At 35.0% G+C, this 72,089-nt stretch overlaps 1 long non-coding RNA gene across 1 annotated transcript; it reads right to left on the bottom strand.

Annotated features, from left to right (window-relative positions):
- Positions 1–39,593: 39,593 nt before the first annotated feature.
- Positions 39,594–64,751, bottom strand: LOC136036845 (uncharacterized). Its single transcript, XR_010619789.1, has 3 exons — positions 64,678–64,751; positions 64,153–64,229; positions 39,594–40,003 (listed from the first exon to the last, which is right to left on the bottom strand). It is a non-coding gene; the product is annotated as an uncharacterized LOC136036845 (long non-coding RNA).
- Positions 64,752–72,089: the final 7,338 nt, after the last annotated feature.

The raw sequence follows: 72,089 nt of genomic DNA, 5'->3' as shown, positions 1-72,089 counted from the left end.
TATATCTCCTTGGTTTTTACTCTAATGGAAATAGATGGTATTTCTACTAGTTTTTATTATTTTTCCCTTCTTTTCAGTTACCGCATTCTTTCTTCTCAAGCGGCCACGTACAGCTCACAAGCTGCAGTTTGTCCATGTGTCATATGTAGTTAACTCGATACTTTTTAAAAAAATAACTAATGCTTTAAAAAAGTACCTAATGCTTCTTTGAAAATGGTGTCATCAGAAAGCTAAAAAAAAAAATGATAATAATAATAAAAGAAATAATGGGTATGGAACAACCAGAGGAAAATAGAAATATTTTACTTTACTCCGATCACCTTTTTAATTTTTTTAAAGATTTTTTCTAAGCACTTGAGGAACCCCTAATCTTAAGCATTCAAAAATAAAAAATAAAATTCCAAAAAGGACGATTTTGCCAGAACAGCTAAAGGGCTGAGCAGGATGACAATGGAAATCAGAAAGATAAAAGGCGAGGGGCATTTACTTGTCGCGATCAGGTGTACACCTAAGAGTACCACGTCTGCCGAACACTTTTTAAATTATTTCTGGGAGAGAGTGACCCCTCGGATAAAATTGTGCTTAAATTACACGTTTCTCTGCTTTTCCTTTGAGAACAGCTTATCAATATCTCAGAAGTATGAAAATAACAAACACGACGCTGAGAACGGAAAATATATTTGATACCAAAAGCTATAATTTCAGAATTTTTTTTTTATTTTAGAAAAGTTGATATGAAAATTTTGGAAAAAAATTTGGTACTAGTGTATTACTCATAACACACTCAATAAGTGAAGTTAGGTTCTTTTGTAAAACAAACTACGATGCAGGTACATTTTATTGAAATATTTGGTACTTGTTCATTATTCAATTGATTCAGTTCAATTCAGAACACACTCAAGAATTTTGCTGAGAAAATCCGGTTTCATAGCCACAAATACAAAACTCAATTTAGTTTGTTACGCATAGTAATAGAAGATAGTGTCTGAACATGGATTTTGAAATGAAGATTTTGGATTTGCCAAAGACTGAAAAAGAGGCAATTATATTTTTCCAGGATAAGGGGTTGTTGCCCAAAACCAAACAGTGCGTCAAAGGACCCATCGTGACTTTATACTCTTACGAGAAGGAACATTTTTGGAAGTTTAACAATAGGCCACTTTGAAAAAAAAAGTCAATTTGCGTGCAAATACGTGGTTTACTGACAGTAGAATACCATTTATTACTGCAGTTCGTTTCATTTATTGCTGGGTTTACGAATTGACTAATGTGGCCTTTTACTAATAAAGTGTTATATTTTCATCATCTTTTGTTTCATTTCATTAGCTTTATCAAAAGTTTGGACTATGTATTTGCACATTAGGGCATGGGGGGTGCATTATATCAAATACCTAACTTAATCTAATGTAACCACCTCTATATATAAAATATTTCATTAAAATGTACCTGCATCGTAGTTTGTTTCACGAAAGAAACTAACTTCACTTATTGAGTGTATTATGAATAATACACAAGTACCAAAAATTCAGTAATTAAAATAGGGAAGGAATAAGGTATGGGGAGCATAGGTCGGGCTAATGGACTGGGTGTAGCCTATCTGACTTAAAAAGGTAGGCCTTAATTCATAGTTTAATAAAACGCCACACAAAGCTCGTTGAAGTACCACAGCAGATTTTTTCCAAACCCAATACATAGCATAGAATAAAGCCTACCATCATTTAGTACTATCTTATTAAGTTTTACTTGCATTATTCAACTTTTTAATTCTCCAAACTCATCGCTTTCAAACTTTAAACTCAACTGTGGAAATTCAACTTTCTATTTGGTGAGGGGTTGGTCTTAAATCCGTATTTGACAAAATATTTATATAACATCACTTAAATTGCCTTTTTTGAGATCAAATGATACAGCCAAAGGCTCTAAAAAAGGACTGGGCAAACGTAAGGAAGCTAATACATATTTGTGAAAAATACGCTACGCTTTCAGTTCAAGCACAAATTCCGCTTAAGTGACCAAAATAACGCTGAAGCAACTGTACTTGCTCCATTTTAAGCAAAACAAAAGACATTTCGGGCCATTGGGACCACAATAGTAACCAAATGGTATTTCTTGAAAATAGAAAAAAAAACACTTATCTGAAACCAGCTAATCAATGAAGTCAAACTCGTAGTTGTACAGTGTACAAATTAAATCAATACAAACACAAACTAAATGAATGTTCCAGTCAAGTTTAAAACAATCAGTTACGTCAAACAAGAGTGTGACTACCAGCCCTTAAACCTTCTACAGGCCATAGCATCATTTGTGCTTTACTGAAAACAAAGTATATTTTAAACATTTTCTCTGTTATTGTTACGATATAAATAAATAAAAAAAAAATTACCCTAGCTTGTAGGAATAATGTGACCATATATTAAACAGTCAGTCTATTTTTATTAGTTTTTTTAGTGTAAGCTTTTTAGTGTGTTTTCTAACGTTTTAACCAAAAAAAAAAAAAAAAATACTGTCCAAGATACATATCGGTTTCAGTCCTTTCATAGGGTTTCACACACTCCTTTTACGTTAAATTTTAAGGTTTAAATGCCAATAAGAAATGACAACACAAAACGGCTTTCTCACCATTGCACTGTGTCCCCTTTCCCAACCGGTGGCACTGATTTTAGTAGCACAACTATGATATCATAATGTATTTATCCTAAAAGCCCTCTGCTATACAAGAAGGGGGGGGGAGAGTTTCAGGGGTGGAGACGGAATTAATGTTTGGGGACAATAATCATTTGGCTCCTCTATTGGCATTTTTGCCCCTCTGACATTGTTATTAGGGTAATTTTTGACCATCTGGAGGAGGGGCACGTATACATAAGTCGTTAAATTTTAACGTCTTATATTTTATTTAATTTAAAGCTATTTTAATAATTTCATTTATTTTAAGGTCTGAAACAAAGGAGAAGAAGCACCACTCTTACTTGTATGCCTTGATCAGACTTGCAAATTTTTGTTTTGTTTCTGCTGATGTTATGAGAAACACGAACACTCTGTGCGAAACACAAATCCAAGTGCAGTGGATCCATGCAAGAGAGATTTTGCGCAGAAAGGTTACTAGCCTCTGCTCTAGATTATTCATTAGCTCTTGCCAAATTTAATTTTTCTAACATTAAAATTCCTAGATCATTTGCACCTCTGCTTCACGTAAAACTACATTTCCCACGCCACGAGTCTTTCTAAGCGCCGACTTGTGGTAGTTTCTGTTAGTCATATGGAAAAAATCATCGCTTAAAATTATAAACCGAATGTAATCATGACTCAACTATTTTATTTCGACTGTAACAAAATTCGAAAATTCATCTTGAATTGAAAAGAAAGGATTTTTTTTTCTTTGCCGTATTTCCCGTAGCTACCATCTCAGAATGACAAAGCACTTTTAGGAAGACGATTAATTAAAATTTTCTATTTGACATAGTCATTCTACACTGCATAATTAAAACAGTAGGTGGGGCTATCTGATGTTTAACACTATCGTCATCAAAGACTGAAGATTTTGTTTGAAGACAAATATATTGATATGTGATGTGAATAACAAGCATTTATGCAAATTCTTTGGAGTGAGGGTTTCATAATTAATATTTTTTACTATCAGAATTACTTTACTTGATCAGATGTAGATTTGTCAGATATACTTTACTTGATTGGTTTACTACATCAATTTATTTTATCTTTATTTGTCAGTTGCTTATATTTGATTTGCTTTTTCTGATTTTTTTATTTTTACCTTATAATCTTTTCTTCGACACATAGCAGTGTAAAATCAGGCACGTACCATGGGAAGGAGCATCCATTCTATCATATCTATACAGTAAAGGCTTTTCCCACAAGTTCTGAATAGATTGAAGATGTACTTCCGTATTGCACCCTTTCTCTCTTTCCCAACGTATAAGCCCAAAAATTACCACTCAAACCCTTGGATATGATTAGAAAGCTTCTCAAAACGGAAACCTTTCTGTAATACTTTTAGCTCTTTCAAACAAAATTCAACTATGAAAGAACGAAATAACATTATTCGTTTGGACTACCCTCAAGAGACTCAAGAGACCCAAAATTTCTTTGTCAGACAGGTAATTATAACAAGGATACCTATAGGTGTATCCTCTCAACCCCCCCTTCCTACCAAATAAAAGAGGTCAAAGTTTGGACAATCTTACCGCAATAATTTATATCTCTTATAAAAATCCATCTGCTTTTGAACGATTCCAATGTCAGCCCCCTCTCGCCCGATTTTTTCCTATGTATCTGCTCTTTTCAGTTAGCCCGTTGGTTCAACGCTTGTGTCTTCTGTCCTATCTCCTTACATCTGTCGTAATTATGGAAATACTTGGACGTAGCAAAAAGCGGCAAGACAGGTTTCTGTCTGTCTCGCTGAACGAGAATTCGATGATTTTAGAAAGCAAATCTGCAAACATATATTAAATTCTACATACGCATACATATATAAATAATCTGCGTAGGCATAATAAATAGCCACTGGGGGAGCAGCCACATCTGTCAGGAAAAGTCAGACATTGACAAAGGGCCAGAAAATTGCAACATATGACAACGAATTGCCATGTTCGCAAATCTGCGTACGTATAATAGAAAATGAGCTTGGTCGGTGTCTAATTTTCAAAAGATGGAATCGCTTTACCTCAAAGAAATAGAGAGTTTACTTGTAAAATTCTGTGACTCGGAAACTTTTGTTCTTTTGAATTGGTTACAATTTACACCAGACAATCAGTCAGGTTGAATTTAAGCTTCTGCTTCTTTTACTGGTTTAAAATTTAGCAAAGAGGAGCCAATCAGGTTCAGCTTAACTTCCTTTCCTTTTACTGGCTCAGAAATCACGCAAGGATCAATCAGGTTCGTAAAAGGCATGGGTGTTGTCTTCTTTTTCTAGAACACGATTAGATACTTGTTTGATTGACTTACGCAAATACGTCAAGTATCTATGAAAATAAAGCGCCCTTTTCAATAAAGAAACGAAATTTCTCTTTCTATCTTTGGTTTAACCCTCAAAATCTAACAATTATTGAGTTTGACAAAGAGACTGAACTTCGTTATATCTTAATGTTTACTGATGTAAAAAAATTTTAGACAGTTATTTTGTGATCTGGTTTTAGCCTAGTGGCAACCCTACCGTATGTAAGGGTCAATGATGTTGCAGCAGTCACTAGATATAATCTTTTTTCTTCTGAAGAAGCTTAAAGCTTTTAATTTCATGTCTTATTTCAGCTGCAGTAATTCTAAAGGTGGAATTTTAGACAACAAACGTTGCAAGAGGGAACAAAGGGCGTTTTGGGATATTCAGTGGTTTTTTATAGATAGTTGTTTGAATAAAAAAAAGTTTTCGATTAGTCTTTGAAATGGATTAAATTGCATTTTATATCAAATATTCTGAGTTCCAACTACCTCTGGAGAATTTTCCCTGACAAATTGTTCTGGGGCAATGCAAGGGAGATTTAGCTCTAATAATTTTTTTTCCTTCAAGATTTTGAAAACCGTCTTTTTTGTATTTTATTGAAAAACGATTTTTTTGTATTTTCATTGAATAAAAAAAAATTTCTTCTACCCTTAATTATAAAAACAAATTTTACCACCCCTCTTCCCCATTTACATTTTCTTCCATTAAATTCACTTTAAAGAGGAAAACAGTCATGAGCTGCCACGTCACATGTATAGTCTCAATCCCCACGGCCAATTTCTTAACTCTTTACACTTAATGTGTTTCAATTCTCAAACTGAAAAATGCGTTTTGGGATTTTCAGTGGTATTTCATGGACAGTTGTTTGAAGAAAAAAAGATATTTTGGATTAGTCTTTGAAATGGATTAAGTTGCATTTTATATCAAATACTCCGAGTCCCAACTATCTCTGAAGTATTTTCCCCGGCAAATTGTTCTGGGGCAATGCAAGGAAAATTTAGCTCCAATAATTTTTTTCCTCCAAGATTTTGAAAGCCGTCTTTATGGTATTTTTATTGAAAAACGGTTTTTTGTATTTCCATTGAAAAAAATAATAAAAGCGAAACATTCCTCTACCCTTAATTTCAAAAACACATTTTACCCCCGCCACGACAAATGCATAGTCTCAATCACCGTGGCCAATTCCTTAACTCTTTACATTTAATGTGTTTCAATTCTCAACATCTGAGGAACTAGCTCAGCAACCCAACAAATAGCTTTAAAAGCTAGGCATTTCCACACTTCCTTTAAAACTGCCAAAAATTCGCAATTTTCAGCATGCCCGATGTTCATCATCCCTCCTGCCTCCTCTGTTCAAATGTAAAATAGAACCGTGCTCTTCCATCGTTTCAAACTTGCAATCCACGGGAAAAGTGATAGTCTTTTATATCTCTTAAATGTTCTTAAGTGGGAAAACCCCCAAGGGAAGACCATTGTATTTAACATAAGTAGTTGTTTCCTCTTGAAACTTGATAAGAATATGCGGGTGCTATAATAAAAAGTTGATTTTTCCTTGGGGGAACTTTATTTTTTTTTGTTTAAAATCATCGTGTTTCGGGAAAATATTGTGTCTATAACGAAAATCTTTAATTAATCGTTAATAATCCAGTAAGTTTTGATTTAATCAGACGAAACAAAAGCATTAAAGTGAAAAAATGGTCTTTTTTTCATTTGCTTCCAGCAAATAAAAGGGTTTATTTGTATTCATTTGTTACAATGGCAAACTTTTAGACGACTACGAAAAAAGCGCAAAATAATAGAAAAAAATATCATCCTTCCTAGGTTCTGTTTGAGAAAATAGTATCAGAAAAGTAATAAAATAACTTCAAATAAAAAAAAATATATTTTATCCAACTTATGATATCTCAAATATCTAAGAGAGAGATGATAATTCGAATGATTTTTATTAATAAGCAGTATCTGACTATTTTGTCAAAACTGAGATTTTTGAAAAGCCTGGCTAAATTCAGTGTAATCGACAAGTAGATCGCTTATAAAGTCCTGTAGTTTACGTTATTTTGCATATTAGGATAAAGGTGCTGATTAGGGACATTTGGCAAAGTTACCGAAACATATGGCACAGTTCCAACATGCATGGCAGGTGCCACCTGGTGTACATGATTTCTGAGAAAGAGCGATGTCTCGAATTTTACATATTCCCCATTCAATTGCAGTTTTCCAGGTTCATTTTAAAATTGAAATTAATAGGACTGACTTTTCAACTTCAACTTTATTTATATTATCGTCCACAAATAATTAACTGTGAAAAAAATTATTTGAATAAAATCAAAATCAAAATAATAATAATAATAATAAACAGAATAAAAATGAATAAAAATAACGAAAATGGAATAAGTAAAAAATAATAGATAAATAAAAATAAAAATAATAATAAATTAAAATCTCCATAAAATCTTCAACACTCACACTGTATATTCCCTCAAACTGCAACTAAACCCCCACTACCCATATGTATATGACTGCTTACACATTTATAAATTGATATACTAAGTAAGTAAAGTAAGTAAAGTAAGTAAAATATTTATTACCCGTATTTTTCACATGGAACAAAACGGAGTACAATTAAAAAAAAGATAAAAGGAAAAAAATAGAAGAAAAACGGAGAGAAATTTAAAACACAACATGGAAAAATACAAAATCAAGAACTGTAGAAATGTTTAAGCCAGGGGTGGTTCCCTTTTGCCTGGAAATTAGAAATCAACTGGTTTACCGCGATACTAGGGTCTGCAATCCTGTGTTTATCAATCATATAAGTATTTCTCGTCCACAAGGGAACTTCAACTTCAACTTTATTTATATCAACACGGAGAGGAAAAAAATAACAAAAAATAAAAACAGAAAAATACAAATAGTTATATAAAACTTTTTGCTTATTATTTACACTCAATTGAACTGGCAAATACAAATACTGTTATTATTTTAAAAAGAAAAGAAAAAAGAAGAAGAATAAGAAAAAAATTAACCCAAATGACTTTTCATTAATCTTTTGAAGACCCTGATGGAATGGCAATCTCTGATATTCTTCGGCAAGAATTCCAAACCCTACTACATGCGTATATAGGGCTAAAATCTGTCCTGACGGTTGGAGTTTTAACAACAAATAAAACTTGGAAGTTACGAGTTCCATTAAGATTAACTCTAACTCGGGGCTGCAACAGTTTCGAAAAACAAGAGGGAGGTTGACCATAAAGATATTTAAGAAAAAAAAATAGCACAAGATAGGAAATACTGTGGACGGAACCTAAGGAGAGAATTTGTTGACGCATTATTCGTATCTGAAACTAACTGATGGGTCTTTTCATGAAGAAGAGAAAGCGCTTTTAATAGGGAAGGGAAAGCAGTCATCCAAACAACGAACAGTAATGTATGTACGGCCTTTGATACCATCCTGAATGGATAAGGAGAGACTTTACTTAATTATCTTAATTAGTTGATATTCTAGCACGGCTAATTATTATTAATGCAACATTAGGTTATTATGTGATTTTTTTAGGAGTCTTAAACTAATAAAGACTATTGAATTAGGCAAAAGATGATTTTGCTTGAAAAACGTATAAGAAAAATCACTCTCAGACAAAAGAGAGAAGTACTCTATACCCCTAGTCAGGCATGTGCAAAGATGGCGATTTGCCCTCCGCCCAAAATTTTTCTTATTTTCTTTGATCTTCAACATGCTTCAAACATTTTTTTTTAGTTTTTATGAAAGTTGCCTACCCTGAAACACTCCCTCTCAGATCAAAATTTTACATAAGCGCCAGCTAAAACCACTTTTTGTGATTATATTTTACTAGCAGAGTAGCTAGGCGAGTTAGAGGTTTTAAGAATGTAACGCCGGTTTTAGAAGAACTTACTAATTCAGCCTCACAAACCAATTCTAGCAGAATTTTAAGCCCGTCTTATTCTAAACGAATTTTAACAAACTTATACTTCTAGTCGCTTTTTTTGGCTATGTATAACCATTTAAATGGATGTTGTAAAGCTTCAAAATTGGAACAGCCTATTATAGTTAAAAGGAGCTTTTCTGATTCCCTGCGACTCTCCTCAATGGTAAGGAGGATATGGGATGACATATTTTTTTTTCAAAGGAGAATGTAAAAAAGGATGAGTTAAAGTATACTACTGAAATAAGGTCAAATGGTTTACTGCTTTGGCAATGGGGCGCAGAAATAGATTTTTGTAATAGGCTAGTAAATTCTGACCAGCCTTCTTCTATTTCCTTTTACATGAACTAGGGAAAATTAACTTATCAGTTTAAGTTGTTTAACCCTTGGTTCACACTGGCACGACTTTTTTTTACACACAATGGCTCACGGATACCATATGCAGGTAAATCACATAAATTTTCATGTAGGAGTAATACTCCGCAGCTTGAAGCATGAAAACTAGTATGGCATATTTAAACAACATAGGAATAGGCTGAATTAGGCTCTAGAAGCTAAAAAAAAAAATTAAAAGTCTAGCATGTATATCAGCCTTGGCTAGCTATGCCTAATTAGTAGAATAATTTTTAACTTCTATGTCCTTCTATGATATATATCTATGTCCTTTCAGGCTTTGAGGATTAAATGTTTCTTTTAGTGGCCCTCATGTCCTTTGTCACAGATTAGTTGGCTGCTTTTTGAAAAATATGATTAGTTTCTCAGTTATTTGCATTGTATTGGTCAAAAAAGCTTTCAGTTCAAAATAACGGATGCGCTTTCTAACGGCTCAGCAGAAATACTTCGACGCAACCGTTGAACCGTAATGACACATAAACTTGCAAACAAAAACAGATGAAATTCAACAGAAGTCGCGAAAACAGTGGTTCTGCGTGAAAACATAAAAACGGCCGCTCTTAGCATTCTGAAACAAGGTTAAGAGTTTCTTTTGTTTTAAGAGTTTCTTTGATGCCATGGTGTCATCTAGTAGAATAAGTTTTACACTAAGTTATTGTTCCGAGTTGACAATAAAATACCCTGTTAAACCCTTCTGCTATAAGGGGCAAATGAAGATTTTTAAATCCGGCTGCAATATTTAAATAACAGACTAAATCACAAAACGTTTTAAAACAGAAATGTTTTATATTCCGTGTAATTTTGGATCGATCTCTTTTAGAAACAAATAGATAAAAGGTAATAAGTGTTCAGTGAGGTTATGTTAATTTGACTCATATGATATCCACAAAATAAAATAATCTAAAAGACTGTAAGGAATATCAGGGTTGTTTTGCACGTAAATTTCTCTTTTTTTTTGGGGGGGGGGGGTTGTAGATTGAAAGATGAACCAAAATAGGCTTAATATTCAGAAAGTATGAGAAAAGAATCCTGGCAAAGCTTAATAGTCCCTAGATTTCAGAATATAGTCAGACCCCCTCCTCTCCGTCAATATACCCGTTTGAAGGCGTATTCTGTGTAGAAAGGCCAAAAAGACCATTCTTGTTGATGATTAAATTAAACAACTTTCTTTTTTAAACTAAAAGTAAGGAGTGACATTAAAACTTAAAAAACAGAAACTATTCCGTATATGAAAGGGGCTGTCCCCTCCTCAACGCTTCGCCCTTTAGGCTAAATTTTTTATTGTTGAGTTGTGACAAACAGTCGAACTTTAGGGTAAAGGACGAGGTGTTGATCAGGGTACAACCCCTTTTATATACAGCATAATTTATGTTTGTCTTAAGTTTTAATGTTGCTCCTTACTTTCAGTTAAAAAAAACTTGTTTTTTTAAATTAATTTCTGAACATTTTCCGACTAGTGTTCAAATTCGGCTCACTGTTCATGAAAAATTTAAATGAAATTTGCATATTAATTTTGGCACGCTTATTCCATATACTAAGGGTTGTCCCCTCCTCAGTACCCTGCTCTTTACGCTAAAACTATTTGCACTTTTAAAAAAGCTTCTAATAAAACGGCCCCGTATTTCAGTAGCCGCTTTTAAAAAAATTGGGAAAAACAGTCAAATATTAGCATAAAGAGAAATATATTGAGGAGGGGGCAATCCTTCCTATATAGACTAATTTCTCTTCGTTTTGAGTTTTAAAAAACCTTCTTAAAACTTTGACTTTTAAAAAAGCTTCTAATAAAACGGCCCCGTATTTCAGTAGCCGCTTTAAAAAAATTGGGAAAAAACAGTCAAATATTAGCATAAAGAGAAATATATGGAGGAGGGGGCAATCGTTCCTATATAGAATAATTTCTCTTCGTTTTGAGTTTTAATATTGCTCCTTACTTACTGTTGACATTTTTTTTTTTATTTTATTTCTCATCGTTTTTCAAGTAATGCCAGTAAATCTGGCTCACCCTTTACGAAATATACCCCCACCCCCTCACGGAAAACTCTTCCGTGCAAATTTCATCCAACTTAATGTGCCCACCACAACCCAATTCCCTTCAGACAGTTCCATACTCGCTGGAAATTCCCCTTACCGTAAATTGCTTGTGGACGATTCAGCCTAATAAATTCTCCTTAGCATTCTTTCATTTGAATAAGACCCCAATCTCTAATCGGTTTCTTGATCACACCACCCTTCCTTGGAAAATATTTCCGGGATATCAATACATGTGGAAAATAGACCCGGATAAATCCCCCGGAACATCTACACATAAAAATTTTAGCGAAGAAAATGTAAGACAATTGAAAAGAATTTCGTATAGTAATTCTGTTAAATCCCCCAGTGTTACATTCCCCCTAGAAAATTCACCTCCTGGAAATTTCCCTCCCCAAGGAATATACTCTCTATAGAAATCCATCCCAAGCACAATCCCCCATCCCGGAAAAACGTCCGTATACATCCCAGAAATAAACACTATAAGTAAACAATCGATAAATTTCAGAACTTACAGGCCTCTCCCCAAGGACTGCACAGGATTGTTTTATACCTAAAGACACATTTATTCAAAATATACTGAAAAAAATGGCTATCTCAAAAATTTTGATGAGATAACTTTGAGGAAAACGTGTGAGGGACCAATTCCCCATCCAATCTTTCGTTAACCTTAAAAGGGCACTAAAACCTTTAATTTCTGTTTTAATGCACCCTCTCTCGATTTCCTAGAACCCTTATTTTAATATGATCACCACTGGAAAAAAAATAACCACGCACCCGTGATCTGTCTTTTGGCAAAATTCCACATTTTTGTATATAGGACTTTGAAACTTCTACAGTATGGTTCTCTGGTAAGGTAAATATGATAATGTGATTTCCATTAAGATTCCTTGAATTTTAGGGGTGTTTCTCCCATATTTCAAAAATCAGGCAAATTTTCTAAGGCTAGTAACTTTTGATAGGTAATACTAAGCCTGATGAATCTTATATATTTGGAATCAGAATAATAAGCTTATTCTTTTGATTTATCTAATGACATTAAAATTTCGTTTCTTAGAGTTCCTGTTACTATTGAGTCGGGTCACTCCTTATTTATAGTTTGTTACCACGAGGTGTTTGATAAGCGAAAGTGTCGACCAAAATAATCGGCACTTTCAGGGGGTTTTCCTCTCTCTCTCTTTTTTCTTTGCCAAGTAGAAATGAAATTCAGTTGTTATTGTGATTTGTATTTTTTTTTTTTTTTTTTTTACTGAGGATATTATTTTCAAATACCCCCACCTCACTCTAGCAATATCACATCTGGGTTAGCTAATTTTCAATGACCTTCTTTCAGATTTTCTCTGGAAATATTCCAAAATTATAATAAATATGAAACACTTTATAGAATAGGAAATATGTGCGTGTGTCATGCATAAAAAAGGACACATTGAAAAATTTTTCGGATGAGCGGTTTTTCTTTTTAGGCCATGTTCTTGTTAAAGCAGCATGCGAGCGAACGGAAACTGGGGAGGGGAAAGGCGGAAATTCGCTCGAATTGTCTCTCTCATGCGAAAAGTTCCGACTTGGGACTTTTGTGGGAATATCTGTAACGGCTCAGTGGCGATGTGATTTACTTCATTAGAATTCTTACTGCTAATCAGCAGGGTCGTTTCTTCTCTGCCATCAAGTTCTAAGGAGGAAATAAGGTACTTCAGTTCACATTTGATTATATCTATCGATCTTGGAAAGAATTTAGCATTGTAGAAATATTGTCTTTCTTGTAGTAACAGACATTGGGATTTCATACATATAGAGAGTTATACAAATATTTCGCTAAAAGGGGCTTCAGTTCACGAAAATTCAGGGAAAGGGCAAACAAAGGGCAAACAAGGGCAAACATTTTTCTTCCAAAAGAGAAGCTTCAAAAAAGTTACTCTTCAAAATCTAGGGGGGAGAGAATTTGGTTTGTTTCTTTTTTTTCAATGAAGATACCTAAAAAGGTATCTTTAAAAATCTAGGGGCAACAGAATTTAGGGTGGTTTGCATCCCTGCTCAACTCCCCCCACTGGCTAAAATAAAAATGGTATTCCTGATAGATAAACACAATATATATAGAAAGATACCGTAAACATTTCTGCCAAGTCTGTGTACACTTACTCTACTTTCAAGTGGTTGCTTTTGTTTTACTAAAAACATTATACAATATAACCGCTAGTTATTGGAAACTAGAAATATATAATTGGCCTTAAAAGTAGAAGTATTTCAATTTTCTTGGCTAAAAGATTGAAGACTTTTTAATATCAGTTTAAGAAGACTTCTTGGCAGAGGCAATGAAGACTCCATTACCTCTATCCATTTGAAAGTTGCAATCACGTTGTTGAAGGGCCAACATCCTCCTTTCAATCCTCGACAACACTTTTTTGTCTGAAGTAATAACGTCGTTCTTTACTTTTATTTGTTTTTTTTTCTTGCTGTATCAGTGGGTGTATTCTAAAATTATTTTCTTTCCGTCCTTGTTAGGCAAAGGTTTTACTATTTTAAGATGTGATCTTCAGGTCAATCCTGCCCTCCTTAAAGAGGGACAACCTGTCAACAATGTGGATCGCAAGGAAAGAAGGTGATTGATTGAATCTATCTAAATACTATATTTCATCTTCGATAATATGGGGCTTCTTGTATTTTTCGAAATCAATCTTCAAGTGAGGAAGAATAATTTTACATCTAAAGCAGAAAAACCAGCACATTTGCAGGACCACAGATTCAATAGCTCATGTTGTAACATCTGCAGTATTGATTTCTAAAAGAAAATCGAGCATACCGTTTTTCCTAACTTTTTTTTTCAAGACAATGGAACACCGTTTTGCTTACAACATGCCGTTCTTATCTAAATAGCTCACCTCTACTCCCTAGAACGAAAAGGTCTCGTTTAAGTTTCACATTTCTTTTCTTTTCTTCCAGTAATTACCAATTATAACATATAGGAGCAGACCCTGTTGAACAACACATTAAAAAAGTGTCAAACAACTATAGCACATACACTTATGCGAGGGTAAAAAAAAGTTGTTTTTTCCCCTTCTTCCCAGCGCAGAATTTGAATTCTCTTCATTCCATAAAAAACAAACTTTTCCTGAAATTTGCAATTCCATCCCCAAATCATGAGACTAAACAAGGTAGACATGCCAAAACTACGTAAAGAAGTCTCCAAAATTTCAACAAAGCCTACTGATTGTATAATGTGAATGTTCATTGCGTAATATGGCTTCAGGTACCTGTTGTATACTGTCACGCGATGGTTTTCAGAGCTGAGAGATAATGACATAACTAATTATGATGGTAAATATTGATTGCCGGAAGACAAGGTATTCTGGAAATAAAAACGTGATTGATCTTGTCATTCACATTAATCTCAATTTTTGAAGATTTTCATCGGATTAGCCAACGGTAGGCAACAGCAAAAATCCATAATCGTTACAGTGGTCTGTATACTTTATACTAGGAGTTAGAAAGTCAAAAAAAAAAAAAAACCTTAGAATTTTAACTGCAGTAAAATAGTACTCAAATTAGTATTTATTCAACTTTTGTAAATATTCAAGCTTTGAATTATATATTGCTTAACATTATTATTTGTTAATAAATTAGAATCAATCATAGTCTTCTTCTTAGTTAAATATGATCATGGCTTGCTGAGACGACATTTTTGGTATTTTTGTAAAATAAAAGGCAGCTCTGTACGAAGGTGCCACACCCCTCCAATGTTATATTTCTTTATTTTTCTTTCCTCTGGTTTGTCGTATGCAACGGGTGGTCCTAGAATCTTAGAGGAGGGCTCATTTGATAGGAGAGTTTTGGTGCCTTTTTTTTAAGCGTCAATAGTGATTAGAAGGCATCCAGCCTTACTCATGTGCCCTTGTTTACTAATAGTTGAATGTCAGTTGTAATAGTCAGAATAGTTGAATGTTCTAAAAAGTATGCCTCCAGGGATGACAACATCTGGAAAATCCAAGTGGCCAAGGTCACAATCCATACAAATTAGCAATTTTTTACAGATAGATTTATGTCAGAAGAAGGGGATATTTTCAGCCTTGGGTGTTCGATTGGTTCGAAACTTTCAATATTAGTGGTGCCCCCTAAACTAAGTCCCAACCAGGGCCATAAAAGGGCCAAATTTACCACAGCCGCTTTGCATAGAAAAGGGGGTTGTAAAACTTGGGAGTGGACTCATTTGATGGTACATGAAAAGTTCTAACGCCTAATTTAAAGGTATATTAAAAGTTCTTTTGTGAAGATCAAACGTGATTAAAGGGTAACCAGCCTCCCTTTTGTGCTCTCTTCCCCCCAACTATCATGGTATCGAGTCATATTCTTAAGATAACCATATTGTTCAGAAAAACAACAAGTCTAATATGTAGGCCTCCACGGTCAATGTCACCCCAAAGCACCAGGGGTAACGACCCTACAATCCAGTAAATCATCCACTGTTCAAAGACAAGTTTCGGTAGAAAAAGCGGCCATGTTCGGTTTTGGTTATTCAATCGCCTTGGAGCTTTTGTGGATTGTTTGCTAGGTCAAGATTTATTTAGTTTCTCAAGAGTATACTCTGGCATTGACCAGCGTACCTGGATAAAACCAAAGGACGCTATGTTCACCCAAGCTATTAAATTATCTGCATATTTTACTAATAGCTTAGGAGGTGAATTTTAAACTTTTGGAGTGGATTGAGGAGAGCCAATATTGAGTTAAGAGAGGGAGAAGAGGTAAGTCGAAAGATATTATGTGTATCCAGATCATTGAGATATCGTATCTACAATATTTTGGGAATGGTCTGGGGGGAGGGGTGTAGTTTAAACTTTCATGTACTGCCGGTAAAAGGAAGGAGACAACGGGACTTCAGACTTTGTATCTGGGGAGAGAGAGGGGGCTAAGCAATTTTTGTCTCTGATCTACCAGAATGCTTATGTATTTTAAGCTCCTATCAGACTTATAATATATGCAGAGTTAAGTACTATATTATAATATATGCAGAGTTAAGACGCTGTGTATTGTAAGGTTGGCAACTGCAATATCTTGGGAAGGCTCTTGGTAATCAAGTTAAAAACTTGAGCTATTTTGAGGCTGGGGGTTGGTGGCTGTTGAATTCTGAATTGGAAGAAGAGAGTAGAGCTAAATCAAACAATATTATATGCAGCGTTGTAAAAATACCATTTCTGTAACATCTCAAAAATGGCTAAAGGAATTTTCAAGTAGCGTTGGAGAGTGAAGAAAACAGAACAAGGAAGACTTCAAATTTTGTGTTGGGGAATGGGCTTCATATATTTTGTCTCCCACACACGTTTGTGCACCATAAGCCACATTGGGATCTAGAATCTATTCACAGCGAAATAGCACTGTAAATATAAAAACACTATATATACCAAGGCTGACGAAATGGGGTATATTTAACATCTTAACAATAACTTTGGAGATAGGGTTTAAATTTCCAGGGGATTTTGAAAAGCCAAAAGAATTCAATTGTAAAATGGAGGGGAGTAGAAATTATGCCTATTGCTGCTACCAAAATAGCATATCTGCAAAGTCTCAAGAACAAATCGTGGAACAACATCATTACACGGTCATAATACCGGGTAGCGGGTCTTAAAGATCCAAAAATTATAGTTTATTACGTTTGGGTATCTTAAGAGAAAAATAGGAACTACCACATTTCTAGGCTCTTTGATCTATGACTTAAGCTAGAAATCACTTAAAACTCACGGATACACTTTTTTTCTGATTTTGGACAACCCAAGTTGTGTATATTTGTTGGTTCAGCATCGAGTTGCCAGTGTCATGCCTAAAGGTCATATCTGACGTTTTCCAAATTCTGGGACAATTGCTGAAACCGTTTGTCAAACAGTTCTCCAAGGGGGGCTCAACAGAACAGCATAAAACAGTAGTTCCTATTTTCCCACTTTGGGAAAATCAGTTTTTGAAAAGCAAATTGTACATGTGGAGGGGACGATCGACAAAATCTCGAATTAGTAAGCTATTAACGTTTTCATTATTAGCCCAAAGACCCAAAAACATTTCTGTTGCAATTTGTTCTAGGATCTCTTTTCGCCCGCATATATATTCTTCTAATTTAAGTTCAGATATGTATAACCATCCTCAGCTCTACTTAAAGTGTTATCAGGTGGGATTACTACCGGGCGATTGGCGTTTATTTTGATTGACAAAGGGAATTATTATGCAATAAGGGAAATAGAATAGCGTTTTTCTTCACTATATATAATATTTACAAAATATTAGTTTGATTGGCTGATTGGTTTGTAGATTTTATTTGGCTAAAATCCTCCTTCATTTTTTTCTCTTTTTTTTATTTTACCTGACGAATTAATATAAAAAGCTTACAAATTGAAACTGCGTCCAAGCCAAGGGGTAACTCCCTCATCATCTCCTAGATCCACTATTGACAATAAATGACCTCGGGGGCCACCCCTTGGCTGAATTACTGTACCTTAAGAGTAACACTTGACTCTTATATTGCCATGTCAAAATTAAATAATTAAAAGAAATAAGAGCTAATACTTTAAAAGCAATCTTTTCATTATATCCCTCGATATTTAAAAAAGTAAAACGTTTGACAATCTGTAGTACATTTTTTTTTAATGTTTGCCTAGTCTAGGATTTCTCTGTTCATTTAACCAATCTATATCTAGCCGTCCTATTTTTATTTTTATTTTCATTATCTTTATTTCCATATATTTTGATTTTGATATTTGAATTTTTAAATTATATTGAAGCCCAATAGAGAAAAAACCTGTAATAACTAAATAGAACATATATCTGCTGCTACCATTTGCATCTAATCGATGATATAATTTGTCATTTAATATGTTAAATTAATTTGTTTCATTCAGCGACCCAGCCAGAGTAAAAGATCATTGAAATAGTACTTTTTAAACCATTAATAAAAAAAGAAAAAAAAATTAAAAACCATAATTTAAAAAGAGCGCGAATGACGCAGTAGGTTTTGAAAATTTATAGTGAGAGAAGGAGACAAAATCCAAATTCTTGTTAGTAGTGATTTTTGTTTGTTTCAAGCTTGATTTGAATATTCACTATAAGTTTAACTCATTTTATGATCTATTTATTCATTTATATTAGTACCTATTGTATGTTTGTTTGCTATGATTATTTATTTAATTTCTATTCGTTTTGGGTTTCATTGATACTTCAATAGCAAATATTTTTGTTCGTTTTAAGCGCGATTTGTATACTCAATTTAAATTTTGTTCGTTTTAGATTTATTTATAAATTTATATTAGTACGTGCAGTATGCTTTTGATATGATTGTTTGTTCAATTTCAGTTGGTTTTGGGTTTCATTGATGCTTCTAATAGTAAATATTTTTGTTAGTTTTAAGCGCGATTTCCATATTCAATTTAAATTTTGTTCGTTTTAAGATTTATTTATTTATTTATATTTTTACCTGTAGTATGTTTTTTGCTATGATTGTTTATTTAATTTCTGTTCATTTTTGGTTTCATTTATTCTTTATTAGTAATTTAGGGTCGTTTTGAGTTTGAGTTATTTTCAGGTCTCTATTTCTTCTGATTTTAAGTTTAATATGGCCTTTAATTTTCTTTAAAAACTTCTTTTTCGGAAAGTTTTTTTAGATTAATTTCTGTTTTTTTTTATTGCCAAAGTTTCAGGTTTTTCAAAATTTCCTATTTCAAAATTGTCTTTTGTTCCAAAGTAAATTAACAGTCTTTGGCAAGAAATAAAAAATTAAACTGAATATTTGATATGTAATAATATTAAATACTGATTGCTTATCAGCTCAAGATTTTACTTCACTCAGGGCTGGATTTAAAGCTTTTCTGCTTCTAGCCCAATCATTTTTTACTCCGTTTTTAGAAGATTTTCACGGAAATACCCAAAACTTCGGGGGTAATAAAAGCCACTGGGCTCAGTGTGCCTTGGAGCGAGGGCCAAGGATCCGCTGCCATTATTTTTTTTAATACAATACCGTTGAATATTTGTTTTTGAGGTAGGGGCTGGGACCACGGAGAGAGGGCCGGGGATCAGCTCCCATGCTTATTGGGATAAAATATCGGTAATAAGTTTTTTGTGGGGCAAGAAATAGAGGGAGGGCCAGGGGTAAGCTCCCATTATTTTGGAGTAAAATATCGTTAATCAGTTATCTGTTTTTTGTTTGTTTTTTTTTTTGGGGAGGGGGGGGGGTGGATCAGGGAGGGAAGGGGATGGGCCGTAGAGGGAGGTCCAGGGGTTCTCATGATTTTTGGAATAAAATAGCGTTAATAAGTTTTTTGTTTTGTTTGTTTTTTGGAGGGGAGAGTTGGGCCATGAAGGGAGGACCAGGGGGTCAGCTCCCATGCTTTATTATTTATAAGACTCTTCAGGGGGAGGGGGATCAGGACCTCGAGGACCAGGGGTCAACTCCCTTAAGTCTTGGAATTAAACATCGTTAATAAGTTTTTTTGGGGGATAGGTGGGTGTTGGGCCATTGCAAGGCCAGTTGTTGTTGTTTTTTTCTGAGAGGGGGGTCGGGTCATGCAGTGAGGGTCAGGAGTCAGCTCCCTTAACTTTTGGAATAAAATATTGTTAATAAGCTTTTTCAAGGGGGGGGGGAGGTGGGTGGGGCCTATCTACTATTTGAACTATTACTACAACATTACCATATTACTATATACTACAATTTTACTGCACACAACACTTTGCCTCGGGTTCTGGAGGATTGTGTTGACCCTGGATTTTTTTTTGTTATCTGATTTTTGGACTTATTTTATTAAAATGGCTTTCCCCAGAATTCGATCAGATGGGGTAAAGAGGGCAGGGGAGTTGCCCTTCGGTCCCTTTTGACTCTTAAAAAGGGAACTAGAACTTTCAACTTCCAATACAATGAGCCCCTCAGAAATTTATATAACCATCCCTTCCATAAAAACCATATATGGCCCCGAGGCATAATTTACAATACTTACTCCCGGGTTCTGGGGGTTGTATGAACCCCGCGGTTTTTATTATACAATCTTTGGTCTACTTTGGACAAAATAAATATGTCAAAATACGATGGAACGCAATTGGGGAAAAGAGAGTTCAGGGGGGGGGGGGGCTAGTTGCCATCGGATCCTTTTTACTCTTAAAAAGGGACTAAAACTTTCAATTTTTAGTAATTTGAACCCCTCCGAAGTTTATATCTTACATAAGAATCTTATATGCCCCCCGGAGAACAAGTTACAAACCTTTCCCTTGACTCTGGGGGGGGGAGGGTTGACCCAGAAGTTTTTATTATCTGGTCATGGACTATTTCAAAGAAAATGGACATTTCAAAATTTTGGCTGGATGTATTTGGTGGAAAGAGGGTTATTGTGTATGTGTGTGTGGGGGGGGGGGAGGGGTTGATACTGTCCGACCCCTTTTAACTCTTAAAAAGGTAGCTAAAATTTTCAAATTCCAATCAAACAAGCCTGAAAGTTCAAGCTCATTGAACTCCGAAGTTTATACGACCTTTCTTTACATAAAAACCTTGTATACTCCCGGGTTACAGCTTACAGCACTTGCCCAAGGCTCTGGGGGTTTTCTTGACTGTAGAGTTTTTGCTATGTGATTTTTAAACTATTTTGTACAAAATGGGTCAAAATTGAACCTAGGGAAAAAGGGTTTGGGGGGGGAAGGGTATTTGCCCTTCGATCACTTGTGACTCATAAAAAGGGCACTATAAATTCCAGTTTAGAATCGAATGAGTCCCCTTCGAGTTTTATACTACCATCCCTTCCATAAAACCCTTACATGGACCCGGGGTGTGATTTATAACACTTACCCCTGGGTTCTGGGGGCTGTTTTATCCCTGAAGTTTTGTTATATGATCTTTAGTCTATTTTGAACAAAATGACTGTATAATAAAATCGATCGGATGTATTTGGGGAAAAGAGGGTTGGTGGGGTTAGACTAGCGACCATCAGATCACTTTTGACTCATGATAAGGTATATAGAACTTTTAATTTCTAACCATTGGAGTCTCCTTCGAAGTTTATGCAATTATCTATTCCATAAAAATGTTATATTCCCCCGGGGAATAAGTTACAAACCTTTGCCAGGGCTCTTGGGGGGGGGGGGGTATGTTGACCCCAAAACTTTTTTATCTGGTCGTTGGACTATTTCAAAGAAAATGGCTATCTAAACAATTTGAGAGGATGCGTTTGTAGAAAAGACGGTGTGGGGGAGTAGATTCCCTTCGATCACTTTTGACATTTTGAAAAGAAAACTACTACTTCCAATTTAAAATCAAATGAGTTACCTCTAAATTGTATACGACCAACCTTTACATAAAAACCTTATATGGCCCCGGGGCATAATTTAAAACACGTTCCCTGGCGTTAATCCCGTAATTATTGTTATCTTATGTTTGAACTGTTTTTAACAAAATGGCTCTCTAAAAATTTTCTCCGATTGATTTGAGGAGAAAAGGGTGCAAGGGGACTAGTTGCCCTTCGATTTCTTTTGACTCTTAAAAAGTAAACTACAACTTCCAATTTCCAATCAAATGAGCTCCTTCTTAAGTTCATACAAGTATCCCTTCCATCAGAACCATATATGTCCACAGGGAATGACTTACAATGCCTGCCCCCAGGGTTGTGTTGACCCTGGAGTTTTGTTATCTGATCTTTGAACCATTTTGAAAATTCTATCTGGAGCATTCGGGGAAAAGGGGCGTGGGTGGGGGGGGGGGGGTAGTTTATCTACGATCACTTTTTACTCTTAAAACGAGCACTAGAACTTCTGATTTCCAATTGGATGAGACCCTTCCGGAGTTTATATGATCATTACTTCCATATGAAGTGCCTCTGGGAAAAAACAAATGAAACATTGGAGCCTTATGGCATTAGGGTTGGTGGTGGGAGGCTGGTTGCCGTTGGATCACTTTTGACTCTTAAATTAGGGAACTAGAGCTTTCACTTCCTAATCATTGGAGTTCCATCCAAAGCTTATACAACCAACTTTTCCATAAGAACCTTATATGTCCCCAGAGCATAATTTACAACCCAACCACCGGACTCCAGAGGGGTTTTGTTGACCCCCAAGTTTTTGGCATCTGATCTTTGGATTATTTAAAACAATAGTTATATCAAAATTTTGATCGGACTTATCTGTTAAAAGGATGGTGTGGGATGCCCTCCTATCACTTTTGACTGTCAAAAAGGTAACTAGAACTTTCAATTTTCAATCAAATGAGCCACCTCTGAAGTTCATAAAGTTTACACGACCACCCCTTACATAAAAACCATATATGCCACCGGGGCATAAATTACACCACTCGCCTTGGAAAAAGGAAAAAGGGCCTTGGGGAGGGGGGGTAGATAGTTGCCCTCGAATCACTTTTGGCTCTTAAAAACGACATTAGTAATTCGGGTTTGCAATTTTGTGAGCCCACATCGGAGTTAATGCTAACACCCCTTCCATAAAAACCTTATACGGACCCGGAGCATAATTTACAACACTAAACCCCGGGTATTGGGGGCTGTATTATCCTCGGAGTTTTTGTTATTTGATCTTTAGTTTATTTTGAACAAAATGGCTATCTCAATAGTTTGATCCGATGCATTTGGGAAAAAAGAGCCTTGGGGGGGGGGGCTAGTTGCGTGCTAATTACTTTTTAATCTTTAAAGGGGCACTATAACTTCCTATTTCCAAATGAATGAGCCCCTTCCGAAGTTTATACGAATTTATTCTAACTTATCCCCCCAGGGTATAAGTTGCAACCATTCTCCTCGGGGGGGGGGGGGGGGTAGTTGACCCCGAAATTTTTGTTATCTGATCGTTGGACTATTTCAAACATACTTGCTATCTCAAAGTTTTGATCGGATATATTTGGGGAAAAGTAGGGTGTAGGAGGTAGTGGGAGGAGGAGGTAGATGCCCTCCGATCACTTTTGACTCTTGAAAACGGAACTAGAAGTTCCAATCAAATTAGCCACATCTGAAGTTTATACAACCATACCTTACAGAAAAACCTTATATGCCCCCAGGAAACAACTTAAAATACTTGCCCCCAGGCTCAGGGGGGTTTTGTCGATGTCGGAGCGTTTGTTATTTGATCATTGAGCAATTTTTAATAAAATGACTATCTCAAAATGTTTATCTGTTGCATTTGGGGGAAAAAGGGTGTGGGAAAGCTACCCTCCGATCACTTTTGACTCTTAAAAAGGGCACTCGAAATTCCAATTTTCAATCGAATGAGCCCCCTCCGAATTTTACACGACCACCCCTTCCATATTAAGAGCATCTGGGAAATAATAACAAGTATAAGTAAAAAAAAAATATTGGAGCCTTATGGCCTTTCAAACAATTCGTGCTAACGAACTGTAGTAAGGAGCGACCCGGCTCAATAGTAACCAAAACTCTAAAAGGCGGAATTTTGTTAGCAGTAGCTACATCATAAGAATCGCGTTTTAATGCTGATGTTAGATATATAAGTTTCGTCAAGTTTAGTCTTACCCATCAAAAGTTACGAGCCTGAGAAAATTTGCCTTATTTTAGAAAATAGGGGGAAACAACCCCTAAAAGTCATAGAATCTTAACGAAAATCACACGAGCAGATGCAGCGTATCAGAGAACCATACTGTAGAAGTTTCAAGCTCCTATCTACAAAAATGTGGAATTTTGTATTTTTTGCCAGAAGGCAGATCATGGATGCGTGTTTATTTGTTTGTTCGTTGTTTTTCCCACGGGTGATCGTATCGACCCAGTGGTCCTAGAATGTTGCAAGAGGGCTCATTCTAACGGAAATAAAAAGTTCTAGTGCCAATTTTAAGTGATCAAAAAAATTGGAGGGCACCTAGGCCCCCTCCCACGCTAATCATTTTCCCAAAGTCATCGGATCAAGATACTGAGATAGCCATTAAATTCAGCATAGTCGAAAAACCTTATAACTATGTCTTTGAGGACGACTTACTCCCCCACAGTCCCCGTGGGAGGGGCTACAAGTTACAAACTTTGACCTGTGCTCACATATAGTAATGGTTATTGGGAAGTGTACAGACGTTTTCAGAGGGATTTTTTTGGTTGGGGGGGGGGAGTTATTGAGAAGAGGGGGATATTTTTGGGGAACTTTCCATGGAGTAATTTGTCATGGGGGAAGAAAATTTCCATGAAGGGAGCGCAAGATTTTCTAGCATTATTAAAAAAAAACAATAAAAAAATAAATATGAAAAAGTTTTTTCATCTGAAAGTAAGGAGCAGCATTAAAACGGACAAAAATTGCTACGCATATGAGGGGATTCGTTCCCTCCCCAATACCTCACTCTTTACGCTAAAGCATTTTTTAGTAATTTCAACTGTTTATTCTACGGCCTTTGGGATTCAGGGGTCATTCTTAAAGAATTGGGACAAAACTTAAGCTTTGTTGTAAAGAGCGAGGTACTGCTGAGGGGGTAAAGCCCCTCATATACGTAATAAAAACATACGAATACAAGGGTTCGTTACGTAAGCTAATTCGTAAGTTACGTATATCTTTTACTAATAAAAACGTTTGTAAAAAATTAAATGTTCTAGTTGCCTTTTTAAGTAGCCAAAAAACTAGGGGGGGGGCAAATAGGCCTCCTCCACCGCTTTTTTTCCAAAATCATTCGATCAAAACTATGAGAAAGCCATTTAGCCAAAAAAGTAAATATGCAAATTTCGTTTTAATTATTCATCTGCGGAGAGCCAAAATCAAAACATGCATTAATTCAAAAACGTTCAGAAATTAAATAAAAAACACGTTTTTTTAACTGAAAGTAAGGAGCAACATTAAAACTTAAGACGAACAGAAATTACTTCGTATATGAAAGGGGCTGGTCCCTCCTCAACGCCCCGCTCTTTACGCTAAAGTTTTTTACTGTTTTAAAAAGAAGAGTAGTAGAGTAGTATTTGTGTTGTCCAGATCCCAGATCTGTTGATGTCTAGTAATTTGTCTAGTGTCTTATATGTCTGTTGAAGTTAGATAAGTCCATGGAATACTTTTCAAAGCCTTGGTTGTTGTGATTGTGGTAAATCAGCCTTCGATGCAGCATTGTTCAATGGCTGGAGCACCCCCAATAATAAGTTGAACTTCCCTCCAAAATTAAATCCTCCTTGCACCATTTTATTATTTCGCCGTCATCCGTCCTAAAGATTGTTTCTTCACATTTCCGAAAAATGCCAAAACTGTTTGGTGAGGCTTTCTCAAAGAGTATCAGCAGAGCTATATAGACCAGCAGATCAAAAAGTGGTTGAGCATACATTTCCCGGCTGATCTTCCCTTTGAAAACAGCTTAACTAGTTTTTGGCATTTATTTCAGAAGTGTAAAAATTTCGAATAAGACCTTTAGTAGTACGGTGACGACAAGTGAATATCATTTCTGTCCATGTCCAAAGTCAATTTAACTATGAATGAAAATTTGCTTTTTGGGTCAATAGTTTACGATGATTGAAACCAAGAAGCGGCAACGAAAACCAAGAAAAAATTTGAAGTGTACTGATTGGATTCATTTTTGGTTGAATTGTTTGTCTCTATATTTCTTTTTCAGTTACCTTTTCCTCTCTCCAATGGTGTCTCTGGTTGAACGCTCTCCACCACCGGTGCACACCATGGAGCACAACTTGTCCCACAGCACCTAGCACACTTCCGACACACTATTTTTCCCCATTACGCATGACACCCTTGCACCAGGCATTGTCTTTGCACCATCATGCACCCATGTCTTTTTATGCAAACCTGGTTCGTTACTTTGTTTAATATGTTTTATATCTGATTTTGTCGTCAGGGTCGTCTACAGAATATTTTTTTGGGGAGGGGGGTGAACTTCTAAAGAACGCATCAAAAATTTGTTTATATTCATTTTATTATGTTTTTACAATTCGAACAAAAATTTTGGAGCCTGTGGGGTTCAAACCTCCTAACCCCCCCCCCCCGGACGTGGCCTTGTTTGTGATAGTACAGGTCTTTGCTCGAAATATTTTCATTTTGCTTTGCTTTATTTCGTGCATGGGTTAACATTTCCTCGACCATAATTTTTCAGTATTTCCTCATTTTCATCACGTTTTTTACTATTCATGTATACATATACACGTTTCCCTTAATTAGACCTACTTTGAAAGGTCTTTAACCCCACCCCTAAAATGTTTAATCCTAGCTACATCCAAGTTTCCAATTAATAGTTTTTGGTAAAAGTAAATTGTCCACAAAGAATTAGCTTAGAATGAAAGATCATACTGGATAGAATCGGGACAAATAACCATCAGGCGAATGGGGGAATCACTCATGAATAAAGAAATTGGTGAACATATCTCTCAAGTTAAAGGTGCCAAAATAATGGTAACATAGGCGACGAAGCAAACAAACTATAATTAACCCGATATAACTCACACCCTCCTTTCCTAATTTTTAACAAGGTAATTAGTAGACCACTCACCAGGTGGGTACTCCCTTCAATTCCTTACAGTGGATCAAAGCCTCTGTTCCCTTAGAAACTTCAGGGGAAAATATTTCCTTATGATTAATGAAGAACTTAATGTCTATTCAGGTTGTATCGAAATTGTGTTGGATCTCCTGAAACATAGGGGAAAAATAAATCCTAAACTTCGAAAAGAGACAAGATAGGCTACCATTAATAGTTTTAAAATGGGGAGATTACTATAATTTACACCAGGAAATCTCCATAAAAGGAATTGGAGAAAACTGGATTTAAGGCAATTTTGAACACGAAATCTTGATATTGCTTAAAACCAGTTGTATTGAAATTATAGGGAGTTTCACTTTTAAAATCACCTACACCATTTGACACGTGCAACGTTGGAGGGAGTTTGATATATACAGCTCAAGCGGCACGACAGGGCGAGAGTGTGGCTACATGTGGTATAGATTTTGCCATACGTAGCAGAACAAGTGGCACTCACGGGTTGTATCCCCTGGAAAGAGGAGTGGAGGACCCCTTGGAAGATTGTTGGGACTTGTGTATCTATTTTTGTAGAGGCTTTATGAAAACAAAGCATATTCAAATAGACATTTACCTGTAAAGCGCCTCTTGGACAATCCCTCCCCTGAAATTTCTTAGTATCCGTTAAATTCCGTGTTCCACCTAGGATATAGGCCCCTGAGATTTTTTGGAGGGAGAGGAAGGCTTTCCAAATTATTTTATTTCGTTAAACTTCTCCTGACCCAGCGACTTACGGCTGTAAGTTTTGAGTTTCAAACTGATCACGGAGAACAACTTTTGTGTCCGCTTTCCGGACTTCTTGGCACCCTCCTTTCGCATAAAAAAAAATATTTGGTTCCCCTTAGCCCTAGTGACAAATCTTGAAGGCTTCAAGCCAAAAAAGCCAAAAAACTTAGCCATTTTTGTTCCCAGTCTTATGGAAGGGGGTCCGTGAACCGACAAAAAGATTTTTACTCTTTTCTAGGTCCTGTTTTCGGGGAAATCAAGTTTCTTTTAATATTCTCTTCCACATTCAAGTCCAACGTAGCCTAAGGACACACTGGTATGAATTTGAAGCCGACTGAAAAAAAAATTGAATTTAATCCACCCTTTTGGGATTTTGTTTTAGGCAGCAAATGCCCCAAATTAAAATTTCTTTTCCACATTAGGGCCTTCTTATTTCAAGGACTTACAGTTTCAAGAGCAAAACCGATGAGAAAAAAAAACTGACTGATATCGGCCGTTTTTTGGACCCTTTTTCCGGGGGAACTGATTTCTTTTATTTGTTCTTCTATATTTGTGTCCCCTTAGCACTAGAACTTAAGGATATAAGTTTCTAAACAATTCTGAACAAAGTTATACCCCCTGTAATTGAAAAAAAGAACCTATTGTAGCCTAATAATACATGACAAAATTCAACGAAATACTTTTCCCCTTGATCAGTGCTTCCCAATAGATTTTAGACCATGTCCCACCAAGGCATTTCTAAAATATGACACCCCTTCATGAGGTTTAAGTTTTGTTATTCACAAGTTATAAGTATATTTACCTGAAGGAAGCCTAAAAGGCCATTTACTCGGTATTTTTCTTCCCGGATCGTCCTCTAGGTTTATTTTAGACTCTTAAAAATATTGTCTGAACACAACGGCTTTTGTACAATGTATGACGTCATTGAGATACTACCATGAATCTTTTTCAAACAGTTCGTGGTAACGAACTTTAGTAAGGAGCGACCCAGCTCAATAGTAACCGAAACTCTAAAAAATGAAATTTTGATACCAATAGAATCGCATTATAATTCTGATCTTAAATATATAAGTTCAATCAAATTTAGTCTTACCCATCAAAAGTTACGAGCCTGAGAATATTTGGCCTATTTTAGAAAATAGGATGAAACATCCCCTAATAGTCATAGAATCTTAACAAAAATCCCACCATCACATTCAGCGTATCAGAGAACCCCACTGTAGAAGTTTCAAGCTCCTATTTACAAAAATGTGGATATTCGTATTATTTGCCAGAAGATCGATCACGGGTGCGTGTTTATTTGTTTTTTTTTTCTTTTTCCCAGTGGTGATCGTATCGACCCAGTGGTCCTAGAATGTTGCAAGAGGTTCATTCTAACGAAAATGAAAAGTTCTAGTGCCTTTTTTAAGTGACCAAAAAATTGGAGGGCACCTAGGCCCCCTTTCCCACACTCATTTTTTCCCCAAAGTCACCGAATCAAAATTCTGAGATAGCCATTCTATTCATCATAGTCGAAAAACCTAATAACTATGTCTTTGAGGACGACTTACTGCCCCACAGTCCCCGTGGGAGGGGTTGCAAGTTACAAACTTTGACCAGTGTTTACATATAGTAATTGTTATTGGGAAATCTACAGAAGTTTTCAGAGGGATTTTTTGGTTTGGGGGGAGAAGTTGAGGGGGGTTACGTGGGAAGATCTTTCCATGGAGGAATTTGTCATGGGGGAAGAGAATTTCAATGAAGGGGCCCCAGGATTTTCTAGCATTATTTTTAAAAAAGACAATGAAAAAATAAAATTAAATAAAGAGGTGGGCGTTGATGAGGAAGCAGCCCCTTTCATATACAAAGTAATTTCTGTTCGTCTTAAGTTTTAATGTCGCTTCTTACTTTCAGTTAAAAAAAAAACTTGTTTTTTTTAATTTTATTGCTCTTTAAGTCAACATGGATGTGACATAATTCACATCAATTTTTTTTAACGAAGACCCTAAAGTAAAGACCGGCGATGGTTGCACGTCCTGCCCATGACCTACCAAAATACTTTCGTGCCCTACCTATGGGTCTGCGTCCCACGTTAGGAATCACGACCTTTGATAAACTTGTGCAATGACTTTAGTTTCCTTCTTGAGCTTCTTTAAGTATTTTCCCTTTCAATGATTCATTGTGTTATTTATTATATATTTTACAACTCAGTTGAAAATCGAAGCAACATCTCTATCTTTCTTTCTTTCTTTCTCTCTCTCTCTCTCTCTCTCTCTCTCTCTCTCTCTCTCTCTATCTCCCCCTCTCTTTCTCTCTTTTTCAAACATTTAATTGTTCTATTTTCTCGTAAAAACTGCGAAAACTTAGCAAAGAATATTCTTATTAATATTCAAGGGAACTTCGCTACTTTTCCAGAATGTTGAGTGAATCACTTTTTTCAATCACTAGCTTACCTGGCTAAGAACTCTCTAAGAATTCCAGCATATTTCTTATCTTCCTTAGAAATATCTTCCAAAACCAATAAAGATTTCACCCTCTTGGATTGGTTGACGCTCAACGTCTTAGGAATTCATAAAAAGCTTCTTAGCCAATAGGGAACGATCTGTGACAATCTTGGGAAATCGATTTCTAGGTATTCTTAATTACTTGGTTCTATTTCAAAAAGACTATGGTTTCATAGACATTGAAAATGAGGAAACGTCAAATCTTGTATTTTCATATCTTATAGTTTTCCATCTTTGACACAATTATTGGAATTGTCATAAACCGCAAAATAGATTCTAAAAAATAATAAAAATCAAACTTTACTTTTTCTTAAACACATAATCTTATATTTTCCATGCAGCAACCTGCGAGGTCAAGACATCATCTGGGTTGTGAATTTAATTGTATTCTAAAATTGAAGAAAAACGTATTGTGAACACCCTTATAACTAAATGAAATTTAAACATAATAATTGATAAAAAATTTAAATAATGTAGACAGCGCTTAGAATAACTTATATATAGGCTATCAAACAGTTCGTGGTAACGAACTGTAGTAAGGAGCGACCTGGCTCAATAGTAACCGAAACTCTAAAAAGCGGAATTTTGATACCAATGGTTACATCAAAAGAATTACATTTTAAAGCTGATTTTAAATATATAGGTGTCGTCAAGTTTATTTTATTTTATTTTAAGGTTATTTTCTTACTGTTTTAAAAAGTAGAGTTAAGAGAAAGGGTCAAACTTTAGCGCAAAGAGCGGGGCGTTAAGGAGGAAAAGCCCCTTTCATATACGGAGTAATTTCTGTTCATTTTAAGTTTTAATGTCGCTCCTTACTTTCCGTTACAAAAACTTGTTTTTTTTTATTTAATGTTACCATAAGACAGATCATGGATGCGTGTGTATTTGTTTTTTGTTTGTTTTTTTCCCAAGGGGTGATCCTATTGACCCAGTGGTCATAAAACGTCGTGAGATGGCTTATTCTAACGCAAACTAAAAGTTATAGTGCCGTTTTTAAGTGACCGAAAAAATTGGAGGGCACATAGGCCTCCTCCCAAACTCATTTTTTCCCGAAGTCACAAAATCAAATTTCTGAGATAACCATTTAATTCCACATAGTCCAACAGTCCCCAAGGGAGGGGCTACAAGTTACAAACTTTGAAAGTTTTTACACATAGTAATGGTTATTAGGAAGTGTCCTACAGACACTTTCAGGGGGATTTTTTTGGTTGGGGGGAGGATTTGAGGCGAGGGGGTTATGTAGGGGGACTTTCCAAGGAGGAATTTATCATGGGGGAAGAAAATTTCCATGAAAGGGGCACATGATTTCTTAGCATTTTTTTTTAAAGAGCAATGAAAAAATAAATATGAAAAAGTTTCTTCAACTGAAAGTAAGGAGAAGCATTAAAACTTAAAACGAACAGAAATAATTACGCGTATGAGGGGTTCACCTCCTCCTAATACCTCACTCTTTACGCTAAAGTAATTTTATTAATTTTAACTATTTATTCAACGGCCTTTGTGATTCAGGGGTCATTCTTAGGGAATTGGGACAAAATTGAAGCTTTAGCGTAAGGAGTAAGGTATTGACGAGGGGATGAACCCCTCATATACGTAATAAAAACATTCGAATTTCGAAGTTCGTTACGTAAGTTAATTTGTAAGTTACGCATATTTTTACTAATAAAAACGTTCGTAAAATTATAAGTTCTAGTTGCCTTTTTAAGTAGCCAAAAAAAATTGGAGGGTAACTAGGCCTACTTCCCCGCTCCTTTTTTTCTCAAAATAGTCCGATCAAAACTATGAGAAAGCCATTTAGCCAAAATAACAGATTAATATGCAAATTTTGTTGTAATTATTCATGCGCGGAGAGTCAAAATAAAAAAATCATTAATTCAAAAACGGTCAGAAATCAAATATAAAAAAAAACAAGCTTTTTAACTGAAATTTAGGAGCGACATTAAAACTTAAAACGAGGAGAAATTACTCCGTATATGAAAGGGGCTGTTCCCCCCTCAACGCTCCGCTCTTTACGCTAAAGTTTTTTACTGTTTAAAAAGTAGAGTTGAGAGTAAGAGTCAAATTTTAGCGTAAAGAGCGGGGCGTCTAGGAGGGATCAGCCCCTTCCGTTTTAAGTTTTAATGTGGCTCCTTACTTTCAGTTAAGAAAAATTGCGTTATTTTAAATTTAATACTAACAAAAGTCCGAATGTTTTCGCTTCCTTTATTAAAGCTTATATCAATGGAAAAACGGGGGAAAAATTAGATTGAACAGTTTACACAGTAAAAAACAACATCACGAGGTGAGAAACAACAAAAAGCTCTATGAAAAATGAAAAACGAAATAAACTCACCAGGGCCATATCCATGATAGGGGGGGGGGGGGGTAGGGAGTTTGAACCTAGGTGAAATTTTGTCTGACTTGTAAAACATAGCAAAATGTATATAAACAAATTTTTATTCATTTGCTAAGGTTTGTGCCCCCTCCCCCTTAACGACATTTCTAAATGCGGCCTTAAACCTCAGATATATCAAACTAAAGGTTTTTTTTTATTATCATAGTTACTGTATCACCAATGAGTATAGGAGTGTCTATCGCTCCACTTGTATTTTCTGCCCTCCCCCTTAGATTTCGAAAAATACTATTTTCTTTAGTTTCATTTACAAATACCATCTTCTTACTTTCATTAAAAAGACTGAAAAATGATCCCTTTTTAGGCTTAAAAAAATACATTCCCCCCCTGACATTTTAAAAAATTGACGCCACTGGTTGTGACTTTCTTTCGTTTTTCCTTTCATTGTTTAGTAAGTGTTTATTATTTAACTTAGATTTGTTTTGTTTTCTCTTTTTTTCCTTTTTTGCAATGTTCATTGTCTTAATTATAAGTTTATCTGTTATTATATTTACCGCCTTATATTTATTAGGGTCTAAAAGACAGCTTTTATGGAAGGGATGGTCGTAACGACTTCGGAAGGGACTCTTTTGATTTGAAATCGTCAGTTCTAATTCTCTTTTTAAGAGTCAAAAGGGACTGGAATGCAGCTAGCCCCTTACCTCAGCTCTCTTTTCCCAAAGTACATCCGATTGAATGTTTGAGATAACCATTTAAAAAAAAAAAAAAAAAAAGTTCAAAAATCAGACAACAAAATCTCCGGTGTCACAACTCCGGCAAGTGTGGTAACTTATTTCCTGGCGGCTTATAAAGTTTTAATGCGATGGTTTTTTAAATAGTTCAAAGATCAGATAAGCCTGACGCTCAACCTCACTAAAAAAAAAACTTCTTAATGTTTTTTTATTTCGAAGCTTATGGGAGCTGACCCCTGTCCCTCCTTAGCCCGATCTTCCTAATTTCCCCTTAAGACACTTACCAATGACAAATCACGGGATCTGACTCCTGCTCCTTCCTCCATGACCCACCCCCCAAAAAACTTATCAACAATATGTTGATATGTAACAATATGTTATATTGTTACCTCCTCCTTCTTTGGCCCTATCCCCCACAAAAAAACAATTTATGGACTATATTTTATTCCAAAAATTCTGGGAACTCACTCCTGACTCTCTATGGCCCGATCCCTCCCCCCAAGAAAAGACCAATGAAAAATCATGGAAGCTAACCCCTGGCCCTCCCTCCTTGGATAGACCCCCACCCCGTAAAAAATAGTATTACGATATTTCATTCTAAACATATGGGAACTAACCCCTGGCCTTGCCTCCATGGCCCGACCTCCACCTCTTCAAAATAGCTTATTTACGATTCTGTTTCCCAAATAACATGGGAGCTGACACCTGTTCCAACCCTCCTCCCCCGCAAAAAAATTAATTAAAGACATTTTATTACAAATATCATGGGAGCCGACTCCTGGTCCTCCCTCGATATCCCAGTCCCCCCAAAAAAAGCTAATTAAGAATATTTTATGCCAAAAATCATGGGAGCTGACCACTAGCCCTCCCTTCGTCCTCCCCCCACCCGCACAAAGAGAAACTTATTAATGATGTTTTATTCCAAAAAATATGCGAAATTATTTTAATTTTATTAGCTCTTTCCAAGATTTTTCAAGGCACCTATAGTTTCACTATAAACAAGAGTGGCTGCTGACCGTTTCCTAACGGTAAAAGCATAAGGCCTACTGCGTATTTGGCGCTTTACTAAAACTAATTAATATTTTCTTCAGTAATTGTTACAACATTCAAAATAAAATGAAAATTCAGTGAAATAAAATCTTGAACTTATGAGCTTTCAGTATTTAGCATTATTATGTATCAAATATTTAGTTTAATATTATTAGTTCTTGCCAAGACTGTTTCCAGAGACATAAAGTTTTATTTGGAAAAAAAATTATTTTGAAATAGGAATTTGAAAAACTTGAAACCTTGGCAATGAAAAACGAACATAAATTAATTAAAAAAACTTTCCGAAAAAGATTTTTTTCAAAGAAAATAGAAACAAATAAACTATCTAAAAAATATAGAAAACGTAGAAGAAATATAATGATCCATTCAATGAACACAGTGTCATAGTGATGTCAAGACGCCGATTGAATACAGAACAGCCAAGACAAAATCTCTACCAGGGTTTCTATAAAATCCAGATCCTACCAAAACAAGTAAGGTACCTAACGATCTTTATTCTCTTTTTGGTCCACCGAATCTTGCAAAATCATTAAAAATAGCAAAATCAGACACAAGCAATGATGGCATACTCTTTGACCAGCAACCCCCTCCCCCCAAAAAATAACTCCACCTCCCAAAACAAAAGTCTTGAATACGCCCTTTCTTTCAAATATACTTAATCGGATAAGATAGAAAGTAACCCGAGTTTTTTTTTAGAGTGGAAGTAACCTGGAAGCTATTTGCATTTTGAAAAAAGTTAGGCTACTATCCTCTATCGATGAACAAAACTCTTACAACTCTGTTTCTCAATTTTTTTCAAACCCCGAATTCAACCACTAGCCCCTTCCCCCACCGACTTTGACTCACAAAATCAGGAGGGAAAGAATAGATTTTTTGCGGTGGGGGGGATTTTGTTGAACAATTTTTGTAGTAATTTTTCAATAATAATAGCGAAAAAAGTAGTTTTCCAAATATATGGGGGGAGGAATCAGGAAGGATCCTTATACCCTTCCGAATAGACTCCAGGGCATCCGCCTCCCCATTTATATACCTAGAATATTAGGTAATTCTGAATAGGAATTAGGGTGTACATTATCAAAACTTGCTAAAAAATTTTACTCTTCAACAGTCCATTTATGTTTTCACCACCTAACTTTCCCTGGTCAACTCAAGAAGATTATTTTCACCCGAAAATGATCTAATACTGTAAATGAAAAGTCAGATCACACTAGGACTAAATTAAGGTCTCACATCTCAATAAAGTATGTAGGAATTCACTCTCTTTCTTCCCTTCGATTGAACACCCTAGCCCCTCATCAGGACCTTGTCCCAAAGTTCCGAAACATATCTATTCATATGGAAATTCGAAGATAGAGCATAATGCTGTGGGCTACGGGGAAAAGTTCAGAGTGATAGCGAATTTATGAGATTATTTAAAAGTCATGCCAAATTTCTGGGAAAAAAACGGATGAAAGCTTTTCCCATACCTTGGAAGTATTAGCCAGAAAGAGGTAATTTATCTAAGTGGCAAATATCACTATTTTGTAAGTGGGGTTTAAATAAAGGAGAGACATTGCAATTATCTAAATGCTGTCATTATAAGTGCACAGATAAAATGTTAAAATTATGGCTGTGTTTCAACAAAGTATCATTTTAACATAATGTCTGAACTTTGTTTATTCCAGACCAGACCTAGGAAGAGGAGGGTGTTTAAGAAAGAGAGGTAATATATATATAGGTTATATAGGTAATATGTATAGGTAATACATGTATATATATATATATATATATATATATATATATATATATATATATATATATATATATATATATTCTTTTTTCATTATTATATATATTTATAGTTAGCCATATATATTGTGTTTAGCTAATCAGTCATTTATATCATATATAACCAATGCGATGAAATAAAAATTGATTATAAATCAATGTAATTAATCATCAATTTGTTTATTTTGCTTGTTGAAATTAATCTGCACTCTCTAGTATATAACGGTACTCGATATGCAAATTGATGTTCAGCTAGAATTGAAGCCCGATTGTAACAACTTCAAACTTCAATCCAAGAGTTCAATCTTGAGTTTGAATTCAAAATAGTTTTGTTTTGTCGTTCTTATTATTGCTAATCCGTGAAGTAAGTGAAGACAATATTTAAGTGGCAAGATATTTTCCGTTTTTGTCAATCAACAAGCATAGATAATCAGCTTTAATATTTTTATAATTAATATTAACATTAATATTTAATATTATATATTATTTAATTAATATTTACTAGGGAACCAAAAATACGCAGATGGTAGAATGTTTTTCCTTTTTGGTTTGCGGAAGAAAAATAGTCGTTTTAGCAATTTAGTAGATAAACAATAGACTAATACATCGGCAGCCAGGAGCATGTACAGAAAGGATAGACCCCCCCCTCCAGTATCTCAAACTTGTTACGTCTTACCGTCATATTTTCATTCATTCCACCTTACTTTGCATCTGCTTGCAAAATATAATATTCCAAGAAAAAGTACTTATCGGTTATATAATAGGCATCATAAAATTTCGACACAAGAAACTGGTCAAGTAACTTCTTTATACTGTCGATCATTTGGATGGCAAAGTTCAGATGGGATAATAACCGGTTAGTTTGCTCTGACTAGTGATAGAAAATAGTGTCTTACCATTGATGTTCAAGTTAATACATATTTAACTATATATTTGCACATTAGGGGGGGGGAGGTAAAGCAGAGCATATTTTAAATATAGCAATGGTTAGTTTACGTATTTAATATATGCTTTGCTTTACCCCCACCACTACCACCACCAACTAGTGATAGAAAATAGTGTCTCATCATGGATGTTCCAGGTTAAGATTTGTGTTTTGCCAGGGACTGGAGAACAGGCAATTATATTTCTCCAGGATAAGGGGTTGTTGCCCAAAACAAAAAAAAGCGTCAATGGACACACCATGACTTTGTACTCCTATGAGAAACTACGTTATTGGAAGTGTAACATTAGCCCATGTTTGAAAGTTGTCAATTTGCGTCTCAATTGGTTTTCTAAAAGTAGAATACCATTTGTTACTATAGTTCGTTTCATTTATTTCTGGGTTAGCGAAAAAGTTTGGGCTATATATTTGCACATTAGGGAGGGGGGTAAAGCATAGCATATATTGAATACAGCAATGGTTAGCTTACACATTTAATATATACTATGCTTAACCCCCACCACCACCACCACCCCTAATCTGCAAATATATAGCCCAAATTTGTTTCTAAACTATTATATATTCATCATATTTTGTTTCATTCCATTAGCATTAATCGAACTTCACTTCCCGAGTGTCTATTATGTAACCGATAAGTAGCCAATAAAATAATACAGTTAAATATAATATAGAAAGAATTATAATAATAATAATACATGATAAAATCATACATACATCAGAGATTAATGAATTGACCGGTGTATTTCGTGCTTTCATGATCTGCGGTAGAAGCTGTTCAGTTTCATAAAAAAGTCAAACAACTTTTACACAATTTTTTCAGTTATTTTAGATTTAATTTTCCATTTGAAACATTCATTAGCACACTAATAACGTTAAAACACATTACTCCCCCCCCTCTTACAAAGTTTCAAGCTACATCCGGGCATGTTGATATCAAAATAAAAAATGGTTACGATATGTGACAGTATTCTGAGGATTATAATTAATTAGATTCAAGGCTTGTACCCAATTTAAACGCATCTAATCCGTTACAAAGCTTTTCATCCCTCAAATGAAGTGAAAAAATTCTTGCAGTATAAAATTTCGTAGACGTTTCAAGACAGACGGAAGTGTCCCATTGAAATAGCACCCGACTACTACCTATTGTAACCCCCCTAAGACGAATACAAAAACTCAAAGCTGAGACCCTTGGATTGACAAGCTAATGGCTTGGAAATCGCGATAGCATTATTCAGTTCCACCTGGACTTAAACGATAATCATTCAAGGGGAAAGGAAAGAAACTTGCTACCCCCTGCTAAGGGGCTTGGCTGCACCCTGTGGTGATCCGCAACTCCCGGCTCTCCCTTCTGAATTAATTTGGTGACAGAAACAAATAAGACTGACCGCCGAACGGTATCGATAATTACCTATTCATAGAATAAGTACCTTATTAACGTTCGAAGTGACAAAAAACAAAAATGGGGGAGGCCCAAGCTAGAAAACGAAAGAATTGAAAACATCAAAACAAGTAAACACTGAAGGCAAGAATACTATAGTAGAATGAAATTAAAATCAGAAGAGTAAAACATATATTACAAAAGGAAACCCCACTTTAACCTAAAACGGGTACTGAGTTATTTAAATGTTGTGCAGGCACGTACACAGACATTTTCGTTGTAGATGAGGCAATAAAAAATATGAAGGGCTAATGAAAATTGATTTTATTTGATAATTTGAATAAGAAGTATTAATATGTAAAAAAAAAATTGTTTTAGCGGGGTAGCCTGAGGCCCACTGCATACATCCCTGCTTCAACCAATTTTTTTCTTCACTTTCCTTTACTTCTCTTTATTCGTTTTTCATATACTTCTTTATGCTTTTTATGCTTTTTTCTTTTACTTCCGGTACGCTCTCTTTTTCTGTTTACTCTTTTTTGGATTCGTCTTTAGGCATGAAACAAAATCCTAAGAGTTTTCATACCAAAAAGTCAGTTCTCAAAAATTTAGGGTATTTTCTTTTTAATGTAAGGAGGAAGCTTGTATATATTTTCAATTTTTCAAATGGAAATTTAAGTAACAGTGTTTTAATGTAATTAACATCCAAAAAATATATTCTGAAGATCTAGGAGGTATAAAAATCTAGTGGGAGGCACACACCCCCTGGTAATTGAAGCCACTGGTTGAGTGTAATATAGGGATTTTTTTATAGGAATGAAAACAATCTAGAAAATTGAAGCAATAAAATAGACAATTATCAGACTGTGCAATGACAAGTACCCGACCGCTTTAACAAAAGCTTTATTAAACACAAAATCTTGGAACAAAAAATTTTGAAATAAATGGGGATCAATCTTCACAAGCTGTAACTTGAGTAAAGGCACCTTGTGTTAAGCTGTTTTTTAAGAGTGGGCTAGATTAAAAAAATAAATAAATAAAAATAATAAACACGAAACGACGAGACTAATTGAAATTAAATACAAGCTGTGTAAAAAAAAAAAAAAATTACAGGAGTTGAAACTAGGAATAGAATTGAGCAAAAACTTTAATAAATCTTGCCGATTACTGTCGGTGAAATTAGAAGAAGCATGGAACCATATCAACAATTTGAAAAAAAATCAACCAATCATATCTTTGGGATGTTTGCTCTTCCCTTGAAGTTTTCTTTCTGAACTATTTTTTAATAATCTTGATATCGACCATCTCGTCGAAAAAGATTTTAAAAGAATCCTCTTTGTTTTCTTTATCTTAAGATTAAGAGGCCATTTTCATAACCCAGTTGAATAGATCTTTTCACAACCCAAAATAAAACACTTCCAAAAAATGATGATGTGATGAGTATTTATTAAATAAAAAGCATAATAAAGTCTGTAAATAAACAAAAGGGAAATTTTCAAGAAAATTTAAGGGGAGAAGATGAACTGTTGTCTAAAATCCAATTACGGGTATTTGAAAACAAAAAAAAACAAACAAGACAGAAGCTTGACTAATAAATTCTGTTTTAACAAACAAATGCAAAGTAGAAACAATAGGGAAAATCTTTTCAAGACAGTGAAAATCAGTGGAGATTTTCCCTATTGTTTCTACTTTGTATTAGTTTGTTATGGAAAGGCAGTGTGGTCTTCGTCGCTAAATTCTGTGTTATGGACAATCTTGTTCTTCTACTTTTCTTGCAAGTTAACAGCGGTTCTAGGCAAGAACATCAGTTCCTGCTTTTTGAAGTTTAGATGTCACCGCAGGACGAGCAACGTCTAAGGGTAAAAAATTCATTAAAAATGCAGTTCAAGCAGAAACAAATAGCAATTGTGGCATGAGAATAAATGGTTCTTAAGTCTTTACCTCCCTTCAGTAAACTCTTAACAACTACCCCTCACAGTAATGCTGAACTGATGTCTCTATAGTCAAGTACAAGCTACTTATGTATAAAAAATTTTAGTTTTTTGGTTTAGAACAGCAACCCAAAATCAAAACCCATTCCATGCATGCATAGAAGTTTCTGTAACGGAGTTTTGATTTTGGGTAGTCGTTTCAGAACCGGAGTCATTTTAGACTGCGGTTAGTATTCGTGATGCATCGACTTATGGTATCCGTGACATACATTTAGTGTATTTGATTTTCTTTTCTTTGTTTCTATCTCAAAATGCAATGTAGTGTCCGATTTGTTTCCATAAGACTAAAACTTGGAACTGTAATTAACTCATGTCTCTTTAACTTGAATCTTTTTTGAAAGAAAATAAGCTAAGTTTCTCTTTTTTAAAATTTACTTCAAAAAATGCAGTTAGTAGTAGTAGTAGTAACAGTGGTATAAATAGTAGTAGTAGTATCTGTTATCTTTATGTTTAATATAATCACCATTTTTACAAAATCTCCAAAATCCTGAGATAAAAAAAAAGTCCAAAAATAGCTACTGCTTTTCCGCTTTAAATCTTGTAGCTTGTAGAAAAATCACACGAAGTTCCCGTGAATAGAAACCGTCACACAGACGAAAGAAATGTCAAGGGAGATAGAATTTCCCATAAGTAAACAATCAGAACGCTCTGTTTGAGCTTTCAAAGCCCCCCGAAATTTAATTTAGGGGGCTGGTAATCTGATTTTGGAGAAGAAATGTGGGAAAAAGAGGCGGTAATGAATATCTTGTCACACTTAACTGGAGGATATTTAGAGAGGAAATTATGTGAATGATGTTGACTTTTATATGGTCAAGGATAGACTTGCAGTTTTATTTTATTTTCTCGTAAAAAGGATTATAGGCAAAGATACAGCCGAAACATAGGCCTGAAAAGAAAGTTTTATTATTACTACATTTTATCTACAACGCTGAGCAGATATTCAAATCTCAATTCTTAACACAAGTATAAGCAAGTTTTTTCTTTTCTTTTTAATAAATAACTTTCTAGGCTTACGTGATTTTATGTTGAAAATAAATTAAATATTGTGAAGGGTAGACTAGTAAGGCTTGCCGTAATATTTATGATTAAATACCTTTAGAATGACTTTGGGGAAAAATATTTTTACCGAGGTTTTTGAATACATTCTTTTTTTGAAAAAATAAAAATTTCATTTCCAGCTCTAGCATGTTTTTACGTTCTGAAGTCCAAAATCCATTCATATTTTGTTTTATCGATCATGATTTGCCCTACAGTGTTTTTAAAGTCTACTTATGGCTGATTGGATTTTAAATATCTAAGAAAGATGTTTTGTCTTTTGGAAAATAAAGAGAATTCTCATTTTAAAATGTATTTATAACTGAAATTTTGAAATAAAATTTCCAGTCTTCTTTATTTTTTGCATTCTTTTTTTTTATTCCAATATACTCTTTTGGCTGAACATAATTATACAGTTGAAACTTTTTTTTTCATCCCTACTTTTTCCACAACTTATTTTATTTAGTATCAAATTTTTTGAAATGGTTCCGAAAAAACATGTCAACTATCACCAATAGGAAAATAATGGCTGTGGTTCTGAGATTCAGCATTTACAAGTGCCACAATCACTGAAGTGTATTTTGTGGATTCGCCTGAATGTCTTAAAATGCATAGGCATACTTACTATTATATAATTTTTTTTCTTTTTTTAATCTTACTGCTATGTTTACAGAGTTACTCTAAGCAATCAAAAACTTTAGGAGGGATGATTCTTCTGTTTTATTGCTTTTTGTGTTTTCTTTGTATGTTCTTTTGTGTTGTTTCTTTTCTTGAATAGACCCCGGTATTAAATTGAAATTGGTATGCTATCTTACCAAAAATTCGCATGAATGTCTCAAAATGTATATGCACGCTATCTATTACACTGTCTTACAAAAAAATCGTAGGTGAAAAATATAATGAAACAAAAAATCCTAGGTAATATAATATAATAATAAAAAATCGTAGGTAATATAATATAGCAAAAAATTGTATGTAATATAATAATAAAGTTGTAGGTAATATAATATAATGAAAAAATCGCTGGTAATATAATATATAAAAAAACGCAGGTAATATAGTAAAATAAATAAATCATAGGTAATATAATATAAAAAAAACTCGCAGGTAATATAGTAAAATAAATAAATCGTAGGTAATATAAAAAAAAATTGTAGGTAATACAACATAATGTAAAAATCGTAGGCAATATAATATAATAAAAAAGAATCGTAGGTAAATAATTGCTAACCTGATATCGGCGTAAAAAGCATATGATAAGAGCAAAACAATGTTACGCACAATTTTGAAAGAAACATCTAAATATGGTTGCTTAGTCCAAGTTATGCAAAATTACGGAAGAATGTTTAGAACCTTTTTAGGTTTTTATGTTCCAGTATCTTTGAAGAAAAATGTCCAAATTTTTCTTTTTATTTCATTTTTTCGGCTGTTTGGGGGTTTAGTTTGCTGTTTTGGCTGTTTAGTTAATGATTAGTTTGCATGCTAGGTTCTGGTAGAGCACAACAAAGCTTGTATGTGTTATTTTTACACTATATATTATATATATTATATTATTATATTTTTACACAATTTTATACTTTACAGTCTAAATTAAAAGTAAAGTTGCAATTTACTGCAGCTATTTATATTAGTTGCATTAGTTAGTTAATTATTAGATAATCATGCTAAGTATTGGTAGAGGACAACCGATAGGGGAATGCTCTACAGATATGTAGAGTACCTCCATAGGAGGCACGGACCAAGGGGGACCTTGTCCTTGGGGGCCCATAATAGAAACTGGGGCATCCTCTCCTGGGGCCATAAATACAGATGGAGGAGAAAGAAGACCCCTCAAATATACACTCAACGTATCTTGCGTATCTGCAAGACTGGGGAACTTGCAGTCAACTTTTCCCATTTGAGGAGTGGCGCCTCTTGAGGAAATTATAGCCTAGTAATCAACACAGTACTCGCATGGGATTCTGATTATTGGATATTTTTATGGGCTTTGTTTGTTTTGATGGGCATTTTCGGGCTGAAAAACCTCTTCCTAGCTAATTTATCTACTATGGGTTGCCTCCCCGTAGTAGCATAATATTTGTAGGCATGTATAAATAGTGAGTCGGAGGTAATAGGCTTGGGACTGTATGTGCAGGATTTCGACTCTCGCTGATAGAAGAGCATCGCCAAGTGCTGAAAACCATGTTGCGACCAAGATGGGCACAAGATTGCACAAGGTCTCCAGCTTACTGGAGGTCCCAGGGACTTCTCGCTGTCCGGTTCTAAGCCGGCTTAAGCGCTTCAGTGTAGACTTGAGAAGATATGTTGGTCCCCGTCCTGCAATGGTATCCGGGATCATTGCTTTTCCTGAGGCCAAAATAATTTTAATGATTTAAAGAACACGAAAATTGGAGCTTGGAATGTTACGACGTTAAAAAATGGCTATCGTATCGAAATTTTGACCAACAAATTCAGACGGTTTTAACTGGATTTACTAGGAGTTTCAGAAACTCATATCCTAGGGGTAGGAAGCATGAAATTAGGTGACAGAATTTGTTTACTCAGGCAGGAAGGATGGGGTATATAGACAAGGAGTAGGGCTCATGATGAATTAGGAAGCTTTTATGTCTTGTTTAGGATGGGAAGGTATTACTAATAGAATACTAATTGCTCATTTTATGACTAAAAAGTTCAGGGTATCAGTTATAGTAGTATTTGCCCCTGTTGAACCAATTGACGGAGATATTAGTGACTCGGATGAATTTTAATTACAATTACAGGAGCAAATAGACAGGGTACGTGGTAGAAATATGGTGTTTTTGCTAGGAGATTTTAACGCCCAGGCTGGTAGAAATAGGGATAGATAGTATCCTAGCCTAGGTAAATATGGTGTAGGAAAAGAAAACAGTAAAGGCTGCAGGCTTTTGCCATTTCGTAGGCATGAAACGTAGTTATAACCAATACGGTGTTTGGTCATAAAATGGCCCATAAGTTGACATGATATTCACGGGATGGTAAGACAGCAAACCTTATTGATTATGCTATTGTAAACCGAAGACTAGCAGGATCAATACATGATACTAGGGTGTATAGGAGTGCTGTTGTTGATGTTAAAAGTAAAGATCACCATTTAGTAGTGTCCAAGGTTAATTTAAAGCTTGCATTTTTGAAGGGTAACTACTTCCCGGAAAGTTATGATGTTGGTAGACTCCAGGATGGAAACCTTCCAGGAACAGTTGAATACTAAACTTGAGAGTTTAAAATTTGACAATGTGGAAGATGGATGCAATAATTTTAGAAAAATGATTTGTGAAGTTTCTGATGGTGTCTTAGGTAAGAGTGTTAAGACTGCACCTAGGAATATTAGTGAAAAAGCTTTATGTTTGATAGAGAGGAGAAGGGGTTTGTACAAGAATTATCTGAGTGATAGATCATATGAAAACAAAAGGAATGTAAAGAAAGCGGAGAAAGTATTAAAATATGAACTAAGGAGATGTGAAGTAGAGGCCATGGATAAAATTGCTGAAGATCTGGAAGACGCAGATAGACGGCACAATAGTAAAATATTATACTGGCATGTTAATAAATTGAGAGGGAGTAGTCAATCGGGACTAGTCCCAGTTAAATATAGGAATAGGGCCACAATCAGTGATAAGAAAAGAGTTAAAGAGAGATGGGCAGAACATTTTGAGAATTTGCTAAACCGAGATACAGTTGCAGGAAAAGATATTTTGATGAAAATGCAATAGTTTGTGATACCTTATATGTGAAGAAAGGTTTGTTTTGGGAGGAAGAATTAGCGACAGTATTAAAAAGAATAAAAAAATAATAAGGCTCCAGGTGCTGATAGCGTGATAAATGAATTCTTAAATATGATGGATCTGAGGTTAGAAGTAAGCTACTGAAGATTATGAATATGATTTTTGAAAAAGGGGAAGAACCTAATGATTTTAAGAAAACATTAATTAAACCACTGTATAAGAAAGGTGACAAGAGTGGGTGTCATAATTATCGAGGCATTAGTCCGGTCTTTGTAGGTGGCGAATTACTTAGTAATATAGTACTTTTTAGACTGATAGATGCTGTAGACATAGTTTTAAGGGAAGAACAGTGCGGTTTTAGAAAAGGTAGAGGATGTGTCGACCAAGTTTTCACTCTTAGGTTAATAATTGAGAAGTCCCTTCGTTGTCAAACACCTTTGGTCCTCAGTTTTATCGGTTATGAGCAAGCATTCAATTCTGTTGATAGAAGAGCATTAGCAAAGGTCTTATCCTTATATTGTATACCAGATATATACATTAAAGTGATTTTTGCTATGTACGAGAATAATACTGCTGCGATTAAGGGTGGAAATGAGGTTAGCAACTGGTTTTGTGTTAAGTCAGGAGTTACGCAGGGTTATGTTCTATCCCCTTTTAAATGGATCATTTTGACGGACTTTGTCTTAAGGGGCACAGGAAAGGCAATTGGAGACTACGGAATCAGATGGGGAGGAAAAACGCTCCTGGACTTAGCTTATGCTGATGATTTTAGCATATTAGATGAAAGTGTGAGCAAAATGAATGAATTTTTAGAGGTTTTGCGAGTTCAGGGTGCTAAAATAGGTTTGCAAATTAATGTTAAGAAGACTAAGTCACTAAGGCTAGGAATAAGAGAAGATGAAAAGGTGACGTTCAGTAACGAAAAGATCGATCAGGTTGGCAGCTTCACTTACCTTGATAGTATTATTATTAAAGACGGTGGGAGCAGTGAAGATGTTAAAAGTAGAATAGCTAAGGTTCAAGGTGTTTTTTCACAGTTAAAAAAAGTTTGGAAGAATAGGAAGATAAGTCTGCAAACCAAGATTAGAATATTGGAAGCTACAGTGATGACAGTGGTCAAATATAGATCTGAAGCATGGGCGCTCCGAAAAACGGACGAAAATTTACTAGATGTTTTCCTGAGAAATTGTCTACGGATTGTTCTGGGTACCCGGCTGACAGACCGTATATCAAACAGTAGATTGTATGAAAAATGGGATTCAATCCCGCTTTCTAGGGCTATAATGAAAGGAAGCTTGAGGTGGCTAGGCCACGCTCTGTGGATGAAGGATGGCATATTGCCAAAGATTGTCCTTTTTGACCAAAAGGACAATCAAAACAAGGAAAGCAGGTTGTCCTAGTCTGGGTTGGAGGATGTCAAAAATGAAGATTTAAAGGACATAGGAACTTCCTGGGAGGGTGTAAAGAGGGAGGCCTTGAATAGATTAGGTTGGAGGAGGAGCGTGCGTAGCTATGTTGGCCTCAGGTGGTTTGATGTATTGTTTTGCTAGATATATTGTATATTGTTAGAGCTCCTATACTGTTTTGAGATATTGTTCTTGAAGGAAAACAATATTTTTGGAAGAAAATTTCGGCTTTGGGACCGTGGGTCCGGTACCCTAGCACTTCTCAGGTTATTTATCAAATCATGAAAATACATTTGCTGTGAATAACCCTTTTTTGGTGGCCACAGGGCACTTATATCATCGCGGATTACCTCTAAAGAGTAAGTCAGAAACGATAGATTTGGAATGATACAATCCTATTAGCGGATCTGCATTTTTATTACGATAGTCTGAATTTGAGCTCCATACTTCTGTTCTATCTCCTTCATCTTACTGGCTTGTCTCTCACTACATGATTTATCTCATTCTTCTGACCATCAACTTGATGTAATCAATATTGGAAATTAAAATACGGGAACTGAATGGAGACACGCTCCTTCATTAGGGTTCTATTCAAGTTCTAGGACGAGTCCTGGATTCTCCATTAAAATATAGGCTGGTACTAAAAGCATGAGGAAACAGCCATTGCATCCGGCCAGAGGAAGATAGGAAGACATTCATCCAATTACTCCTAAGTAACCGTTTCGGTTCCATTAAATATGGTAAATCATAAGCAGAAATGGCTTAGAAAAATGTCTCTTGACCTTATGAGTAATTCTAATTCTTCGAATCTTACCACGGTGGAACTCTATCATGCCACCTTTATATGATAGTGTAGAATTTCATTTTGAAAAAGAAGGGAAAGTGGACGGGACGGGGGGGGAGAGTAAATAGATATGATATTCCTGAATATTGGCTATAAGAACTCACAAGGCTTATTGTCAACATCATAATTTTTTTGGCTTAGGGAACGGACTTCAAAGCGTGTTTCTGTCTTATATATATATATATATATATATATATATATATATATATATATATATATATATATATATATATATATATATATATATATATATATATATATATATAAAAGAGACTGTGATACAGCAAAAAGATTTAAAATTGAATGCTCCATTTTTCCAGTAAGCGAGAAAAAAACAATAAGAAGCATTAAAACCTCTATAAAATTTTGAGAACAGACCAAAAGAAGAGAAAAATTCAAAGAGGAGGAAAAATTCAAATTCAAAAAAATTCTAAAATTCAAATTCAGCATCAAATTTGGAAGGTGTTAATGAACTAAACACCGGAACTTGCTGAGTGTATAAGCTTTTTTTTATTAAGGACCAGTCGTTTACAGAAGAAAGGGCTCTTTAAAACCTTTCCGCAATGAGATTTCCGTAACATCCAAATCTAGTGATCACGCCTTAAACCTATCAGATTTTTCATAAATAATTTCTGATTGGATTTAAAATTTTAAGAAAAATTCGAATTGGCTCAAATTGACACTAACAATATCTCCTGTGCTGAGCTGTATCCAGGATTTTAGTTCGGGGGGGGGGGGAATAAAAAAGAATTTTTTATTGAGGAGGGACTACAAAAAAAAACTTTAAAAACGCGTCAAAAATTTCTTTATATTCCTTTTTGCTACTTCTTTTACGAGTCGGACAAACATTTCTAGGGGAGGGAGGTCAATGTTTGAATCCCCCTGAATAAGGTAGCTATATCCAGGGCCCCCTCTGGACACGGCCTTGTTTCTGCATTGGTGAAATTTCATTGTGAACAGCCCAACAGGCATCTAAGAAACAGCGCATACAATTTGGATATCAAATGTTCCATTTTTTTTCTCTTTGTTTTTATTTCTGAGGAAGTCAGTGAGGAAGTTAGAAAAAATGTAAGAAATATTAAAACCTGAAAATATCTTAAAAATCAAATAAGATAGGATAAAAGATGACAGAAGAGATTGAATTTCAAACACGAAAAAGGAAATTTAACCTGAACATGAAAAAAAAATTTATCATGGGCATAATCAGAAATGAGAAATTAATTATTTTCAGCAAATTTTGACAAAATAAAAATTTTTAATTGGCTGGACAATTCTAGAGAAAAACTGATTGACTGATTTGATATTTTGAAATAAAAAAGCTACTTTTTTATATAATTTAGAAAAAGCAATAAGAAACATCCGAAACTCTAAATATCTTTAGAACCAAATAAAAGAAGAAAAAGAATGAAAGAAGGGACTAGAAGAGGAGATTAAATCTTGAACATAAGGGAAGAGACAGGACTAAACACGTGAACTTGGTATGACTTTTTTAGTTTATATAGTGCTGATTTAAGCCAGTCAGATTTTCCAAATAATTTTATGATTGCCTAAAAAAAACTTGGGAAAAATTCTGATTGGCTAAATCAGCGATGGCTAAACGTCGGTATTGGTAGAATATCATTGTGGATTGACCTTTAGCCATTAAAGATACAGCAGAAAAATTTTGATATCAATTATGAACTGCCATATATTTTTTTGTAAGTGAGAAAAAAAAGAAATATTAAAGCCTCAGAACCAAATAGGAGACGAGAAAAATATTAAAAGAGGAGATTGAACCCTAAACGCGAAAGAGCAGATTGAACTAAGCCTTGAGTATGCAATAACCTTAATTTTAGTCTATATTAAAGACCAATCATTTGCAGAAGAAAAGACTTTTTAACGTTCATTCGTAGTGAGATTTACTAATGTTGACATTTAGCTTGTGCTAGTTTGAGCTCATCAGATTTTCTCCATAATTTTGATTAGATTAAAAATTCTAGGAAAAATTCTGATTGGCTAAAATAAGCGCTGACTAAATCTCGATATTCGTAGATCTCGTTGTGAATGTGTTTTTAGCCTTCTACTATGCAGCAAAAAACAATTTAGAGCAAGAAACAGCAAAAAAGTATTCAAAATTCAAACCTCAAATTATTTTAAGAGCAAAATAGTCGAGGAGAAAAGATGAAACAGGAGATTGAAGCTCAAACAGGGATGAGGAAACATTTGAACTTGCTGTATCCTTATTATTGTACTAAAGACCCGTCGTTTACTGCCCATTCTTAAGACTCATTCTCAGTTAGATTTTACTAATACATAAATCTAGATAGCACTAATTTAAGTCAATCAGGTCCTCCACACAGTTTTCTGATTAGCTGAAAAATTCAAGGCAAATTCTGTTTGGCTCAAATTAGCGCTGGCTAAATCTCGGCATTGATAAAATTCCATTATGAAAGGGCTTTTGGGTATCTAAGACACAGTAAAACAATTTTGATATAAAACGTTACATTTTTTTGTTTCCATAAGTGAAAAAAAAGAAACATTTTCAAAGCACCTCCTAAAATATTTAGAACCAAACGCAAGGAAAAAAATAAAAGGGTAGATTGAATAAGGATATTAAACCTGACTGTGAAAGAGGATATTTCAATCTGCCTTTTCAATTTAATCTTTCATTTTTGTTCCTCTTCTTGTTTAGTTCTTAGGTTTGAGGTTCAGCCTCCTCTTTCATTTTGTCTCCTCTCTTGTTTACTTTGACATATTTCAATAGAAGAGCCTGAGAAGCATCAAAGATCTGCACTTTTTGAGTAACAAGAAGCTGCTACGGCTCACAAAGTCTTATTGGTTTTCTACCCAAGCAGTCGAGCGTACCTTACAATAGTTGGGACACCTACTTCAAATGCCCCTGTATTTACCCGCGTAGACGATCTTTTACTTTAACCCTAAGAAAGCTGGTTGGAAGTGACCCCGTGGCCGACTGATGAAACGATAGTCAGACTGTTTGTCCGAGTTCCTGGCGATGTCAAACATTAGAAACATCAGATCCAAGTGCTAGCGCGTGCAGTGGACCGATGCGGATAGAGGAGGTAGACGTCACTTTCTACGCCAAGCAGTGCTCGGCAAGAGACCTAAGTCAAGTAAGTATTGTTTAGTCTAAAGATTTTTATTGTTTTTTTCTTATTTATAGAAATATAATATAAAAACATACAAGGATGATAACAAATTCTTATAGAATGATAAATTCTCTTGCTCTTCGTGAACAAGAAAGAGATTGAAGTAAACATGAAATTTGACATCAAAATTGTTTATAGTATTTGACATCAGAATTGTTTTTGTTGCATCTTAGATGCATAAAGGCCTATTCACAATGTCAACTTGCCATTAACGAAATTCTCCAGCGCTAATTTGAGCCAATCAGAATTTTTCCTAAGATTATCCAGCCAATCAGAGAATTGCACGGAGAATCTGATTGACTTAACGAAGCGCTAGCTACATCTTGGTTGTAAAATCAAACAATTCGTGGCAACAAACGGTAGTAAGGAGCGACCTGGCTCAATAGTAACCAAAACTCTAAGAAATGGAATTTTGATACCAATAGTCACATCAAAAGAATTGTATTTTAACTTTAATTTTAAATATATAAGTTTCATCAAGTTTAGTTTTACCCATCAAAAGTTACAAGCCTGAGAAAACTTTCCTTATTTTAGAAAATAGGAGGAAACACCCCTTAAAAGTGACAGACAAAATCTTAACAAAAATCTCACCATCAGATTCAGCGTATCAGAGAACCCTCCAGCAGAAGTTCCAAACTTCTATCTACAAAAATGTGGAATTTTGTATTTTTTTTTTGCCACAAGACAGATCACGGATGAGTTTTTTTTTCAGGGGTTATCGTATTGACCCGGTGGTCATGGAATGTCACGAGAAAGCTCATTCTGACGGAAATTAAAAGTTCTGGTACCGTTTTTAAGTGACCAAAAAATTTTTCCCAAAGTCACCGGATCAAAAGTCTGAGATAGCCATTTTATTCAGCATAGTCGAAAAACCTTATAACTATGTCTTTGGGGACGATTCACTTCCCCACAGTCCTCGTGGGAGGGACTGCAAGTTACAAACTTTGACCATTGTTTACATATAGTAATGGTTATTGGGAAGTGTACGGACGTTTTCAGGGGAAGTATTTTGGTTGTGGGGAGGAGTTGAGGAGAGGGGGTTACATGGGAGGATCTTTCCATGGAGGAATTCGTCATGGGGGAAGAGAATTTCCTTGAAGGGGATACAGGATTTTCTAGCATTTAAAAAAAATGAAAAAAACAGAAGTTTTTTCAACTGAAAGTAAGGAGCAATATTAAAACTTAAAACGAACAGAAATTATTACGCATATGAAGGGTTCACCTCCTCGTAATACCTCGCTTTTTACGCTAAACAATTTTTAATAATTTCAACTATTTATTCTACGGCCTTTGTGATTCAGTGTTATTCTTCAGAAATTAGTACACAACTTAAGCTATATTGTACCGAGCGAGGTATTGACGATGGGGAGAAGCCCCTCATATACGTAGTAAAAACATACGAATATAGAAGTTCGTTACACAAGTTAATTCATAAGTTACGTATATGTCTACTAATAAAAACGTTCGTAAAAAATTAAAAGTTCTAGTTGTCTTTTTAAGTAATCAAAAAATTAGAGGCTAACTAAGCCTCCTCCCCCGCTCCTTTTTCTCTCAGAATCGTCCAACCAAAACTATGAGAAAGCCATTTAGCCAAAAAAATAATAATATGCAAATTTCTTTTTAATTAGTCATGTGCGGAGAGCCAAAATCAAAACCTGCATTAATACAGAAACATTCAGAAATTAAAAAAAAGAAGTTTTTTAAACTGAAAGTAAGGAGTAATATCTCTATGTATAAAAATGTACTGTCCGGTCGTCCGTCCGTCTGTCTGTCACTAAGTATGACGTCAATATAAAAAAAACTAACTAAAAAAACAGAAAAGAATTAAAATCTATCTTCTATAAAAAAAATGAAAAAAAGAAAAAAAAGAAAAAGAAAAATAAAAAAATAAAAGAAAAAGTAAAAAACTAAATGGAGAAAACAACTAAAAAAGAAAAAAAGAAAAGAAAAGAAGAAACTTTAAAAAACTATAAAAACTAAAAATAAAGAAAACTAAAAAAAGAAAAAAAAAGAAAAAACTAAAAAAAAAGAAAAATGAACGACAAAGACGAAAACACCAGAAAGTGAACCAAAAAGTGAACACCAGAGCAACGCAAAACCAAGCTTGCGGCTCAAAGAGAAAGGGCCAGATCAGGAATGTCCAATTTACGTCATCAATTCGATCCAACCCAGAACACAAGGGACAGTGAGAATCCATATATAGAAGCCTGCCACGTGCCATGGAGGGGCCCGACGGCGAAGTCACCAGGACCCAGCACTGTCTGTGGTTAGAATATAAGGGACAATGTGAATCCATATATATAGAAGCCTGCCACGTGCCATGCTGGGGCCCAGGGGCGAGCTAAAAACGAACAGAAATTACACTGTATATGCAAGGGGCTGTTCCCTCCTCAACACCCCGCTCTTTACGCTAAAGGTTTTTACTGTTTTGAAAAGTAGAGTTGAAAGAAAGAGTCAAATTTTACCGTAAAGAGTGAGGTGTTGAGGAGGGAACAGCTTCTTTCATATACGGAGAAATTTCTTTTGGGGGTTAAGATCTAATATCACTCCGTATTTTTAGTTTTAAAGAATTGTTTTTTTTTTTTTATTTAATATTATTCTGAATCGGTCTTTAGTTATCTAAGATACAGCAAAAACAATTCTGATATCAATAATATCTGCTTGGTTAAAGATTAGAAATGGTGAGAGGAGAAACATTTTGATTTGATATTTGGCATGTGTATTAACATAGGTTAAAATATTAGAATAAAAAGCTTTCAAATGACAAAAGGGTTTACATACACCTTACAAAGGCAACAAGCATATACGATGTTGATATTTTCTGTGGAAAATGATAGATTTCCTAATGAGCAGAGGCTGGAGAAACTCTTTTTAATTTACTCCAATGGTATTTTCTTTGGTTTTACCAAGTTTCAAGAGTTTTGGAACTTTAAGGGGGAAATTTAAGATTTTCGCCCCTACTCCTGCAATTGTATGCTCTAAGTAAGTATATTTTTGGCTTGGTGATATGTTTTATAGCAATGACACCCTTTTTATCCGCCTTTAGAACACAATTTAATGTAACCAAAATAAATAAGGGTGTTAATTACCGGTGGCAGTAATATATTTTGTTACTGGTAGAGACGTATAAACGGAAAAGGCATGCTTTAATGTTTAGGAATATCTTACGGGTATGTAACATTACCCTCTCTATGACAACCCCAAGACAAAAATTCATGCAATCTGACACTGCTTTATTCCCATTCCAACCGGTTACTCCCCCTAAAGAATTTTACAAAGGGACCGGCGGGTATTGTTCTCAGTAAATCCGATTTCACATGTTCGAGAATTTAAATCTTGGCGCTCGTCCGGCAAACAAGGTTCAAAGAGGTTATCCTACATGTTATCATCGGATTTTATAGAAATCTGATATGTTATGAAGATTAGTTCTGTGAACTAGAAAATGGACTTGGACTGACCATTATCAGAGTGGCAGAAAAGAATTCATGGAACCCTTGCTTCAGTGGAGCTGATTATGGATTATAAAATGAAATATGCACCTGTAACTTTATTGTATAATTATTTCCCTGCTTCTATCCCTGCAAGTAAATGTATTCAGTCCGAACAACTAAAATCGTTTGTTCACCCTCAACCTATTATTAATCTGTTACTATAATAATGTAAAAAGCATAAGAGAGCCCAATGTAGAAAGGATAATAAGAACTGTAAGTACAGAGCGATGCGGCTTAGTAACCGACAGTCTAAAAGACGGAATTTTGATATCATAAGATATAAAGAAAGAATTGGCCTATTATTTTAATTCCAAATATATAAGATCCATTAAGTTTAGTGTTATGTATCAAAAGCTACGAGCCCTAGAAAATTTACCTGATTTTCGAAAAAGAGGGGAAACGCCCCTAATAGTCAAGGTCAATCTTAATAAAATTCAATAGTCAATCTTAATAAAATTCACACCATCAGATTCAGCGTATCCGAGAACCCTGATGTATAATTGTCAAACTTTCATCTGCAAAATGTCGAAATTTGTATTTTTTTTTTCCAGAAGAAAGATGTGCCATTATTTTTTTTCAGGCGTGATTGCATTGAAACAATAATCCTTGAATATCGGCAAAGTGCTCATTCGGACGGAAATTAAAAGTTCTAGTGTTCTTTCCAAGTGACCAAAAAGATTGGAGGGCAACTTGCCAGCCTCCCACCCACCTGTTTTCCTAAAATTCATCCGATCAAAATTATGAGCAAGCCCTTTTGTTTGGATTAATTAAAAAGACCAGTAACTGTATTTTGAGGAAAACGTAACTCCCACAGCCCCTAGGAAAACGTTTGAAGGTTATTGGGAGGTATACACATATTTTTCCGAATGAAGCATTTTCGGTGTGTGAGCGGCTGTTTTATATGGAGTTTTTTAACTGAAACTAAGGAACAAGATTAAAAACTTCAAACGCTGTATATGAAACGGGCTGTCCCCTCCTCAACACCTCGCTCTTTATGCTAAAGCTCGACTATCTGTCACTACTCTACCTTTTAATGTAATAAAAAACTTCAGCGTAAAGACAGAGGTGTTGAGGAGGGACAGCCCCTTTCATATACGAAATAATTGCTGTTCATTTTAAGTTTTAATATTGCTCCTTACTTTCAGTTGAAAAAAAAAACATTTTTTAAAAACTTTAATTTCACAATTATATTTACCCAACTGTTGTTATAATAAAGAGAAACAGGGAAACAACTTGTAACCTATATTGTGACTCTAAATTTTTTTTCTCTTGTTATGGCTTAAAATTTCACATAGAAGGACAGAAGAACCTTTCTGGTGTTAGGAGTGCAGGGATCACTGGTGGATCCAGGAGACGGGGGAGTTGGACCCCCCCCCCCTCCCCCGATATTTTTCTGGCACCCTCATTCTGTGCATTTTTCTGGGTTCATTTTTTTTAATAAAATTGTCAATTTGGTCAATTATTGGCGCCCTTTTCATATTGTCCCCCGCCACCAGGATTCTGCTCTAGATCCACCCTTTGCAGGGACATTAAGCTTCCCCTTGTAACACGCACTTAGGTAATAAGGCACTTGCCTTAGGAGTAGTGACTTCAATTTTAAAAGGGAAGGAGGACTTGCCCTTTAAATTTTTCCCTTGCCCTTGAATTTGAAAAATAATTTTTCCGTAGTGTACACTTTATAAATGGTTTATTCATTAAAAATGCCCTTTTTTGGTATTTTTAGTTTTGAAAAATTCAGAAATTGCCTCATCTAGATTTTTGAAAATATATCCCCCCCCCCTAAAGTTTGAGCATTCGCACTTCTGCTTACAAAAATGAGTCAAAGACATCAAACAGTTCGTGGCATCGAAATGTAGTAAGGGGCAACCCGGTTCAATAGCAACCGAAACTCTAGAAAATAGAATTTTCATGCGAAGAGCTACATCAAAAGAATTACACTTTTATGCTGATTTTAAATATATAAGTTTAATCAAGTTTAGTATTACCAATCAAAAGTTACGAGCCTGAGAAAATATGCCTCTTTTTAGAAAATAGGAGAAACGCCCCCTAAAAGTAATAGAATCCTATCGAAAAACACACCATCAGAGTCAGCGTATCAAAGAACACTACTGTACAAGTTTTAAGTTCCTGTCTCCAAAAATGAGGAATGTTGTATTTTTTTTCCCCATAAGACAGAACACGGACGCTTGTTAATTTTTTTTTTTCAAGGGGTGATTGTTTCAACCAAGTGGTCCTAGAATGTCGCGAGAGGGCTTATTTTAAAGTAAATTGAAGGTTCTAGTGCTTTTTTAAGTGACCAAAGATTTTGGAGGGCATCAAGGCACCCTCCCACGCTCAGTTTTTCCCAAAGTCACCGGATCAAAATCTTTAAATAGCCATTTTGTTCAGCATAGTCAAAAAATTAAATAATTATGTCTTTCGGGATGATTTAATCTCCCACAGGCCCCAGGGGAGGGGCTGCAAGTTAAAATAAATAAAACAAATAAATAAAAAAGTTTTTTTTCAGCTGGAAGTAAGTGGCAGTATTAAAACCTAAAACAATTATAAAATACTATGTATATAAGGGGGTTTGTCACTTCCACAATACATCGCTCTTTACGCTAAAGTATTTTAGTAATTTCAACTAATTGTTCTACGGCCTTTGTGATTCAAGGGTCATTCTTGAAGAATTGGGACAAAATTCAGAATCAAACAGTTCGTGGTAACGAACTGTAGTAAGAAGCGACCCGGCTCAATAGTAACCAAAACTCTAAAAAATGGAATTTTGATATCAATAGCTACATCAAGAGATTCGCATTTTAATGCTGATTTTCAATATATAAGTTTCATCAAGTTTAATCTTACCCATCAAAAGTTACGAGCCTGAGAAAATTTGCATTATTTAAGAAAATAGTGCGTGTTTATTTGTTTGTTTTTTTCCCAGGGGTCATCGTATCGACCAAGTGGTCCTAGAATGTCGCAAGAGGGCTCATTCTAACGGAAATGAAAAGTTCTAGTGCCCTTTTTGACCAAAAAAATTTGAGGGCATCTAGGCCCCCTCCCACGCTCATTTTTTCCCAAAGTCAACGGATCGAAATTTTGAGATAGCCATTTTGTTCAGCATAGTCGAAAACCATAATAACTATGTCTTTGGGGTGACTTACTCCCCCACAATCCCTGGGGGAGGGGCTGCAAGTTACAAACTTTGACCAGTGTTTACATATAGTAATGGTTATTGGGAAGTGTACAGACGTTTTCAGGGGGATTTTATTTTGTTTGGGGATGGGGCTGAGGGGAGGGGGCTATGTTGAATGATCTTTCCTTGGAGGAATCTGTCATGGGGGAAGAAAAATTCAATGAAAAGGGCGCAGGATTTTCTAGCATTACTATAAGAAAACAATGAAAAATAAACATGAAAACGTTTTTTCAAATGAAAGGAAGGAGTAGCATTGAAACTTAAAACGAACAGATATTATTACGCATATGAGGGGTTCTAAAAATACTTTAGCATAAAGAGCGAGGTATTTAGGAGGAGATAAATACCTAGCTCTTTATGCTAAAGTATTTTTAGTAATTTCAACTATTTATTCTACGGCCTTTCTGATTCAGGGGTCATTCTTAAAGAATTGGGACAAAACTTACGATTTAGTGTAAAGAGCGAGGTATTAACGAGGGTACAAACCCCCTCGTATACATAATAAAAATATAAGATTATTAAAGTTTGTTACGTAAGTTAATTCTTATATTTTTTACTAATAAAAACGTTCGTTAAAAATTAAAAGTTCTAGTTGCCTTTTTAAGTAACCGAAAAATTGGAGGGCAACTAGACCTCCTTCTCCACCCCTTATTTCTCAAAATTGTCTGATCAAAACTAAGAGAAAGCCATTTAGCCAAAAAAAGAATTAATTTACAAATTTCATTTTAATAATTTATGTGCGGAGAGCCAAAACCAAACATGCATTAATTCAAAAACGTTCAGAAATTAAAGAAAAAAAAACTAATTTTTTTAGCTGAAAGTAAGGAGCGACATTAAAACTCAAAACGAACAAAAATTACTCCGTATATGAAATGGGTTGTCCCCTCCGCAATCCCTCGCTCTTTACGCTAAAGTTTGACTCTTTGCCACAATTCTACTTTTTAAAACAATTAAAAACTTTAGCGCAAAGAGCGAGGGATTGCGGAGGGGCCAACCCATTTCATATACGGAGTAATTTCTGTTCGTTTTGAGTTTTAATGTCACTCCTTACTTTCAGCTAAAAAAATTAGTTTTTTTTATTTAATTTAGTTCAAAGAGCAAGGTATTGACGAGTGTGCGAACTCCCTCATATACGTAACAAAATATACAAACATAGAAGTTCTTTGCGTAAGTTAATTCGTAAGTTACATCTATTTATTACTAATAAAAATGTTCTTAAAAAAATAAAATTTCTAGTTTCCTTTTTAAGTAATCAAAAATCGTAGGGCACTAGGCCTCCTCCCTCACCCCAATTTTTTTGTTTTAAAAAATAGAGTCCTGAGAAAGAGTCAAACTTTAGCGTAAAGAGCGAAGCGTTGAGGAGAGAACAACCCCTTTTATCTGTTCGTTTTAAGTTTTAAGGTCGCTCTTTACTTGCAGTTGAAAAAAATGTGTTTTTCTTTATTTAGTCAATATATGAAATAGAAGACGTTTTCTATCATAAAAGTATAGGGAAATAATTTACCTTTTTCTTCTTTGGTTATACGGAAAATAAAGAGGAAAGACAAAACCTTAGAAACCAGCATGCCAAAAGAGAAATTGCTAAGTGTAAGTAAAAAACAGTAACGAAAGAGAAAATTATGTTATTAGTACTAAGATTATTTTTCGTATTTTCAGTAAAATGTCCCACATAAAAAATCAAAGGAGCATAGTATTTGAGATGGAAAATGGCAAGGCTAAAGCAAATGATCGGATTGTAAATTGACAGCATTTTTCAAATTTTGACTCTCATTGGCAATCATTATTTGAGATTCTGGACTGCTTCAACAATTTAATAGCTGGATTATAACTTGGAATCTCAAATCGACAACCTCACAATTAGAATACGCTTACGTATGTACTGTGTGACGTTTATTTGTTGCGTTGTCGTTTTTAGGCTATATGACGTCTGTCTTTTGCGACTATTGTTTAATTTGACGTTCTCGATGAATAAAGGGGGTTAGTTTTTTACATGACGATCGGATAGCAAAATTCAATTTTGGGTTCTAGGATTTTCTTTTCATTGCCAATCTTATTCTAAAAATCTGGCTTTCTTATACAATCCTACAACCAGATTTTTATTCGTACTCTCAATTCGAGAATCTCGCCATTTAGCTAAACTTATCAAATTCGATTGACAGAGTGGGCGCCGAATTCAAATTTTAACTTTTCGTAAAAATAAAATCTGATGTTTGAGTTTAACTGTCATGTCCGACCAAAAACAAGAGCTAAGAGCTCATATGGCACTTGTGACGAGGTCGGAAGAGCCGAGAGCTCATATGGTACGAGGTCGGAAGAGCCAAGAGCTCATTTGGACGAGGTCGGAAGAGCCGAGAGCTCATATGGTACGAGGTCGGAAGAGCCAAGAGCCAAGAGCTCATTTGGCACTTGTGAGAAGGTCAGAACCTAAAGTTAAACTTTATAGCACAAGATCCTTCTAAATATCAAATTTCATTAAGATCTGGTCACCCTTTCGTAAGTTACAAATACCTCAATTTTCAAAATTACCTCCCCCTCCCAATTCCACCAAAGAGAGCAGATCCGGTCCAGTTATGTCAGTCACGTATCTTAGACAGGTTTCTATTCTTCCCATCCAGTTTCATCCTGATCTCACCGCTTTAAGTATTTTCTAAGATTTCCGGTCCCCCCAACTGCCCCCCCCCCCAATTACGTTTGATCCGGTTGAGATTTAAAATAAGATATCAGAGTTACGAGGTCCTTCTAAATATGAAGTTTCATGAAGATCCGATCACTCCTTCGTAAGTTAAAAATACGTTATTTTTCTTATTTTTCAGAATTATCCCCCCCCCCCGCAATTGAGCGGATCCGTTCCAATTATGTAAATTACGTATGCAAGACTTTTGCTTATTTTTCCAACCAAGTTTCATCCCAATCCCTCCAATCTAAGCGTTTCCCATCATTTTAGGTCTCCCCACCCCAAACTTCCCCCAATGTCACCAGATCCGGTCAGGATTTAAAATAAGAGCTTTGAGCCACGATATCCTTCTAAAAATCAAATTTCATGGAGATCCAATCACCCGTTCGTAAGTTAAAAATACCTCATTTTTTCTAATTTTTCAGAATTAACCCCCCCCCCCCAACTACCCAAAAGAGAGCGGATCCGTTCCGTTTATGTCAATCATCTATCTAGGACTTGTGTTTATTTTTCCCACCATGTTTCATCCCGATCCCTCCACTCTAAGTGTTTTCCAAGTTTTAGGTTCCCCCTCCCAACTCCCCGCCCCCATCACAAGATCTGGTCGGGATTTAAAATAAGAGCTCTAAGACACGATATCCTTCTAAACATCAAATTTCATTGAGATCCGATCACCCGTTCGCAAGTTGAAAATACCTCATTTTTCTAATTTTTAAGACTTACTCCCCCCCCAACTACCCCAAAGAGAACAAATAAGTTCCGATTATGTCAATCATGTATCTAGGACTTGCGCTTATTTTTCCCATCAAGTTTCATCCCGATCCCTCTACTCTAAGTGTTTTCCAAGATTTTAGGTTTCCCCCCTCCAACTCCCCCCAATGTCATCAGACCCAGTCGGGATTTAAAATAAGAGCTCTGAGACACAATATCATTCCAAACATCAAATTTCATTAAGATCCAATCACCCGCTCATAAGTTAAAAATACTTCATTTTTTCTATTTTTCCGAATTAACCGGCCCCTACTCCCCCCCCCAGATGGTCAAATCGGGAAAACGACTATTTCTAATTTAATCTGGTCCGGTCCCTGATACGCTTGCCAAATTTCATCGTCCTAGCTTACCTGGAAGTGCCTAAAGTAGCAAAACCGGGACTTTAGGTTTTCCCCCTCCGACTCCCCCCAATGTCATCAGATCCGGTCGGGATTTAAAATAAGAGCTCTAAGACACAATATCATTCCAAACATGAAATTTCATTAAGATCCAAATACCCGCTGATAAGTTAAAAATACTTCATTTTTTCTATTTTTTGCGAATTAACCGGGCCCCCACTCCCCCCCAGATGGTCAAATCGGGAAAACGACTATTTCTAATTTAATCTGGTGCGGTCCCTGATACGCTTGCCAAATTTCATCGTCCTAGCTTACCTGGAAGTGCCTAAAGTAGCAAAACCGGGACAGACCGACAGACAGACAGACAGACCGACAGAATTGGCGACTGCTATATGTCACTTGGTTAATACCAAGTGCCATAAAAACAAAACAAAACAGGATATCAAAGTGAAATTCTCAATTATCCAACACTTTACGATATTCGTGACAAGACAGTTTTTACTCCATAATCATTTAAACAGTTCACAACTAAAAACCAAAAGTGGCCTGAGATTTTTGGGATGTAAATCAGCAATTCTTCAGACAAGTCTGTACAATAGAACCAAGCTAACATAAATAGCTTTTATTTCTGTATATTTTCCATTTATCCCGTGTTTGTTGGCAATTGGATTATTATATAATCGAGTGAAACAGAGTGTCGGAATATCGAGTGAATCGGAGTGAAACAGAGTGTCGGAATATCGAGTGAATCAATAGGCGTTGCCACAATCTACATTATCACAGATTGCATAATATTATATAGGGACATATTCCCCAGATTTCAATAGCAACCTTACTTTAGATTTCAATGTATTCAAAAAAGTTAAAGTTAGAATTATTATTAAGTTAGCTGTTGGGCATTATTTGACAAAGAATATCCAGACAATATGGACAATTCTTTGCATCACTGCGGCAGAAACCTTAAATTAATTAGAAATTGCCAGGGATGCCAATTGGAAGGGAGAATTGACTTCTAGAGTCAGAAAATTACCATCTCTGTTGTATCATTCTTTAAAAAATGAAACGAATTCTATAAACATTAAGAAAAAGTTTTTGTTTGTGTAAATCAGGGTATTGGGGGATACATTTTCGGAGGGGAGTTACACTGAATACCGTTTTTATGTCTATAATTCCTTTCATAAGCTAAGACTGACCTCCTAGTGCTGAATGACAAAAGTAATAACTAGTGAAAAAGAGAGCAGGTTGGTGCCGCTTATGCGAGCACACAAAATTTCTAACTTGGGAGAAAAATATACATATTCTGTTTAAATTTGCTTTATTCTATTCTCAGCAGACATTTCGTATCGCACGCTGATGCAAGGATAAATGTTCCGTAAGTTACGCAGGTGTTCTGTGAAATGCGACTAAATCCAGTCATAATTCTCAGCACATTCGTGTTAATTCTTTTTTTTTGGGTCTGGTTAAAAAAAATATTTAGAAAAACGAAAATAGCGAGAAGTCAGCGTAGTATTGTACATAGAGGCAGTCCTACATTTGTGGGTTAGTATGTGAATCCAAAACGTAAGGAAAATGGCGTTATCAGCGTTTTACTAGGCATTTCGTTGAGAAATAAGAGAATCGGAGTTTCAATTAAATACTGGAAATAAAAACTAAAGCTTTTCAATGATTCCTGGAGTAGATCCCCCTCCAAAGATTTCCTTAAGCAAACTATAATCGATGTGACGTATCTAGTTATAGTATGAATATCAAACAGTTCGTGGTAACGAACTGTAGTAAGGAGTAACCGGCTCAATAGTAACCGAAACTCTAAAAAACGGAATTTTGATACCAATGGTGTGATAAAAATCACACTGTCAGATTCAGTGTATCAGAGAACCCTCCTATAGAAGTTTCAAGCTCCTATTTACAAAAATGTGGAATTTTGCATTTTTTGCCAGAAGACAGATCATGAATGCGTGTTTATTTGTTTGTTTGTTTGTTTGTTGTTTGTTTTTTTCCAGGGGTGATCGCATCGACCCAGTAGTCCTAGAATGTCCCGAGACGGCTCATTCTAACAGAAATTAAAAGTTCTAGTGCCCTTTTCAAGTGACCAAAAAAATCGGAGGGCACCTTGGTCCCCTCCCACGCTAATTTTTTCTAAAGTCACCGGATTAAAATTCTTAGACAGCCATTCTGTTCAGTGTAGTCGAAAACTTAATAACTATCTCTTTGGGTACGACTTAATCACCCACAGTCCCCGGGGGAGGGGCTGCAAGTTACAAACTTTGACCATTGTTTACATAATTGTAATGGTTATTATGAAGTGCACAGACGTTTTCAGGGAGACTTATTCGCGCTGGGGTGGGGGTGGGTCGGGGGGAGGGGCTTACGTGGGAATTTTTTTCCATGGAGGAATTCATCAAGAGGGAACAGAATTTCCATGAAGAGGGTGCAGGATTTTCTAGCATTATTTAAAAAAAAATTGAAAAAATAAAAAAAAATTTTCAACTGGAAGTAATGAGCAGTACTAAAACTTAAAACGAACATAAAATATTACATATGTAATGGGCTTCGTCTCCTTCACAATACCTTACTCTTTACGCTAACGCATTTTTAGTAATGTCGACTATTTATTCTACGGCCTTTGTGATTCAGGGGTCATTCTTAAGGATTTGAGACAAAATTCAAGCTTTACTGTAGAGAGCGATGTATTGACGAGTGGGGCGAAACCCCTCATATACGTAATAAAAATACACAAATATAGAAGTTCGTTACATAAGTTAATTCGTAAGGTACGTGTGTTTGTTACTAGCAAAAACGTTCGTAAAAAAATCTAATTGCACTTTTAAGTAACTAAAAATAGGAGGGCAACTAAGCCTCCTCCCCCACCCCATTTTTTTATCAGAATCATCCAATCAAAACTATGAGAAAGCCATTTAACAAAAAAAATATGTAAATTTTGTTTTAATTATTCACATGCGAAGAGCCAAAATCAAAGCATGCATTAATCCAAAAATGTTAAGAAATTGAATTAAAAAAAAAACAATTTCTTTTAACTACAAGTAAAGAAAGACACTAAAACTTATAAAGAACAGAAGTTATTCCGTATATGAAAGGGGTTATCCCCTCCTCAACGCCTCGCTCTTTACGCTAAAGTTTTTTATTGTTTTAAAAAAGTAGAGTTGTGAGAAAGAGTCAAACTTTAGCATAAAGAGCCAGGCGTTCAGGGGGGTACAACCCCTTTCATATACGGAATAATTTCTGTTCGTTTCAAGTTTTAATGTCGCTCCTTACTTGAGGTTAAAAAAAACCTTGTTGGTTTTATTTAAATCATCATAAAAAGAACTAAGTCTTAATTTCATTTTCAACGATTTCGTTTTCATTCAGGAAACTATATTCACTGTATATTTACCTTTTTACTCTCCAATGTTTCCATTTCTGTCCTATTAGCAGATGTAGAGGGCGCATTCATTTTCACTTTTGAAAGTTCTAAAACGAAAGAATCTAATCTTGAACTAATAGATTTTAGGAAGTAAAAGCCCCATATCAGCGAAAAAATTGACCAGAGTAAATGTGGCTAGGCTCACATTTTTACTTGATGATAAAGTTTAAAAGGCAGTATATTCGGAAAAATATTGATTTAGAACACATTGTGAAACATAATAAACCCATATTTTTCTCGTTTTCTTTATGCTAAATACGAGCATGGATTAATAATAAAAAAAATATCTGCTCAAAGTAAAGAACAAATTAGACACTTAAAACGAGCCACAGTTTTAAAGCTACTTAATAAATTATACATTTACAATTAGAGAAGAGAGAATAATGAGGACTTTTTTTTCCTAAGACAGTGAACCAACAAAACCTATTTGATATTTCGGCTCTAAATCTAAGGGCCGTCTTCAGCAAAGAAAATAATAAACAATAAAACACTTACAATAAAAGTTTTCGGTTAAAAATCCATTCTTTTTTTTTTTAATAGCCTTGGCATCACTACTTCTTAACGAAAAGTTCAGCCAAGACTGTGTGATAAAAGCTAACATTATACAAGCTAAAAAGGTTCATTCATTGAATTAACTGTATTTATTAAAAACTGGAATAATTTCTTATTGCGATGTTTGCCTTCTCTGCAGCTAATCTTGTAGTTCTTTTGGGATTGAACTTGTTTTTATTCGTTCCTATTTTTGTTTTATTTTGAATTAGATTATTTTCTATAATTCATTTTGTGTACATAGGGTTGAGTGTGTATTCACCCAAGTCCCTATTTAGGGATGTATTATTATTTAAGTTATGTTTGGTTTTGATTGCCTCGCGAACAGTTTGTTTGATTCCTAGGTCATTGCTAATTAGAATTGTTTCGTCAAATAGAACATAATGGTTTAGATTTTCAAAAATATGATTGCTTAAGCTGAATCAAAAGATATGGAGTTATTTCTAGATTTTCATACTTTTTCAATACTTTTATTGCGTTGCTGTAAACTTGTTCCTAAGTTTTGGTGGGTTCGACCAATGTAATAGTTTCCATAACTACATGGTATTTGATACACCCCTCTTAGACGAGTAACTGGGGTTTTATTCTAACCAGAATTGAGAAGATTCATTATACTTAAATTACTTGTGAATACAACGCGTAAGTAGTTTTTTAAACAAACTTTTTTCAGTTTTGAAGTAATTTTCGGAATATAAGGTAGGTAAATCGTGCTTGTGGGATTATTCGAATCGTTTTCTAGTGTGAGATTTAAGGCTTTAGAAGAATGCATCTTTAATCTTTGAGCAATAACAGTATTTATGAGAGAAATTGGGTACCCGTTGCCAAAAAGTATGTCTGTAATAAAATTTAATTCTTTTTTAATATACGGCTCTGAACAAATATTAAGTACTCTATCCACAAGAGATATTACCAAACCTCTTTTAACCTGTGAAGGATGGTTAGATTTGAAGTGAAGGTATCTATTATTATGCGTAGATTTTCTGTAAACCGTAAAATCAAGTTTATTCACACTGCGTATTATCAATACATCTAAAATAGGTATTTTTCCATCTGTTTTGGTCTCTAGAGTAAATTGCAGGTTTCTATCGTAAGTATTTAAATGTTCTAGAAAACCTTTAAGTTCACTTTCGCCATAATTCAAAAATGAAATTACATCGCCCATGAAACGTCCCCAAAACACATGATTAAGAAAATACGAATCCAGGGCCCAATTTTCAACATTCTCGACGAAAATATTTGCGAGTAGGCCGGATAGAGGTGCTCTCTAAGGAAGGCCCCTTACCTGTTTGTAATATGAATCTCAAAACTGGAAGTGCATGGAATATTTGTTGCATAATTTAACCAAATACATGAGAACTTAAATGTCTAGACCTATCGCTGACTCTTCGATTTAGATGATAATTGTTTTTCAGTTTATTTTGTAATAATTGTTTAGATTTTGAAGCATCAATACTAGTATACATGGAAACTATGTCAAAGCTGCTTAATATGGAATTTTCAGGAATGTATATCTGTTCCAATTTTTCTACAACATCAAATGAATTCCTTATATAAGATTTTTGGGAGTGAAGCAATGGTTTTCATGCAGTGCACAACCATTTTCCAATGTTTGAGGCAGGTAATTTTGTTCTGGCTACAATGGGTCTTAGAGGAATACCTTGTTTGTGCAATTCCTTTAAGACCAAAAATTGACGCTAGGCAATCGAAATCAAACGAAACTTAAATAATAATACATCCCTAAATAGAGACTTGGGTGAATACACGCTCAACCCTATGTACACAAAATTAATTATAGAAAATAATCTAATTCAAAATAAAACAAGAATAGGAACGAATAAAAACAAGCCCAATCCCAAAAGAATTACAAGTTTAGCTGCAGAGAAGGCAAATATCAAACAGTTCATGGTAACGAACTGTAGTAAGGAGCGACCCGGCTCAATAGTAACCCAAACTTAAAAAAATGGAATTTTGATACCAATAGGTACATAAAAAAATTCCATTTTAATGCTGATTTTAAATATATAACTTTCATCAAGATTAGTCTTCCCTATCAAAAGTTACGAGCCTGAGAAAATTTGCCTCATTTTAGAAAATAGGGGAAAACACCCCCTAAAAGTCATACAATCTTAACGAAAATCACACCATCAGATTCAGCGTATCAGAGAACCTCATTGTACAAGTTTCAAGCTCCTATCTACCAAAATGTGGAATCGCATTTTTTGCCAGAAGACAAATCACGGGTGCGTGTTTATTTGGTTTTTTTTTTGTTTTTTTCCCCAGGGGTGATCGTATTGACCAGTGGTCCTAGAATGTCGCAAGAGGGCTCATTCTAACGGAAATTAAAAGTTCTAGTGCCCTTTCTAAGTGACCAAAAAAATCGGAGGGCACCTAGGCCCCCTCCCACGCTCATTTTTCCCCAAGTTCACCGGATCAAAATTCTGAGATAGTCATTTTATTCACCATAGTCGAAAAACATAATTACTATGTCTTTGGGGACGACTTACTCCACCGCAGTCCCCGTGGAAGGGGTTGCAGGTTACAAACTTTGACCTGTGTTTACATATAGTAATGGTTACTGGGAAGCGTACGGACGTTTTCAGGGGGACTTTTTTGGTTTGGGAGGGAGAGTTGAGGTGGGTGGGTTACGTGTAAGTATCTTTCCATTGAAAAACTTCTCATGGGGGAATAGACTTTCAATGAAGGATTTCTTTGGGCGCAAGATTTCTTAGCATTATCTAAAAAAAAACAATGAAAAAATAAATATGAAAAGTTTTTTTCTAATGAAAGTGAGGAGCAGTATTAAAACTTAAAACGAGCAGAAATGATTGCGCATATGAGGGGTTTACCTCCTCGTAATACCTCGCTCTTTACGCTAAGTATTTTTAGTAATTTCAACTATTTATTCTACGGCCTTTGTGATTCAAGGGTCATTCTTAAGGAATTGGGACATAATTTAAGCTTTAGTGTAAAGAGCGAGGTATCGACGAGGGGTGAACTCCCTCATATACGCAATAAAAACATACGAATATAAAAGTTCGTTACGTAAGTTAATTCGTAAATTACGTATATTTTTTTTACTAATGAAAATGTTCGTAAAAAAATTTAAAGTTCTAGTTGCCTTTTTAAGTAATCAAAAAATTGGAGGGCAACTAGGCTTCCTCCCTCTATCCTTTTTTCTCAAAATCTTCCGGTTAAAACTATGAGAAAGCCATTTAGCCGAAAAAAAAATAATATGCAAATTTCGTTTAATTATTTATGTGCGGAGAGCCAAGATCAAAACTTGCATTAATTAAAAAACGTCCAGAAATTAAATTAAAAAAATAAGTTTTTTTAATGCAAGTAAGGAACGACACTAAAACTTAAAACGAACAAAAATTAGTCCGTATATGAAAGGGCTTTTCCTCCTCAACGCCCCGCTCTCTACGCTAAAGTTTTTTACTTTTTAAGAAGTAGAGTTAAGAGAAAGAGTCAAACTTTAGCGTAAAGAGCGGGGCGTTGAGGAGGAAAAGCCCCTTTCGTATACGAAGTAATTTTTGTTCGTTTTAAGTTTTAATGTCGCTCCTTACTTTCATTTAAAAAAAACTTATTTTTTATTTAATCGCAATAAGAAATTATTCCAATTTTTAATAAATACAGTTAGTTCAATGAATGAACCTTTTTAGCTTGTAAAATGTTAGCTTTTATCACACAGTCTTAGCTGAACTTTTTGTTAAGAAGTAATGATGCCAAGGCTATTTAAAAAAAAAGAATGGATTTTTTAACCAAAAACTTTTATTGTAAGTGTTTTATTGTTTATTATTTTCTTTGCTGATGGCGGCCCTTAGATATAGGGCCGAAACATTCTAATAGGTTTTGTTGGTTCACTGTCTTTGGAAAAAAAAGTCCTCATTATTCTCTTTTCTGTAGTTGTATTATGGAAAGGCAATGTGGTCTTCTTGATTATTTAAATTATAGTTTCTTCAAATTATTTGGGAGGCAACTACCCCCTTGCACCTCCCCCTCAACGACGCACTAAATGCTGCCTGAAAATAACCTTATTTAGAAATACCCTTACATTACTATTACCAATAAAAACGAATGGAAATTACTAGCAAATAAGTATGGTAAGTGACTTGACTAAGATGGTTCAATGAAAGGCATAGACGGGTAGGCCAGAAGGCAAACGACCTTACAAGGCCAAACGGCCAACGATTTACCGGAAAAATCACGTTTTTATGATCCCTGATAATTTCCAAAGCCTGTTTTTTCTGTGCAGACGGATGTGTCCCTTCTCCGCGCAAAATCACTATATGGAGACACATTGGGATTCTAATTAGAATTTTTTTATGTTTCCATAGTTTTTTTTCTAAAAATAGAAAAATTCCTAGGAGCTTTCATTGTATGAATGCTCCAAGTCTTAAAAATCCCTCATTTAACACTTGAAGACTTCTATTGTATCCTTTATTAATTTGTTTTCTGTATCCAACAATACACTAAGCCGAAGGCGTTCGTATGAAAGAAAAAATATCCCTAATTATCTGTGGGATATTTGTAGTCAAGTTCTCCAGCACTTAGAGACACCTTAACGACATATCCCAGTCCATTAAGTATCCCTTGGACTCAAACAATAAATCATTTGGTTCCTTGTATCCAAGCCGTTAAATTAGTTGTTAATGTATTGCATGAGTATGCCATAAAGATTCCCAGGGCACTGGAAGAATCCCACGAATATTGCAGGGATTTAACGGGGATAGCTCTAATTGGATTTGACCAGCTCTTATCCGAAGCATCAGTTTATGATAATTTGAACGTATGCTCGGTGAGGTCTTTCGTTTCTTGATTTTAATTATCTTAGAAGCTAATTGAACAGAGCCTTTTATATCAAACGATTAAGAAGTTTGATCTGAAAAAAAGATCTGAAATATAAACGGAGATTGAGATAGAAAATCAAAATTTTGCATTGTTGACTTTTAAGATTTTCCTTGACCTGAATTATTTGTATCCAATTCTATAATTATATCAGATATATTTGATTTTGATTGTGTCATTTACTTTTGAAATTTACTTTATTAATCATCAAAATTATAACTCTTTACATTTTACATCTACTGCACTGATGGAAAAACATACGTTTTTGTTGGCGTGCAGTAGTAAAATTTAACCATTTTCTAAACACACCAAAAAATAGCGTAATAAATAACTAACAAAAAGAGAAAAAACATACCACAAAAAAAAACACAAAACAGAAAGATCAATCTCCTTCACATTATCCCCTCCAAAATAAATATATACAATATATATAAATTATCCCCTACAAAGAAAATATACAAAAATATAATTGTCTGTCTGTTCAATTTCATACCAATTATAATTGTTTTGTCAGATTTTATCTCAATCAGAGCCTGTGTGCCCAATTTGGTTAACTCATGTCGAAGAACAGAAATTTTCATAAAGGTGAGTTTGATTATCAATCCTTTAAACTCTCTAAACTCTTTCCTTAAACTTAAACTCTTTCCTTTAAACTCTTTAACTCTTTCTTAAACTCTTTCTTAAACTCTTTCCTTTTACTGAAAATAAATAATATTTTTAGTGGGTTTTCTTTTAAGATTATCACACGTAAAAATTAAAACCATTCATACCAATAAATTTCAATTTAAACAATCAATCTGGTTCCATTAGTCAATTATGCGATAACTTTTATTAGCACTTCTATTCTTTCAAAAACATTCTTCTTGGGATATATTTGAAAAATCCAGAACATTACTGCAACTAAATAAAATACATTATTGCGAAGTAAATAGCTTTGTATATTATCTGTCCGAATACTTTTCTATAATTTTGAATAAAAATGGAACCAAAAGAAAAAATATTGACAAAAGTAAGGCATCCTTTTAAAATAGTACTTTTAAATTGAAGAATATGTCGTAAATCAAATTAGCCTGTCATAATAAGAAATTAATTAAAGAAAAGAAGATCGAGAACGGGATTTGTAAACCCAACAAACATACTGGACGAAACAAAAAAAAGTATTTTGGGAAGACAACTGCTTCCCTTCTTCAGCGCTACAAGAGAAACTTTGTAAAAAACATGTTCACACTTTTTGAACGAAATTGCGAGAAAAACATTTCAACAAAATAAAAACTGATAAAAAAGAATCTCAGAAATCAAACAGAAACAAAAACAAAATAAAATACAAATTGGACGAATCAAACAACCTAAAAACAAAACAATGCAGAAAAACCAAAACAATAACAAAATTGGCAGAACTAAAAATAATCAAACAGTTCGTGGTAACGAACTGTAGTAAGGAGCGACCCGGCTCAATAGTAACCGAAACTCTAAAAAAATGTAATTTTGATACCAATAGTTACAGCAAAAGAATCGCATTTTAATGCTGATTTTAAATATATAAGTTTCATCAAGATCAGTTACACCCATCAAAAGTTACGAGCCTGAGAAAATTTGCCTCATTTTAGAAAATAGGGGGAAACACCCCCTAAAAGTCATACAATCTTAATGAAAACCACACCATCAGATTCAGCGTATCAGAGAGCCTAATTGTAGAAGTTTCAAGCTCCAAAAATGTGTATCTACAAAAATGGAATTTCGCATTTTTTGCCAGAAGACAGATCACGGATGCGTGTTTATTCGTTTTTTTTTGTTTGTTTTTTTCTCCCAGGGGTGATCGTATCGACTGAGTGGTCCTAGAATGTCGCGAGAGGGCCCATTCTAACGGAAATTAAAAGTTCTAGTGCCCTTTTTAAGTGACCAAAATACTGGAGGGCACCTAGGCCCCCTCCCACGCTCATTTTTTCCTAAAAGTCACCGGATCCAAATTCTGAGATATCCATTTTATTCACCATAGTCGAAAAACCTAAAAACCATATCTTTAGGGACGACTTACTCCTCCGCAGTCCCCGTGGGAGGGGCTGCAAGTTACAAACTTTTACCTGTGTTTACATTTTTTTTTGTTTAGGGGGAGATTTGAGGGGGAGTTACGTGGGAGGATATTTCCATGGAGAAACACTTCATGGGGGAAGAGAATTTCAATGAAGGGGGCGCATGATTTTCTAGCATTATTTGAAAAAACAATGAAAAAATAAATATGAAAAGTTTTTTCTACTGAAAGTAAGGAGCAGCATTAAAACTTAAAACGAACAAAAATTATTACTCATATGAGGGACTTACCTCCTCGTTATACCTCACTCTTTACGCTAAAGTATTTTTAGTAATTTCAACTATTTATTCTACGGTCTTTGTGATTCAGAGCTCATTCTTAAGGAATTGGTACAAAATTTAAGCTTTAGGGTAAAGAGTGAGGTATCGACGAGGGTTGAACCCCCTCATACACGCAATAAAAACTACGAATATAGAAGTTC

Source organism: Artemia franciscana, chromosome 16 (assembly GCF_032884065.1).
Source record: "Artemia franciscana chromosome 16, ASM3288406v1, whole genome shotgun sequence".
Taxonomy (NCBI): domain Eukaryota; kingdom Metazoa; phylum Arthropoda; class Branchiopoda; order Anostraca; family Artemiidae; genus Artemia; species Artemia franciscana.
The sequence above is the reverse complement of the archived record's forward strand: the minus strand, read 5'-3'. Positions and strand labels throughout refer to the sequence as shown.